Here is a 60948-nt window from a genome sequence, read left to right on the forward strand (position 1 = left end):
GATGTGGAATGGAGTACCACTTGAAAGTGGCCTGCGTTCCAGCAATGGAATATCACAATGATCACTTTACTTCTGGCCTCATTTCAATGGGGTTACCATGATGCGGTGGAAATGATCCAAGATGCAGACATGGTCATCTTCTGTAGTGAAACTGCCCAATTGTGTCCTGTTCTATTTTGAATGAAACCGAGGTGCCTCCTTCTGGGCTCTGGGGGTCGTAGCCCTCACCATGGCTCCCAGGGATAATGACCTGTTGCATAAATATCCCTGTATCACCCCCAAAGTTTTTGTGACAGGGATCTGACCAACAGGATACATCCAACACAATGGCATGTCACATCTAAGTTCCAAATGGAACTATACTTAGGGTTAGGGCTAGGCTTTGGGTTGGGGTTAGGGTTAGTTTTACAGTGTAGGGTTGGGTTTATGTTTAGGGTTAGGGTTAGGGTTTAGGGTATTGTAAGAGTTAATGTTAAGCTTAGCGAATAGGGTTATGGTTTAGCAGTAGGGTTAGGGTTCAATTTTGGCTTCAGGTTCAGGTTCTGGAAGGTTAGCATCGGGTGAGTGTTCGTGTTTCTGTTGGGGTTAGGATTCGGGTTAGGATTCAGGTTAGGGTTAGCGTTAGGTTTAGGGTTAGGGTTCTTGTTTGAGTTCGGGTTAGCATTTGGTTTCGATTTCGGGATAAGGTTTGTTTAAGATTAGGGTTCGTGTCCAGGTAACATAACCCACATGTGGCTCCCTTTGATTCATTTGTCTCTTCACAGGAACACCCCGACATGAAGCCCTCCCAATGGAAATCAAGAGATCTATGTGATCCTGGGCTGACAGTTGCTCCCCAGCAACAACCCCTTTAGTCTCCCAACCCGCTCTGTGGAAGCATCAAAGTTCTCCTTCTGGATCCAAAAACCAATCCGACGTTTGCTTGATAGTTTACAAAGACATTTAAGGAAGTTTTTTAAATGCTTGGAGAGAGGGAAAGAGAATAAGCAGGGTGAGCTGCAGGGAGAGAGGGTGAAGCAGGCTCCCCAGTGAGCCGAGATTCCAATGGAGGTCTCAAAGCCTTTTTTTTTTTTTTTTTGGAAGATGACGGAAATGTTGATTTAATTTAAGCCTTTTGTGTTAAAGAGAAGCGTTAACAAACAGAAGACAGAATCCACCATACTTCCAGCAGACACATGTAACTTATTGATGGTGGCATTGTTTTTTCCCTGCTAGGTCCACCTGGACGGGACCTTAGAATCTTTGGGACACAGATCCCTGGAAAGCCATTACTAGTGGTCAGAGTTTGCCACTTGCCGAGGTCCTCACAAACGGTAACTGGCGAGCCAGCCCCTCGGATGCCGTTTCCACCCACACCGGACCCAAGAAACATGGACAATGTCGATGCAGGGCCTGAGTTCAGCCTGACAGCCCTGCAAGTCCCACTGTGGTGAGATGCTGTCACTAACTGTCGCCTGTTGACTCCCTGGTCAGGGCTTCTGAGTCCCTCCTGGCAGGTCCCCTACGGACCTGACAGTGAACTACATTTCAGAGATCAGCTGGAGTCGCCAAATTAAGCCCCTGTCCAAGGACGAACAAGAGAGTGACCTGGCTGTCACGGAGGGCAATAACACCCCTAAGATCCAGACCGAACATGCCACGTTGTGTCAGGCCAGATGGGTGACAGTCTCGTATCCCTTATAGTTCAGTGTTTCTCTGAATTATAGAAATAGAATCATAGAGTATATAAATTTTGCATTTGGCTTCTTTCACTTATCATATTTCTAAGATTCAATCATTTTTAAAAATTGTTTTATTTATTCATGAGAGACAGACAGAGAGAGAGAGAGAGAGGCAGAGACACAGGCAGAGGGAGAAGGAGACCCAATGCAGGGGGCCCGATTTGGGACTCGATCCCAGGACTCCAGGATCATGCCCTGGACTGAAGGCAGGGACTAAATTGCTGAGCCACCCATGGATCCCCTCAATCATTTTTTATATCTAATTCATTGCAGTATATACATATGTCATAATTTGTTAAACTACTTACAAGATGCTGGATATTGGATCATTTCTAGTTTTGGGTATTAACATAAAATGTATTTTACAGATAAAATCAGTTTACTTGAAGGATCAAAATAATTTCATCAGACATACATCTGAAGCCTCAACTTATTAATCTGATAAAATATTATGCTTGTTACTTGTAAATATAACTCACTATCAGTTGTCAGAGTGTAAGATGGTTTACATTAATGTCTGAAATTGCTTCTTTGCTAATTGGAAGCAAGGTAGTGTCTTGGGCTTGTATAAACCAGTTTGGGATTTTTCAGTGTTGCCCCAGGACAGTGAACTGATGATGATGCTGTTAAATAGTTCATCAGTTATTCTAAGTCACTTATGATACTCCTCTGGGATACTTTTACTTCAGCTTTTATTTAAAGTGGATTACAGTGGTGTCTTTTATTGCCAGTCATTAGTACTTTTGGACCTTTGATCCCCAAAGATTAGGTTTTCTTTTCCTTTGTTTTATTTCAGTAGAACCTCTGGGTCTGTAGTAAGTAGAAAGTGATAAAACTGCAGCATTTCATAAATGTACAGGGACCAATATGGAATTTCTCTTGGAACAGCTGCTTATCTTTCATCAGATGATGCCCCGAGTCTTTTTCAGTTGCCGTATTTCATTTTATTTTAAAGTATAACTACTCATTTTGAGGTTTTGAATGACAGCAATTATAACAACAAGCTTTCACAAAATGCAACTTATCTGGAGTAGAAGATGGATGTCCATTAAAATTATTAATACTTGCGTTCTGAACTTAAAAGTGAGTATGAATCTGAGGGAATTTGGAAATTCTTTACAGAAGGACTGTATATACATGGTCCTTCCCACAAAAATCATTCATAGGAAGTATCCAGCTCAGAAAATAAAATATGATGATAAAAGACTAAAATCATAATTATGTCAACATACATCTCTGCCATGCACACTTAAGGGAACACTAGATACAATAGGTTCAAGGAGGTAAGGCAACTATAATTTTAACTTGACTTCAAAGTCAGAAGTTATATCAAAGGCACAAGTCCAATTCAGGGAGTTGAATTTGAGTTCTCATTTTTTAAGATCTATAAATGTTTTTAATGGTACAGTCTTTTGTTGGCTGTGTATTAACAGATATTGTAATCTGTTTTATTCATATACAGTTGCATCTAAATTTCATTTTTCTCTGATTCTCTGTATGAATTAAGTATTGCCCTTGATTAAGTGATATGGAAACAATGCTGAGCAACTGTTCTCTCAAATGGAATAACATAGTTCTAGAACAGTCTGATAGATCCACGCGGTAACCAAAATTGTATGAGTAACTCCTAAAGCATACGTTTTCAAGTCAGAAATAGAGCAAAGTTGGCAGTTTTCAGAAGAACATAAATACATTTTTATAAAAAAAAAGTTTGTGACCGCTTGGCTGAAGTCTGCGTCTTCAATTGCCATTAATACAATTTAAGCTATTCCCTAAAATCTGTTTCAGAAAACCACAGTAAGGAGGAGCCGGGCTAAGGCCGGGGCGAGTGTCCCCAGGACAGGAGAGCCCCGTCCCAGAGAAGCAGGAGCTGCGCCAACCTTCCCGGGCGGAAAGGGGCTCGCAGGGAGCTGGGGCAGGACCCAGGAGGGCGGGGATGCCCTCGGGCTCCCGGGGACACTAACAGACACCTGCGCCCCGGGAGAGTGCGCCGAGCTCCCTAAGGGCTGCAGCGCGCACGGCGGGGCTGGAGCAGCTCGGAGGGGCTCGGGCGGCGGCTCCGCAGAGGGGGCTGCGCGGCTCCGGGAGCAGCTCGGCGGCGGCGGCTCGGGCAGAGGAAGAGGCTCCCTGCGGAGGGGGTTGCGCAGCTGGGAGCAGCTCGGAGGGGCTCGAGCGGCTCCGCAGAGCTGCGGCTGCATGACCGGGAGCGCGAATCCCACAGCGCAGGCCCCGGAGCACAGGGCGCCGGGACACAGCCCAGGATCTGGCCTCCCCCGGGACAGGCAGAGGCCAGGAGGGCCCAGGACAGCAAGGACGCTCCTGCCCCAAACTGAGCAGATCAGCGGCCCCGCCCCAGAGCCTCCAGGCCCTGCGGACGGGACGGAGAGCCCCGTAGTTCCTGCGGGGGCTGAATCCAGGCTTTGGGGCCTCACGGGGTAAACAACCCCCACTGAGCCCTGCAGCAGGCAGGGGCAGACAGCTCCCCCAAGTGCTAACACCTGAAAATCAGCACAGCAGGCCCCTCCCCCAGAAGAACAGCTAGACGGACCAGTTCCAGGGGAAGTCAAGGGAATTAAAGTCTACAGAAACAGAAGATACTCCCCGGTGTTTTTTGTTTGTTTTTTTCTTTTTTCTTTTCTTTTTGATTTCTGATTGCTTCCCCCACCCCCACTTTTTTTGACCTTTCTTCCTTTTTCTTTCTCTTTTTCTTCTCTTTTTTTCCATTTTTACTTTTTTATTTTTTCTCTTTCTCTTTTCTTTCCTTCTCTCTTTCTCTCCTTTTCCCAATACAACTTGTTTTTGGCCACTCTGCACTGAGAAAAATGACTAGAAGGAAAACCTCACCTCAAAAGAAAGAATCAGAAACAGTCCTCTCTCCCACAGAGTTACAAAATCTGGATTACAATTCAATGTCAGAAAGCCAATTCAGAAGCACTATTATACAGCTACTGGTGGCTCTAGAAAAAAGCATTAAGGACTCACAAGACTTCATGACTGCAGAATTTAGATCCAATCAGGCAGAAATTAAAAATCAATTGAATGAGATGCAATCCAAACTAGAAGTCCTAACGACGAGGGTTAATGAGGTGGAAGAACGAGTGAGTGACATAGAAGACAAGTTAATGGCAAAGAGGGAAACTGAGGAAAAAAGAGACAGACAATTAAAAGACCATGAAGACAGATAAGGGAAATAAATGACAGCCGAAGGAAGAAAATCCTACGTTTAATTGGGGTTCCCGAGGGCGCCAAAAGGGACAGAGGGCCAGAATATGTATTTGAACAAATCCTCGCTGAAAACTTTCCCAATCTGGGAAGGGAAAGAGGCATTCAGATCCAGGAAATAGAGAGATCTCCCCTAAAATCAATAAAAACCGTTCAACACCTCGACATTTAATAGTGAAGCTTGCAAATTCCAAAGATAAAGAGAAGATCCTTAAAGCAGCAAGAGACAAGAAGTCCCTGACTTTCATGGGGAGGAATATTAGGGTAACAGCAGACCTCTCCACAGAGACGTGGCAGGCCAGAAAGGGCTGGCAGGATATATTCAGGGTCCTAAATGAGAAGACCATGCAACCAAGAATACTTTATCCAGCAAGGCTCTCATTCAAAATGGAAGGGGAGATAAAGAGCTTCCAAGACAGGCAGGAACTGAAAGAATATGTGACCTCCAAACCAGCTCTGCAAGAAATTTTAAGGGGGACTCTTAAAATTCCCCTTTAAGAAGAAGCCCAGTGGAACAATCCACAAAAACAAGGACTAAATAGATATCATGATGCCACTAAATTCATATCTTTCAATAGTAACTCTGAATGTGGACGATCTTAAGGACCCCATCAAAAGGTGCAGGGTTTCAGACTGGATAAAAAAGCAGGACCCATCTATTTGCTGTCTACAAGAGACTCATTTTAGACAGAAGGACACCTACAGCCTGAGAATAAAAGTTTGGAGAACCATTTACCATTCAAATGGTCCTCAAACAGAAAGCAGGGGTAGCCATCCTTATATCAGATAAACTAAAATTTACCCCGAAGACTGTAGTGAGAGATGAAGAGGGACACTATATCATACTTAAAGGATCTATCCAACAAGAGGACTTAACAATCCTCAATATATATGCCCCGAATGTGGGAGCTGCCAAATACTTAAACAAATTAATAACCATAGTGAAGAAATACTTAGATAATAATACACTTATACTTGGTGACTTCAATCTAGCTCTTTCTACCCTCGATAGGTCTTCTAAGCACAACATCTCCAAAGAAACGAGAGCTTTAAATGATACACTGGACCAGATAGACTTCACAGATATCTACAGAACTTTACATCCAAACTCAACTGAATACACATTCTTCTCAAGTGCACATGGAACTTTCTCCAGAATAGACCACAACTGGGTCACAAATCGGGTCTGAACTGATACCAAAAGATTGGGATCGTCCCCTGCATATTCTCAGACCATAACGCCTTGAAATTAGAACTCAATCACAAGAAGAAGTTTGGAAGGACCTCAAACACGTGGAGGTTAAGGACCATCCTGCTAAAAGATAAAAGGGTCAACCAGGAAATTAAGGAAGAATTAAAAAGATTCATGGAAACTAATGAGAATGAAGATACAACTGTTCAAAATCTTTGGGATGCAGCAAAAGCAGTCCTGAGGGGGAAATACATCACAATACAAGCATCCATCCAAAACTGGAAAGAACTCAAATACAAAAGCTAACCTTACACATAAAGGAGCTAGAGAAGAAGCAGCAAATCGACCCGACACCCAGCAGAAGAAGAGAGTTAATTAAAATTCGAGCAGAACTCAACGAAATTGAGACCAGAAGAACTGTGGAACAGATCAATAGAACCAGGAGTTGGTTCTTTGAAAGAATTAATAAGATAGATAAACCATTAGCCAACCTTATTAAAAAGAAGAGAGAGAAGACTCAAATTAATAAAATCATGAATGAGAAAGGAGAGATCACTACCAACACCAAGGAAATACAAACGATTTTAAAAACATATTATGAACAGCTCTACGCCAATAAATTAGGCAATCTAGAAGAAATGGACGCATTCCTGGAAAGCCACAAACTACCAAAACTGGAGCAGGAAGAAATAGAAAACCTGAACAGGCCAATAACCAGGGAGGAAATTGAAGCAGTCATCAAAAACCTCCCAAGACACAAGAGTCCAGGGCCAGATGGCTTCCCAGGGGAATTCTATCAAACGTTTAAAGAAGAAATCATACCTATTCTACTAAAGCTGTTTGGAAAGATAGAAAGAGATGGAGTACTTCCAAATTCATTCTATGAGGCCAGCATCACCTTAATTCCAAAACCAGACAAAGACCCCACCAAAAAGGAGAATTACAGACCAATATCCCTGATGAACATGGATGCAAAAATTCTCAACAAGATACTAGCCAATAGGATCCAACAACACATTAAGAAAATTATTCACCATGACCAAGTAGGATTTATCCCCGGGACACAAGGCTGGTTCAACACTCGTAAAACAATCAATGTGATTCATCATATCAGCAAGAGAAAAACCAAGAACCATATGATCCTCTCATTAGATGCAGAGAAAGCATTTGACAAAATACAGCATCCATTCCTGATCAAAACTCTTCAGAGTGTAGGGATAGAGGGAACTTTCCTCGACATCTTAAAAGCCATCTACGAAAAGCCCACAGCAAATATCATTCTCAATGGGGAAGCACTGGGAGCCTTTCCCCTAAGATCAGGAACAAGACAGGGATGTCCACTCTCACCACTGCTATTCAACATAGTATTGGAAGTCCTAGCCTCAGCAATCAGACAACAAAAAGACATTAAAGGCATTCAAATTGGCAAAGAAGAAGTCAAACTCTCCCTCTTCGCCGATGACATGATACTCTACATAGAAAACCCAAAAGCCTCCACCCCAAGATTGCTAGAACTCATACAGCAATTTGGTAGCGTGGCAGGATACAAAATCAATGCCCAGAAATCAATGGCATTCCTATACACTAACAATGAGACTGAAGAAAGAGAAATTAAGGAGTCAATCCCATTTACAATTGCACCCAAAAGCATAAGATACCTAGGAATAAACCTAACCAAAGAGGTAAAGGATCTATACCCTAAAAACTATAGAACACTTCTGAAAGAAATTGAGGAAGACACAAAGAGATGGAAAAATATTCCATGCTCATGGATTGGCAGAATTAATATTGTGAAAATGTCAATGTTACCCAGGGCAATTTACACGTTTAATGCAATCCCTATCAAAATACCATGGACTTTCTTCAGAGAGTTAGAACAAATTATTTTAAGATTTGTGTGGAATCAGAAAAGACCCCGAATAGCCAGGGGAATTTTAAAAAGAAAACCATATCTGGGGGCATCACAATGCCAGATTTCAGGTTGTACTACAAAGCTGTGGTCATCAAGACAGTGTGGTACTGGCACAAAAACAGACACATAGATCAATGGAACAGAATAGAGAACCCAGAAGTGGACCCTGAACTTTATGGTCAACTAATATTCGATAAAGGAGGAAAGACGATCCACTGGAAGAAAGACAGTCTCTTCAATAAATGGTGCTGGGAAAATTGGACATCCACATGCAGAAGAATGAAACTAGACCACTCTCTTGCACCATACACAAAGATAAACTCAAAATGGATGAAAGATCTAAATGTGAGACAAGATTCCATCAAAATCCTAGAGGAGAACACAGGCAACACCCTTTTTGAACTTGGCCACAGTAACTTCTTGCAAGATACATCCACGAAAGCAAAAGAAACAAAAGCAAAAATGAACTATTGGGACTTCATCAAGATAAGAAGCTTTTGCACAGCAAAGGATACAGTCAACAAAACTCAAAGACAACCTACAGAATGGGAGAAGATATTTGCAAATAACATATCAGATAAAGGGCTAGTTTCCAAAATCTATAAAGAACTTATTAAACTCAACAGCAAAGAAACAAACAATCCAATCATGAAATGGGCAAAAGACATGAAGAGAAATCTCACAGAGGAAGACATAGACATGGCCAACATGCACATGAGAAAATGCTCTGCATCACTTGCCATCAGGGAAATACAAATCAAAACCACAATGAGATACCACCTCACACCAGTGAGAATGGGGAAAATTAACAAGGCAGGAAACAACAAATGTTGGAGAGGATGCGGAGAAAAGGGAACCCTCTTACACTGTTGGTGGGAATGTGAACTGGTGCAGCCACTCTGGAAAACTGTGTGGAGGTTCCTCAAAGAGTTAAAAATAGACCTGCCCTACGACCCAGCAATTGCACTGTTAGGGATTTACCCCAAAGATTCAGATGCAATGAAACGCCGGGACACCTGCACCCCGATGTTTCTAGCAGCCATGTCCACAATAGCCAAACTGTGGAAGGAGCCTCGGTGTCCATCGAAAGATGAATGGATAAAGAAGATGTGGTTTATGTATACAATGGAATATTACTCAGCCATTAGAAACGACAAATACCCACCATTTGCTTCAACGTGGATGGAACTGGAGGGTATTATGCTGAGTGAAGTAAGTCAATCGGAGAAGGACAAACAGTGTATGTTCTCATTCATTTGGGGAATATGAATAATAGTGAAAGGGAATATAAGGGAAGGGAGAAGAAATGTGTGGGAAATATCAGAAAGGGAGACAGAACATAAAGACTCCTAACTCTGGGAAATGAACTAGGGGTGGTGGAAGGGGAGGAGGGCGGGGGTGGGGGTGAATGGGTGACGGGCACTGAGGGGGACACTTGACGGGATGAGCACTGGGTGTTATTCTGTATGTTGGTAAATTGAACACCAATAAAAATTAATTTATTAAAAAAAAAGAAAAAGAAAACCACAGTAACCATGGAGCATCTTAGTTTTGTTCTTCTCCCTAAAAAAAATTAAGAAACAGATAAAAAAGAAAAAGAAAACCACAGTAACCATGGAGCATCTTAGTTTTGTTCTTCTCCCCAAAAAAAATTAAGAAACAGATAACAATATTAATAAGAAAAAGCAAAAGAATAAATATAACAGAGTGCTTTAATAATTTATTTCCTTTAAAAGTTTGCAGGTAATGCATATAATGAAATAAACTAGAATGTTTCACATAAAATGGAATACTATAACATGGAAATAAATAGAATTTTTACACTTAGAAAGGACAGACAGTAATATAATGTTTGGGACGAAACATTTTACTCTACTATTCAGATTCTTTTTGCTGGTTTAAGAATTAAATTGACATGAGATGTTAACAGGAAAATATCAATAGCATATATATGGGAAGGGAGCTTTGTAAGATTATGAGAATTATGGGCAGTCAGGCATTTGAGGCTACCATTTTGAGCTACAAACGATGTAGGGGTCTGGGACTTCAAAGACAAGGAAGAGATTTCAAAGGAAAATGAAAAAGAGTAAGTGTTTGGGAAACAAATTTTTGCTGGGCCACACAGAAAGAATGAACATAAAGAAGAATTTTAAGAACCATACTTTACTAAGGTCCTCCCTCTCGACCACATTTTAGATCTTGCCAATTCATATTAGCATACAAACAACCATAATTATTTGTGGTAATATCTCCCTTTTTGAAGCAAGTCTTTTATCTAAATTCTTGTAGACATTTGAGGAGGTAAAAAGGAAAACATTCTGAGACCTCCATTTCTTAAAAATAATCAGCTTAAATTAATCGTCATGTCAAAGAGACACATTTTGGGGTGGCAGATTTTACTTTCCTACAATAATTTCTGAAGTAATCAATAGTTTTACAAAAATATTGGGGAATATTAAAAAGCAGTGACCCAAATTATGTAGATACATTAGGAATATACCTCAAAAAGGTTAATTGAAAAAATACAGAATATTTTATTAAGATATGTTGTTTGTTTTTGTCATGTTTTCCTTTGTTGTATTTATTATATTTCGTAAAAGACAACCAACCATTTGTATGCCATAGCATAGCCAGTCAAGAAAGTTGATAATAATTGTGTATTCTTAGTACAGAAAAAGATTCACTTTATCTAATTAATGGAAGTCAATCCTGCTTAGTCATTGACTATCATAGGAATTATATATAACTCTAAATCCTGGTTTTGAAAATCACTCGGATACAATTTCTAAAACACAGAACAACTTTGTGTCTTTTGCTCAGGTGGAATAAAAATTATGGAAAACTACACTAAAAATGATTCATATTCTTTTATTTAAATTATGCATGTAGAGTTGAGTCAACTCAGGAAGAATGGGTAAAAATGCATATTAACCAAAGAAAATATTCAAGTTCAAGAGAAAAAATTGTGAGAAATATTACAATAAAGGGAACAAATGTATAGGAAAGAATTTAGAATTATCTTTAGCATGTAATTATGTATCATTGTAAATTTCAGATGGAAAAATAATTTACAAATAGATAAATTTGAGAATATATGTCCTTTTCCACTTTTGGTAAATATATAAATATTTAGGTTAATATATATATATTTAGTTAAAATATGTAATTAGTATATATATTCTTTTAGGGTTTTTTTAGATTTTATTTTATTCATGAGAGATGGGGTGGGGCAGAGACACAGGCAGAGGGAGAAGCAGGCTCCATGCAGGGAGCCCGATGTGGGACTCGATTCTGGGACCCCAGGATCACACTCTGGGCCGAAGGTGGCACTAAACCGCTGAGGCACCCAGGCTGCACCTATTCATTTAGTTTATATGTATTAGGTTAATTTCTATATATTCAATTTATATACATTTAGGTCTATTTATATATATTTAGGTTTTATATATTTATGTATATATATGTGTGTGTATATATAGGTTAATTTACATCACGCTACAGCATATTATATTCATGTATATGTTTGACTTTGTCCTCTTTTCTTATGTATATTTGATAAGGCTTATAAAAGAGAGATGAAAAACCATTCAATGGAAATGGAGTTTATTCTCATAAGACTGACGGATGACCCACAATTGCAAATTGTGATTTTTGTGTTTTTATTTCTTAATTACACATTGAGCCTGATGGGGAACTTAACCATTATCCTCCTCACTCTGCTGGATCCTCACCTCAAGATGCCAATGTATTTCTTTCTCCGTAATTTCTCATTTTTAGAAATCATATTCACAACGGTATGTATTCCCAGATACTTGAAAACCATAGTGACTAAAGAACAAAACATTTCATATAATAACTGTGTGGCTCAATTATTTTTTATTCTTTTACTGGGAGTTGCAGAGTTTTACCTTCTGGCTGCTATGTCCTATGACCGCTATGTTGCCATCTGTAAACCCTTGCATTACCCAATCATTATGAAAAGCAGAGTGTGCTATTGGCTTGTACTTTCTTCCTGGCTGACTGGATTCCTAATCATCTTTCCCCCATTGCTCATGGGACTCAAGCTGTATTTCTGTGCTTCCAAAACAATTGATCACTTTATGTGTGAAACTTCCCCCATCCTGCAGATATCCTGCACAGACACACATGTCCTAGACTTGATGTCTTTTATCTTCACTGTGGTGACACTTGTGGTCACATTGGTGTTAGTGGCTCTCTCCTACACTTGCATCATGGAGACCATTATGAAATTCCCTTCTGCACAGCAAAGGACCAAAGCTTTTTCCACCTGTACTTCCCATATGATTGTTGTCTCCATGACATATGGGAGCTGCATCTTTATGTATATTAAGCCATCTGCCAAAGAAAGGGTGACTGTATCCAAAGATGTAGCTTTGCTGTATACCTCAATTGCCCCTTTACTAAATCCCTTCATTTATACCCTAAGGAACCAGCATGTGAAAGAAATCTTTTGGGATATGTTACAAAAAAGGTTGTGTTTATCAAAAAAACCAATTGTAATAATTGCTAAAAATCACAACATTGCCATAAAAACAAAAATCTTTCATTTATTTCTTTTTTAAAAAAGATTTTATTTATTTGAGATAGAGAGCGAGAACAGAGTGGGGGCCAGGGAAGAGGGAGAAGCAGGCTCCCTGCTGAGCAAGGAGTCCCATGCTGGGCTTGATCCCAGGACTCTGGGATCATGACCTGGGCCAAAGGCAGACACTCAACGAACTGAGCCACCAGGCACCCTTATTCATTTCTTCTGATCATGTTTTTCTATTTCATTACTTATCTCATATAGGACATTCTCTTCAAGAATCCCGCAGCCCAGGCTCACCCTCACATTTTATTCTTCCTAATGAAAACACCCTGCTACAATAACTTACTCTCTCAAGTCGGTAATGCAAGCTTTATTTTTTTGTTTTTTTTTAATGCAAGCTTTAAATAGCATTTTTTAAATAATAAATTTATTTTTTATTGGTGTTCAATTTAAATAGCATTTTATTGTATATTAGTTACTAGAAACCATGACTTTAAATAAAATATGCCTTTTATAAGTATAATTTGCTATATGTAATTTGTTAATTGATTAAACATATATTGTGTATCTCTCTTATTTCAGATGTTGCAAGGCTCTCAATCCTTATGCTTGAGAAGCTTGTCCCTCAGTAAGGAGACAAACACCTAACTCTAAGATTGATATATAGCGTATAATTAGGGTTGCCATAAAGGGATATTAAAATATGATAGGGCATACCATATAGCTTCTAAGTAATTTTGGAGTTCTGGGAGGACTTTTAGAAGAAGGTAATAATTATATACAGGCTAAAAATATACATAAGGAAAGAAGACTGAGTTATAAATGTATGCAAACAGCACAGAGGCGTTAGATAATGACATACATTTGGAGAATTCATATATCTAATGTTTTAAAAAAGGGTTTTCGAGATATTCAGCCTGAATCCACTAAAGATTTTCTTACAAATACAAAATGGAATACTGCACAGAATATATAAAATTTTTGTGCCTCATATTTTCCATATATAAAGTAAGAGAAAAATTCTTTTAAGGTTTTTATTTTATTTAATTTAGAGAAAGTGTGTGGGAGGGGGGTAGGGGTGAGCAGGGGGAAAGGGAAGTGGACTCCTCACTGAGTCTGGAGCCCATGAGGGGCTTGATCTCAGGACACTGAGATCAGGATCTGAGCCAAAACCAAGAGTTGGATGCTTAACAGTTGAGCATCTGGGGACCCCTAAAGTAGGAGAAATTTAATCTACATCTCATAGTTCATTAAATATATGCTATTAAAACTGTTTAGCACTCAGTAAAAGATATCACTTATTTTGAATGCTCAAAAATGTGGTTCAATTAGTACTTCATATGCTGTTATACATATAGAGAAAACAAGCCTGGAGAAATTGAAGGGATCTGTATACCACAACTGTATTTTGGACTTAAACTTAGTATTTTAGTAATGTTGAAAAGTTTTGTGTAAGACTCACCTTGGTAGTCTTACAAATGTAGATTATATTATTCCTACTTCTTTCATTCCTATGTCTGGAATATAACCAATATACTCTATGTTACTAATCTTTCTTCTAAAATTGTAAAATAAATGCAATGTTTTCCATAGCAGCAGAGTGTCAAATCATTACCTGATATAAGGTTTATTTGCCAAAATCTTTCTCTCAATTCCAGTTTGTTTTCTACCTAGCAAAATTATGTTAAGGAATTCTGACCTGAAGAAAAAATGCAGATTCTTTTCCTTTGGCAACAACAGTGTAAGCCTCCATATTAAAAAATTCAGCAAACTTCCAGCCAGGAAAGATTCATTTCCTGTGTAGATATTCCACCCTTAATTTTGGTTTAGGGAAGTGATAGAACCATATCTTTCATCTACCTCATTTCTTTTTGTTCGTGGTAATTAGATTAGTACTTCAATCTGTTTAGAAAACCTATGTAAATGCATCTGAACTCAATTGCTTGCCACTGTTTTTAGAATTTGACAAACAAAAAACCTGACTTTGGTATTTTTATAGAAATTTTGGTCAAAAGGGGATTCTCATTTGACTTACAAATTTGCAAGCAATTTTTTAAATTTATTACTAAAAATATGATTACTGGGGATCCCTGGGTGGCGCAGCGGTTTGGTGCCTGCCTTTGGCCCAGGGCGCGATCCTGGAGACCCGGGATCGAATCCCACATCAGGCTCCCGGTGCATGGAGCCTGATTCTCCCTCTGCCTGTGTCTCTGCCTTTCTCTCTCTCTCTCTCTGTGTGACTATCATAAATAAATAAAAAAAAATTAAAAAAATATGATTACTATTACTTTCATTCAATGATTCTGAGAATCTTCTAAAACTATTAAAAACATTTTTCCAATACTCTAATCTCATAATTCTAATTTCCAATTCTTCTGAAAGCTTCATAATTAGGAATTTCAAGTCCTTGGAAAACACGATTATTGCTTAGATTAAAAGGGTAAACTTATTTGAACCCTTTTATTCACTAATAAGGGTTGCATTATTCAAATAGTTAATGTATAACTACAGAAATCCTTAAGGACATCTGCCAAGAGTCTGTGAAGTACTAGTCCAAAGATAAACATTTGCTTGAGGAACCACAAGAAAAAATTCAATTACACTGAAGCCAGTATAAAATAGTGAAAGGGAATAAAGGGGAAAGGAGAAAAAAATGAGTGGGAAATATCAGAAAGGGAGACAGAACATGAAAGACTCCTAACTCTGGGAATGAACTAAGGGTGGTGGAAGGGGAGGTGGGCGGTGCGTGGGGGTGACTAGGTGATGGGCACTCAGGTGGACACTTGACGGGCTGAGCAAAGGGCGTTATTCCATATGTTGGCAAATTGAACACCAATAAAAGATAAATTTATAAAAAAAACAAAGTGACAAAGAAGAAGTCAAACTCTCCCTCCTTGCAGACGACATGATACTGTACATAGAAAACCCAAAAGACTCCACCACAAGATTGCTAGAACTCATACAGCAATTTGGCAGTGTGGCAGGATACAAAATCAGTGCCCAGAAATCAGTGGCATTTCTATACACCAACAATGAGACTGAAGAAAGAGAAATTAAGGGTTCAGTCTCATTTATAATTGCACCCAAAAGCAAAAGATACTTAGGAATAAACCTAACCAAGGAGGTGAAAGATCTATACCTTAAAAACTACAGAACACTTCTGAAAGAATTTGAGGAAAACATAAAGAGATGGAAAAATATTCCATGCTCATGGATTGGAAGAATTAATATTATGAAAATGTCTATGCTACCCAGGGCAATTTTCACATACAATGCAATCCCTATCCAAATATCATGGACTTTCTTCAGAGAGTTGAAACAAATAATCTTAATATTTGTGTGGAATCAGAAGAGGCCCCAAATAGCCAGGGGAATTTTAAAAAAGAAAACCAGAGCTGGAACATCACAATGCCAGATTTCAGGCTGCACTACAAAGCTGTGGTCATCAAGACAGTGTGGTACTGGCACAAAAACAGATACAGAGATCAATGGAACAGAATAGAGAACCGAGAAGGGGACCCTGAACTTTGTGGTCAACTAATATTCGATAAAGGAGGAAAGACTATCCACTGGAAGAAAGACAATCTCTTCAATAAATGCTGCTGGGAAAATTGGACATCCACATGCAGAAGAATGAAACTAGACCACTCTCTTGCACCATACACAAAGATAAACTCAAAATGGATGAAAGATGTAAATGTGAGACAAGATTCCATCAAATCCTAGAGGAGAACACAGGCAACACCCTTTTTGAATTTGGCCACAGTAACTTCTTCCAAGATACATCCACGAAAGCAAAAGAAACAAAAGCAAAAATGAACTATTGGGACTTCATCAAGATAAGAAGCTTTTGCACAGCAAAGGATACAGTCAACAAAACTCAAAGACAACCTACAGAATGGGAAAAGATATTTGCAAATAACATATCAGATAAAGGGCTAGTTTCCAAAATCTATAAAGAACTTATTAAACTCAACAGCAAAGAAACAAACAATCCAATCATGAAATGGGCAAAAGACATGAAGAGAAATCTCACAGAGGAAGACATAGACATGGCCAACATGCACATGAGAAAATGCTCTGCATCACTTGCCATCAGGGAAATACAAACCCAAACCACAATCATATCCCACCTCACACCAGTGAGAATGGGGAAAATTAACAAGGCAGGAAACCACAAATGTTGGAGAGGATGTGGAGAAAGGGGAACCCTCCTGCACTATTGATGGGAATGTGAACTGGTGCAGTCACTCTGGAAAACTGTGTGGAGGTTCCTCAAAGAGTTAAAAATAGATCTGACCTACGACCCAGCAATTGCATGCTGGGGATTTACCCCAAAGATACAGATGCAGTGAAACGCTGGGACACCTGCTCCCCAAAGTTTATAGCAGCAATGTCCACAATAGCCAAATTGTGGAAGGAGCCTCAGTGTCCATCAAAAGATGAATGGATAAAGAAGATGTGGTCTATGTATCCAATGGAATATTACTCAGCCATTGGAAATGGCAAATACCCACCATTTGCTTCGACGTGGATGGACCTGGAGGGTATTATGCTGAGTGAAATAGCTCAGTTGGAAAAGGACAAACATTATATGGTCTCATTCATTTGGGGAATATAAAAATTAGTGAAAGGGAATAAAGGGAAAGGAGAGAAAATGAGTCGGAAATATCAGAGAGGGAGACAGAACATGAGAGAATCCTAACTCTGGGAAATGAACACGGGGTAGTGGAAGGGGAGGTGAGTGGCGGAATGGGGTGACTGGGTGGCGGGCACTGAGGTGGGCACTTGGCGGAATGAGCATTGTGTGTTATGCTATATATTGGCAAATTGAACTCCAATAAAAAATATTTTTAAAAAGTTAACAAAAACAGAAGCGGAAAAAAAAAGCAAAAACCAACAGTAATAAACTCTCTAGGGAGGCATGTTTTGGAGGCCAAATGTACCAGTTCTAGTGGACATCATAGAAGGTGATATGTCATACACAAACAACAGAAAAGGCAGATGGTGCAGCTTAATCTTGTTGGGAGTGGGAAGAAGTTTGAATAGGAATATCTTTGTTTAGAAGTGCTAGACCCTTATTAAGGTTTAGATAATCTGTGGTAACAAACTTGTAAGTGACAGACATTGATTTATTATTTATTTATTTATTTATTATTTATTTATTTATTTATTTATTTATTTATGATAGTCACACACACAGAGAGAGAGAGAGAGAGGCAGAGACATAGGCAGAGGGAGAAGCAGGCTCCATGCACCGGGAGCCTGATGTGGGATTCGATCCCGGGTCTCCAGGATCGTGCCCTGGGCCAAAGGCAGGCGCCTAACCACTGCGCCACCCAGGGATCCCCATGACAGACACTTAAAAATGAGAAGCTTTATCAGAATATCTCAATAAAAAATTAGTGCTTTTACTTGGACGTGTTTTAAGTAAACTCATTGTTTGGCTCATTAGTAGGATCAGAATAACCAGAATATTGAGAAAGCCTTAGTTTAAGTTATACTTGTACAGGTGCCTATTGAACAACACAAGTTTGACCTGCACTGTTTCACTTATATGTGGATTTTTTTGATAAATACATACAGTACTGTAAATGTATTTTTTCTTATTAACATCTTCTTTACTCCAGCTTATTTTATTGTAAGAATTGTAAGAATTATATATTGATATAATGCATATAGCATACAAAATATGTGTTAATAGAGTATGTTACCAGTAAGCCTTTCTATTAATAGTAGTCTTTCAGCAGATAAGATTTTAGAGAGTAAAAATTTATAGATGGATTTTACTTTCCAGAGAGGCAGTGCTCCAATCTTTATGTTGTTCAAGGGTCAACTGAGTTAGACTGTCTCAATATGCTTTGTATAGATAGATAGATAGATAGATAGATAGATAGATAGATAGATGATAGATAGATTTGTGTGTTTTACATATATATGTGTATTTTATATACATATATATGTATTTCAACATGCTTGAAATCACATTTGTGACTCAAATCTCTTTTAAGATGCAGTTCATTCTACAAGTTGTACCCAAACATATAATATAGTCCAGTTGATTATATATTTTTTTAAAAATGTATTTATTTATGATAGGCACACAGCAAGAGAGAGAGAGGCAGAGACACAGGCAGGAGGAGAAGCAGTCTCCATGCACCAGGAGCCCAACGTGGGATTTGATCCCGGGTCTCCAGGATCGCGCCCTGGGCCAAAGGCAGGCGCTAAACCGCTGTGCCACCCAGGGATCCCCCAGTTGATTATATATTAATGTAATCCTCCTCCTGCCTGTATTTTATTCTACTTCTTAAGATAGTGTTATTCAAAAATGTTTTCTTCTAGATAACTGGTTCATATAGAACATACTTTAGCAAAACAATCACATTTTTAATAGACAAACAATTTCAAAGATGAGCATCACCAATGATGGCTAATATCTGTTAACATTTTAAATTAATTACTTTAAACACAATCATTATTACTAAACTATATTATAGAAATATAAATGAAAAAAAAGTAACTTCTAGGATCTCACTTTATTGGAATTTGTCTGTTCTGGATACTCTCAGGTGACGAGCAAGGGAATATATGTTTATACCTAGCCAGATCTATACACACAAATATGTGTTTGCATACATATCCTTCTGTATCTATGTTAAGGTACTCATGAATTCATACTAACATAGTCCACTTTAACCCAATATCACATGAATCATTCTACATTTGTCCTCTTGCTCATATGTATCACTCCAACAGTGAAATAATGGTTCCTACCATCTGCCAATGACTCAATTATTCCATTACAATAGAAATGTATTATAGGAAGCAACTTCATCAACCAGAATATGGGAATTTTGACTTGAGTCTTACTAATTCACTCATTTCTACACATAGGTTAGCATCTTTTCTTCCCCTTCTCCATTCAGTGAGGTTGTTTCATACATTCATAATACTATTAAATACTTCTGCATTATATTTTAAGATCCTGGATCTATTTTTTAAATTTGCACACATTAGAGTTATTCTTTGTGTTGTAATGTTCTTTCTACTTGTTTTGGCAACTGTAGTGTGATATAACCATGACAACTGTAGTGTCATATGCAATCGCTTTCCTACTCTAATAAAAAACTGTGCCTCAACTGTTCAACTCTCCAGCTCCCAAGTCCTGGCAGTCTCTAACATGTTTACTTTCCCTATAAATTTGTCTGTTCTAGAACAGCCCTATCTCCTAATAGCATCATCTTTGGGGGTTAGGATTTCAATATATAATTTGTGGGTACATATTAAGAACATAGCAATAATTTATCAATTAAAATTGACAAAAGTCTGGGAAAATATATGTGAGAGTAGATTCTAAGGGTGACATACCAGGGGAAAGTAAATATAATTCTACATAAGGGTGAATTTATTGATATATTTTCAATGATTTTTAAAATAAATTTATTTTTTATTGGTGTTCAATTTACCAACATACAGAATAACACCCAGTGCTCATCCCATCAAGTGCCCCCCTCAGTGCCCATCACCCATTCACCCCCACCCCCGCCCTCCTCCCTTCCACCACCACTAGTTCATTTCCCAGAGTTAGGAGTCTTTATGTTCTGTCTCCCTTTCTGATATTTCCCACACATTTCTTCTCCTTCCCTTATATTCCTTTCACTATTATTTATATTCCCTAAATGAATGAGAACATACACTGTTATTTTCAATGATTGTGATTTTCTTTTCTTTTCTTTTTTCTTTTCTTTCTTTCCTTTTCTTTCTTCTTTCTTTCTTTCTTTCTTTCTTTCTTCTTTCTTCTTTCTTTTTCTTCTTTTTTTTAAACTAGGCTGTTACTTTCAGATAGCTAGCTTACCAGCACATCACAGATCAGAGTGAGGCCTGAGTAGAGGTTGTGGATTTAATGGAATTCAAACTTCTGATGATGGCTATAATGTTTTGTTCAATTACATAGCAACATGGATTTGTGAATGATTTATCCTGATTAAATTTGAAATATTAGAAAAAATAAATCCAAAGATGTAAAATGACAAAACTTGGAACAGTTTTATAATACGCAATCCACTTATATATCCCTTAACTGTGTAAGTGTTGAAGATCCAGAAGAAAATGATTTGTACAAGGTATTGATTCACAAGGAGGTATGAACAACATTGAAAGGAATCATAATTGCTGGTCTGAAATGAAAGTGGGACATTTATAGTGATTCTACTGCATCTGAAAAGTCATCCTAAATATATGTAACACAGATATGCTCAGAGCCAAGTAGAAAACCATGGAGTTCACCCTCATTAACAAATAATACATCAAAGCATCTTTCCTCGGCAAAACTGCAGTATTTGGTACTACCATCAAATACTTTTAAAAATGATGCAGGAATGCTGATCCATTCCACATAGCTATTTAATTAAAATATTTACCTGCCCTACCCCAGATGAATCTTAAAGCATGACAGTAGATTCATATACCGAATTAGTTGGTAACACCAATTGCAACTGTGTTTTAAATTATGGCCCATTTGTTAGTTTAAATCCATCCAAAACAGTATTGGGACTAAATACTAAGTTATTGAATCCTGAACCTATTTTTATGGACTACTAGAACATAACAGGTAGATTGCATCACCTTAATATAGTAAAGTAGACAAGATAGCAGACCTTCATCCTGGCTTTAGGGTCATCTCTGGCCTTTTGATATAATTTAGACCATTGATAAGCAAACCACAACCTCCAGGACAAGCCCACAGGCTGTTTTTGTACAGCCTTCTCTCTAGGGATGGTTTTTAGATTCAAAGGGTCAGAAGAGGAAGTAGGGAGGACAGGGCAATGGAGGAAGCATTTAATGGTATATTTTCAAAAAATGTATCAGAGAATCAGAATTTATCACACAAAGTATTTTTTAAATACACATTTTTAAATACACATTAAATATACATTACAAGTAGACAGATTCCAAATTTCTCTTTTCTATGATAACAAAACCCATCAATAGTATGCTTTCATCAAGACACTTCCCCCCACTCTGTCCCAAAATGCGTGGAATTTTAATAGTATATAAAAAAGTAGGAAGTTTTCAAAAAGAAATGTGTTAAGCTGAAGAAATTTAGAAATTGTTTGCATGAAATTATTGCCATGGTTATTGTTAGATGAAGATTACATAAGTTCATTGACTATGAAAACACTCATCCACCCATTTGGAAAACCTGGAAATATTTTAATCTCTATTAAAATATTCCAAATAAAGACTTTCTGTCCACTTTAAAAATATTTATATAGAAATAAAAATTAGGCAGCAGATTTACATTAGATAAGACAGAAATGTAGTAATTTAATATCAAAAAATTCAAATAGGACAGAAGAAAAATTATTGTCATTTTCACTTCTTCTGATGTGACTGGCATGCATTGTGAAGCGTCCATTTTGAGCTATGAAGGTCCTTCCAAGTATAAAGATCAAATAGGCTTAGAATAAGACTTTCACATAATTTATCACAAAATTAAGCTGTTATTTGCAAATATAATATATGTTTTAACAAATTGAATCTAATAGTTGTACCATTAACATTAAAATTAATTTATATCAGTTATACTATAAAATATATTGATTCTTTTGCCTAATTTCCTTGCTCATTTTCTATTTTTCTATTAACACGTTTAAATATTCTATACTATAGTAAATATATAATTTATGAACAAATATACATATAGTATGAAATTGAAGTGTTTTGTTTGAGTTTTGTTTTTTTACTGGTAGAATGTGTGATAAAGAATAATAATAACATGGGGATTCCTGGGTGGTGCAGTGGTTTAGCACCTGCCTTTGGCCCAGGGCGTGATCCTGGAGACCTGGGATCGAGTCCCACGTCGGACTCCCGGTGCATGGAGCCTGCTTCTCCCTCTGCTTATGTCTCTGCCTCTCTCTCTCTCTCTCTCTGTGACTATCATAAATAAATAAATAAAAATTTAAAAAAGAATAATAATAACAAGGTAAAGAAATTTAGAAACTGATTGTTTGAAATGATTGCCATGATCTCTATTTACAGAAACAAAAAATTCCATATTATTTAAGGACATTAGTGATTCAATTTCCCTCATAGTTATAGGTCTATTCCCATTTTTTATTTTGCCTTGAGTAAGTGGCAGTTTGTGGGTTCCTAGAAATATGAGCTTTTCAGCTAAGTTTTAAAAATCTAGGGGTGCATTAACTCTATATAGAATATGTGTAAAATTGAATCTCTGAATTCCACAACAGTGGAAAGGAACATGGAAAAATTAAAGTCTAACTCTGTCTTCCTCTGAGAGAATTTTAAGAGGAAATAGATAAAACACCAAATAAAGACACAAATGATTTTGGCCCAAATAAGGGACAGATAGGGGAGAGAATGAGGCTTTGGAGATTAGTCAGGACACATGAAAATTCTGTCAGGAAAAATAGTCAATATTATTTTGAATACAAGCATTGTAGCACCCCACATTTCTTGCTCTATTTTACTCATGATCTCAGTAATATCACTAAAATGGTTCACTTCACTGAGAAAATCTCCATCTTTTTGGTCATGTGCATAAAAGCGTCTTTCACTTGTTTCTCAGTGTATATATGAAGGGATTCAACATGGGGACAACAGAGGTACTGAGCAGGGCTATCCCTTTATTTAAAGATACTCTGCATGGAGCCTGCTTCTCCCTCTGCCTGTGTCTCTGCCTCTCTCTCTGTGTTCTTGTGAATAAATAAATAAGATCTTTAAAAAATAGAAACAAAGAAATAGAAAAATTGTCATAATATTTTGACTTACATCTTCTATAGTTGCAATTTTTTTGCAGTCTAGTTGGTTTACGTTAAATTATCTTACACCATCAAGTGACTCATTCTTTTTGTTAAATGCATCTCCTTTCTGTTTATTGCTCCTTATGATAGTATTCTGCAAGTCAGATTTCAGCTGAGGACTCTTGGCCTTTTAAAAAACATGAACTTGACCTAAACATCTTACACCCATACAAGCAGGGATTCAGTGCTTTCACCAAACTTCTGAAAACTCTTCAAGATTGAAATCCTCATGACCACCTGTAGGTCTGCTTTTCCCTTTTCCTGAAGACTTGTGTTTACTTTTCTCTCACTCACATGTTATTCTCTTTTCACTGCTATGGACCCAAGCAGATAGGAAGTATATCCTCATGCGTGATGACTATATTATATAGCATGCTTTATTTAGTTTTTGCAGGAGAGTTCTAGAAAACAAGACATTTAAAAAATGTTATCTACTCATACCTGGTAATCTATTTCCATGTCATTGTGCTGCTCTGTTGCCATGGTGGCCTCTTCCTTCTTAGTCCTGTCCTCCCTCTTTTCTCTTATTCTCTTGTGTTTTGCTTAGCCTCTTAAAATTCAGAATTCTGTTAACCTTTTCATTTTTTTCTTATTTTCCATCTTTTTCCACACCATGCCTACATCCTCATGTTTATCCCACTTAAATGTCTATCACCAATTTTTTCTAAAGTGTGATGATATCATGACCATATTTTCCTTAAGAAGAATATCATGTCATATCTTACATTGCATTTTAAACATAACATTTCATATAGTCCAGTTCAGCTGTTAAAAATATACAGATATCTCAAGTGGTTATAAGTAATTACAATACAACTAAGATTTCCCCTCTCTTTCTCCCTTTATTTCATTCTTTACTTACCTATTTTCCTTTCTTTCCCCCAGACTCTTCAATGTATTATTTTTTTTGTTTTTATTTTTTATTTATTTATTTTTTAATAATAAATTTACTTTTTATTGTTCAATTTGCCAACATATAGAATAACACCCAGTGCTCATCCCGTCAAGTGCCCCCCTCAGTGCCCATCACCCATTCACCCCCACCCCTCGCCCTCCTACCCTTCCACCACCCCTAGTTCGTTTCCCAGAGTTAGGAGTCTTTATGATCTGTGTCCCTTTCTGATATTTCCTACCCATTTCTTCTCCCTTCCCTTCTATTCCCTTTCACTATTATTTATATTCCCCAAATGAATGAGAGCATATAATGTTTGTCCTTCTCCGATTGACTCATTTCACTCAGCATAATACCCTCCAGTTCCATCCATGTCCAAGCAAATGGTGGGTACTTGTCATTTCTAATGGCTGAGTAATATTCCATTGTATACATAAACCACATTTTCTTTATCCATTCATCTTTCATTTTTTTAAGATTTTATTTTATTTACTCATGAGAGATACAGAGCAAGAGAGAGAGAGGCAGAGGAAGAAGCAGGCTCCATGCAGGAAGCCCAACGTTGGACTGGATCCCGGTCTCCAGGATCAGGCCCTGGGCTGCATGTGGCGCTAAACTGCTGCGCCACCGGATCTGCCCTCCATTCATCTTTCGAGGGACACTGAGGTCCTTCCACAGTTTGGCTATTGTGGATATTGCTGCTAGAAGCATCGGGGTGCAGGTGTCCTAGCCTTTCACTGCATCTGTATCTTTGGGGTAAATTCCCAACAGTGCAATTGCTGGGTCGTAGGGCAGGTGTTGTTGGGAATGTGAAATGGTGCAGCCACTCTGGAAAATTGTATTAATTTTTTGGTAATCACATTGAAAATGTCTACATTCTGGCCACTAAAGCACAATTATGCTCAGTAATTTGGTTTTTGAAATCCAAATTTGGTCTATTTTCTTTTTTCAAGGTTGGTCTATTTTTTAAGGTCAGAAGCATAGGGAAATGTCAATCAGCAAAGAATGAATTTTATAGGGTGCCAAATTATAAAGTTGGAAGTGAGAATTCATACATGAATACTCCCAGGCTAAATTTAAATTACAAAATTGCAAACAAAAACAAAACAAAACAAAACAAAAACTACTGTAAACTGCTTGACATCGTTATTTTGCTTGAATTCCGAATAAAATACTTGGTAAATGTTGGTAAAATAGTCATTGTTTCTGACCATTTTTATAAATGCAGGGACTTCTGTAATTACTTTGGCAATTTATAGGTAAGAGAGAAGTGATTCCTTTGGGATATGAAAACTGGATATTTCATGAAATGTTTAAATTCTATTGAATTCAATAAGAGGAAATTTCTCAAGTTTAGGACTAATTATTTTTTCCGAATATGTCATATTTTATATTCCAGTGTCATATTTTATAATATTCTCATTGACCCTGTATATTAAAGGCATATATAATTATAATTATCTCAGGAAAACAATATATTTATTTAATAAAATAAATTTCTGAGATTCTGTTGAATGCTGTGAAGGATATCTATTCAAAGCTTGATTCCTACAAAATGAAAGTTCAGAGATTTCTTTATAAGATAACTCAATTGAATAAAAAATATAGTTCTAACTTCATGTCATATATCTCAATGGCTTACAAAGGAATCAACTTTTTTGTCCAGCTTCATGAAATTAGGTTAGTATGACTAAAATAAAAAGGTTCCCAAACCTTGTTATTGTCCTTAGTAGCAATTTCGTTCTCAACTGTCTTCTTTTGATTCGAGTTCCGAAACAGAGGCAATTTCTGAATACTGCATATCCGTCATATTTTTTATATTCCTTTAGCCTGCTTTTATCTTGCATTCTCATCTAAAATACAGTAACCCCAGCATCTTACACTCAAGATATGTTAGCTTAAGTTTCCAAGATATAAAGAACTTATTAAACTCAACACCAAAGAAACAAACAATCCAATCATAAAATGGGCAAAAGACATGAACAGAAATCTCACAGAGGAAGACATAGACATGGCCAACAAGCACATGAGAAAATGTATTGTTGCAAGCATTTAGTAATGCATCTAAGTGTCAATTACTATGTTGGGCACCTAAAACTAATATAATATTGTATGTCAACTATACCTCAAATGTTAAAAATTGCATAATGTAAAAATTCAATATTCTTTGTTCAGGTAACCTCCCAAAGTGCAGCTATGCCCTCAGTAGACTCAAATACATTTGGCAAACTCTTCCTTTTTTGTTCTCTTTTTTCTCAGCTCTAACAGTTTCTGATTTTTTTTTCCTTCCAGCCTTATTGGAATTCATTGCTATCAAGGCCTGATGCACAACTTACCTTGTATTGATTGAAATGCTTGTTTCCAATATGGCAACATGGAGATTCATTTTACCATTCCCAAGTGTGGATAGTTTGAAGATATTTAAGTTTCTTCACATTGCAGTGCTCTTTTTTAAGAAAACAATCCCCAAATTATGAATGCACATGTATAAACATAGAATTAGGAATAAACATGAGATTTATTTAGGATGAAGACAATGATAACCAGTCATGCATTTAATTAAGCTATTAAAATCATAAAGTCCAGAAAATAAAATTTGCATTAACTATGTGATATAATTCTTTAATACTCTCTTTCCTTAAAAATTTTAATTGTGTTTTTGATGATGTTGCCATAGGTTTTTTTTAGTAGGCCATTTTAAAGTGTTCAGTTTAGTGGTGTTTAGTCCATCCACACTGTTCTACAACCACCACTCATATTAAGTTCCAAACATTGCTCACTCAAAAGAAAACTCTACCCATTTAGCAGTCATTTCCCATCTCTTCTTTCCTGAAACCCTGACAAATACCAATCTGTTTTCTATCCCTGTGGATTTACCAATTTTGGAGATTTCATGTAAGTGAAATCATACCATGCGTGACCTCTTATGTTTGGCTTCTTTCACTTAGGATCGTAATATCAGGGTTCATCCATACTGAAGCATGTATTAATACTTCATTGGTTGGATAATATTCCATTATGAATATATACCACATTTTCTGTATCCATCCGTCAATGGACATTTGAGTTGTCCCACTTTACTTTTTGGCTATTGCAAATAAAGATGTTATAAACAATATTATACAAGCATTTGCAAACCTCCTTTCAGTTATTTGGGTCAATACCTAGAAATGGTGTTATTGAATCATGGCAATTTTACGTTACCTTTTTTTTAATGGATCTCTGGAACTTTCCACAGTGTCTAGGTCATTTTACATTCCCCCTAATAATGTACTGGGTTTCCAATTTCTCTATAGCCACATCTGCCATAAATGAAGTGTAATTCACTATGGTTTTAATATGCATTTTTATGATAACTAATGATGTGTAACATCATTGCATGTCCTAGTTGGCCATTTGGAGAAATGTCTGTTCAAATCCTTTGCACATTTTAAAATTGGGTTATTTGTGATTGTTTTCACGTCTTTGTTGTGGCTGATTTGTAACAGTCTTTATATAGTCTGGATACTAGAATCTTATCAGATATGTGATTTGAAAATATGTTTTCCAGATTTTCTCTGTAGTCATTGTAACCTATTTGAAAATTAATTGGCCATAGATGTATGGGATTCTTCTAGACTTAACAATTCCATGCATTTTTTTCCATAAAGAACTGAGAGTTCTTTTCAATTCAAGTGTCTTTTATTTATGTATTTTTGTCTAACCCTTCTGGCTAGAACTTCAAGAACAATGAAGAATAGCAGTTGGGAAACTGGACATCCTTGTCATGTTCCTAATGTTTAGGGGAGAGTGACATTAGCTGTGGGGTTCTCATGAACATTTGTTAGCAGTTAGGAAGTTCCTTTCTACAGGAAGTTTGCTGTATTTTATCATGAAACGGTTTTGAATTTTGTCAAAGGTTGACTTTTCCTGCATCGATTGCAATAATCAAGTTTTTCCCCCTTTATTTCACCTTCCATCTTTGATGTATTATGTAAATTGATTTTTTATGTTGGATCACCTTACATTCTATCCCAATTTATCATGGAATCTTACTTTTAAATGCAGCTAAATTTGCTTTCCTAGTATTTTTTGAGGATTTTTGCATCTATATTCATAAGGGATATAGATCTGTATTATTCTTTTTTTTGTGATGTGTTTAACTGGTTTTAGTATCAGAGTAATGCTGTCCTCATAAATAGGAAGGGTATCATAATTTCCATATTTAGAAGAGTTTGAAAGGGATTAGTCTTAACTCTTTAAAGCTTTGGGAAAATTCATCTGGCCTTAGTCTTATTCAGAGATTTTTGGATTCCTGATTCGATTTCTTTAATAACCATAGGTCTATTAGATATTCTATTTCACCAAGTAAGTGGTAATTTGTCGTCATCTAATTTGTTGATACACAATTTCTCATAATTTATTTTGGTATCCATTTCTATTTCTACAAGGTCAATAGTCATGAACGAACTCTGATTCCTGATTTTGCAATTTGAGCCCTCTCGCCTTTTTTTGGTTAATCTAGCTAAGGGTTTGTCAACTTTTTTGACCTTTCAAAAGAACCAACTTTGGGTTTTATTGATTTTCTCTATTTTTCCCTTCTCCTCTATTTAATTTATCTTCCCTAGTATTTATTATTTACTTTCTTTCTGCTGGCTTTGGGTTTCTTTTGCTCTTTTTCTCTGTATCGGTAAGTTTGAAGTTATATTATTCATATGAGATCTATCTTTTTTGTTAAAGCAGATATTTAAAGCTATAAATTTCCTTTTGAACACTGATTTCACTGTATTTCATAAGTTTTGGTATCTTATGTGTCTGTTTTCATTTGTCTCCAGTGTTTTCTAATTTTCTTTGTGATTTATTCTTTGACCCATTAGTTGTTAATGGGTGTGTTTTTAACTACCACATGTTTTTTCATACATACAATGAATTTGGTCCAAAGCAACTGAGAAGGCAAAATGAAGAAACAAACTGCAAATAGTTTATATTGTCTAACTATGTTTACATTACTCAATTTGGCAGCCACTAAAAAATTGAAATGTGGTTAGTCAACACTGAGATGTGCTGTAAATATAAACATATGTCATATTTCAAAGACAGTACAAAATAGTAAAAGGTCTCATTAATTTTTAAATATGTATTAGATGTTGAAATGAGAATAATTTGGATGTATTGGGTTAAACTATCTTATTAAAATTAATTTCACATGTTTTCTTTCACTTTTAAAAAATAAGGCTACTAGAAAATTTGAAGTTACAAATGTGTCTTACATTTGAATTTTGCATCATATTTCTAATGGACAATACTGATTTATATCCTCTGCTTTTTAAAATTCACATTATGTATCTGTATGTGTGTTTAAGGTCTAATATATATGTTAGACCCTTTGATATTGTTCCTAGGTCATATAGACTCTGTTTATTAAATAAATATAATTTACTTTTTTTGTTTTTCAAAATGAGTGGTCTCTAGTAATCATTAGGTTCACTGACTCTTTTGTTTCATAATCACCTTTCTGCTGTTCAGCCCATCCACTTTTATTCTACAAAGCATTTTTGTTATGGTATTTAAAATTTTATTTTAATGTACATATATTTAAATTTTTGTGAAGAATTCTTATTTATTTCCATTTTCATTGAAAAAAATTTTTCATTGAAAACAATTTAGTCTCTGATATTTACCCCCATATTTACAATGTTTGGTATTTTTAATTCCTCCATGAAATTCCAGTTTTCCAGCTGGATTCTGTTTTCCTCAGCTAAAGAACTTCCTGCAGCATTTCTTGTAGTACAAATGTGTTACTGAAAAATGCTCTTAGTTTGATTATCTGAAAATGTCTTTTTTTAAAATAATAAATTTATTTTTTATTGGAGTTCAATTTGCCAACATACAGAATAACACCCAGTGTTCATCCTGTCAAGTTTCCCCCTCAGTGTCCATCACCCATTCACCCCCACTCCCCGCTCTCTTCCCCTTCCACCACCCCTAGTTCGTTTCCCAGAGTTAGGAGTCCTAATGTTCTGTCTCCCTTTCTGATATTTCCTACCCATTTAGTCTCCCTTCCCTTCTATTCCCTTTCACTATTATTTATATTCCCCAAATGAATGAGATCATATTATTTCCATTTCATGTTTGAAGTATAGTTTCACTGCATAGAATTCTAAATTAGCTTTTTTTTCAGCACTCTAAAGATTCCACTGTTTTCTGGCCTCCATAGCTTCTGAAAAGAAGTTAGAAATTGTTTGAGCCATTGTTCTCTAATATTCATGGTATGTAATGTAGCCTCTTTCTCTAGGTACACTTAAGATTTTCTCATTTCTTTGGTGTTTATCAGTTTGATGATGATGTGTATAGGCATTTTATCATGCTGAAAGATGAGGTATCTGTAAGAGCTCCCTTCATAGATTTCATAGACTTGTCGCCAGGTTCTCACAGGGAAGAAGGGGTAGGGGAGCTCTCAGGACATATGCCTTAGATATACAGAGGTGCTTGTTACATTTCAAACACAACATGAATAGGTATTTTAGGAAGGAATAAATGGATTAATAAATTAATGAAGGTAAAGGGGGGTACATGGTGCTTTACTATAGTATATTTTGTACAGCATCTCCTGAAAACATAGTTGAAGGAGATAGGAAGGAGTATAATTTGGCATCTCTTGTGTAGTAAACAAGCCAAAGATCCTCAGGGAAATATTGATTCTGAATCTGAATTCCTTGGAGAAATATGCACACAGTTTACAGCATTCCCTGGGAATAAACCATAATCATTTTATAAGATAAATAGTTGTTTAATTTTAGTACCGTATTGTATTAGCTTAATAGGTAATCATTAAATGTCTATAAGTGTTAAAACTTACTTTAAGAATTACACATTTCAGTGTGATGTCTGGGAAGAAGGAAAAAAAGTAAACCTAAGTGCCTTATCCTGCAATGGAAATATAAAAAGTATGAACATCACCAAATGAAAACCTTTGCCTGAATAATTCTGTTTCTATGGCTTTAAGAATAACAGTTTGTAAGTTTTAGTGTTCTGTAGACTGATTTATAATTCACATACTGAAAACAAATCTAAAACTCTGAGTACTTAATTTATATTAATAATTTTTTATCCTAATTCATTTTAATTGTAGAGGATCTGAAATTGATTTGTTAAAAGACACCATTTTTGACTAAAAGTGTTTGATTTTATAGTTAGGGAAAATTTTCTTTCAGTTTTTAATGTAAACATAAATAAAAGTAATAGGCTTGCTAAACATTATAGCACACTGTTCCAGTATATCTAGGGAACTGGGGAGCAGGAGTAAAACTAGGTCTGGTTTGATAAAATTATTACTTGTGGGGGTGATGGATCTGTTTTTGACTCAAATGACTGTAGCCATTGTAATACAATTAGTTGCCTCAGGAATTGTTCCTTAGGTTTGGGAGAATGTGTGTTACTACTAGGAAGATGCTATTATAGTTTGGCATTAATAACCAGGATCTCTAGAACCTCCAATATTCCCTGGAGAAAACCGTTATTATATTCTCTCTGATAAATTTTTGTTAATTTATGAGTTTTCATTCTTAAACACCTTTTCACAGTGTTTACCCTACCTAAAATGCCTTACTCTGCTTCCTAAGCTATTTTCAATGCTTAGCTTTGGGATCCATCTTTTAAAAAACAAAACAAAACAAAACAAAACAAAAACATCTGTTCTTATTAATCTCCTTCCATCTATAAGCCCCATAGTAAGAGTGAATCTCATTTACCATTAAGTTTATGGCACATTGTATATTGCTGTATTCAAGCACAGATTTTGTCACCTCAATACATTGGTAAGCCACAATAGGCAGGGATATTGACATATACTTCCTTGACTCCTTGGTGTATAACAATGCGTTCTCCATGGACCTATAAAACAACTGGGAATGCAAACTGGTACAGCCATTTTGGAAAACAGCATGGAGGTGTCTCAAAAGTTAAGAATAGAACTACTCTATGACCCAGCAACTGCACTACTAGGTATTTATCCAAAGGAAGCAAACACTTGCCCCCAAATGTTTATATGTTTATAGCAGCAATATCCATAATAGCCAAACTGTAGAGCCCAGATGTCCATCGAGGGATGAGAGGATAAACATCCGGGATATGTATATACAATAGAATATTACCTAGCCATCAAAAATAATGAAATCTTGGGGCAAGAAGGTGGAAGAGTGGGGTCCCCAAGTCACCTGTCCCCACCAAATTACCTAGATAACCTTCAAATCATCCTGAAAATCTACGAATTCGGCCTGATATTTAAAGAGAGACCAGCTGGAATGCTACAGTGAGAAGAGTTCACACTTCTATCAAGGTAGGAAGACAGTGGGGGCGGGCAGAAATAAAGAAACAAAAGGCATCCAAGGGGCCCAGGCCACGCGAGGAGTCAGGCTAATGCCCGGGCAAATGCCCCCAGGACAGGAAAGCCCCCTCCCGGAGAAGCAGGAGCTTCACCAATCTTCCCGACAGAAAGGGGCTCGCAGGGAGTTGGAGCAAGACCCCAGGAGGGCGGGGATACCCTCAGGCTCCCTCGGACACTAACAGACACCTGCGCGCCCAGGAGAGGGCGCCGAGCTCCCTAAGGGCTGCAGCACGCACACTTCTTGACCCGGGAGCAGCTCGCCTTGACCCGGGAGCAGCTCGGAGGGGCTCGGGCGGAGGCTCCGCGGAGAGGGGGCTGCCCGGCCCGGTGCGAATCCAAAAGCGCAGGCCACGGAGCGCAGGGCACCGGGGACACAGCCCAGGATCCGACCTCCCCCAGAGGCAGGTAGAGGCCAGGAGGGCCCAGGAGAGCAAGGACGCTCCTGCCCGAGCTGAGATCAGTGCCCCGCCCCTGGAGCATCCAGGCCCCTGCTGACGGAGAGCTCTGTAGTTACTGTGGGAGCTGAATCCAGGTTTCCAGAGCTGGCTGCCGCCACTGTGGTTGTTCCACCTGGGGCCTCACGGGGTAAACGACCCCCACTGAGTCCTGCACCAGGCAGCGGGCAGAAGAGCTCCCCCAAGGGCTAACACCTGAAAATCAGAACAACAGGCCCCTCCCTCAGAAGACCAGCTAGAAGGACAAGTTCCAGGGGAAGTCAAAGGACTTAAAGTATACAAAATCAGAAGATACTCCCCCAGGTTGTTGCTGTTGTTTGCGTTTCGATTGCTGCATGCTGCCCCCACCCTTTTTTTGTTTCTTTCTTTTTTTTTCTCTTTCTTTTCTCATTTTTTCTTTTTTTTTCTTTTCTCTTCCTTTTTTTTTCTTTTCCTTTTCTTTCGTTCTTTCTCCTCTCTTTTCCTCCTTTTCCCAATACAACTTGTTTTTGGCTACTCTGCACTGAGCAAAATGACTAGAAGGAAAACCTCACCTCAAAAGAAAGAAACAGAAACAGTTCTCTCTCCCACAGAGTTACAAAAATTGGATTACAATTCAATGTCAGAAATCCAGTTCAGAAGCACTATTATAAAGCAACTGGTGGCTCTACAAAAAAGCATAAAGGACTCAAGAGACTTCATGACTGCAGAATTTAGATCTAATCAGGCAAAAATTAAAAATCAATTGAATGAGATAGGGAAACTGAGGAAAAAAGAGACAAACAATTAAAAGACCCTGAGGATAGATTAAGGGAAATAAGTGACAGCCTGAGGAAGAAAAACCTACATTTAATTGGGGTTCCTGGGGGCACCGAAAGGGACAGAGGTCCATAATATGTATTTGAGCAAATCATAGCTGAAAACTTTCCTAATCTGGGAAGGGAAACAGGCATTCAGATCCAGGAAATAGAGAGATCCCCCCCCTAAAATCAATAAAAACCGTTCAACACCTCGACATTTAATAGTTAAGCTTGAAAATTCGAAAGATAAAGAGAAGATCTTTAAAGCAGCAAGAGACAAGAAATCCCTGACTTTTATGGGGAAGAGTAATAGGGTAAAAGCAGACCTCTCCACAGAGACCTGGCAGGCCAGAAAGGGCTGGAAGGATATATTCAGGGTCCTAAATGAGAAGAACATGCAACCAAGAATACTTTATCCAGCAAGGCTCTCATTCAGAATGGAAGGAGAGATAAAGAGCTTCCAAGACAGGCAGGAACTGAAAGAATATGTGACCTCCAAACCAGATCTGCAAGAAATTTTAAGGAGGACTCTTCCAATTCCCCTTTAAGAATAAATCCAGTGGAACAATCCACAAAAATAAGGACTGAATAGATATTATGATGACACTAAACTCACAACTTTCAATGGTAACTCTGAACATGAATGGGCTTAATGACCCCATCAAAAGGCGCAGGGGTAAATCCCTAACAGTGCAATTGCTGGGTCGTAGGGCACCCCAATGTTTCTAGTAGCAATGTCCACAGTAGACAAACTGTGGAAGGAGCCTCGGTGTCCATCGAAAGATGAATGGATAAAGAAGATGTGGTTTATGTATACAATGGAATATTACTCAGCCATTAGAAACGACAAATACCCACCATTTGCTTCAATATGGATGGAACTGGAGGGTCAGTTCTCAGTGAAGTAAGTCAATCGGAGAAGGACAAACAGTGTATGTTCTCATTCATTTGGGGAATATGAATAATAGTGAAAGGGAATATAAAGAAAGGGAGAAGAAATGTGTGGGAAATATCAGAAAGGGAGACAGAACATAAAGACTCCTAACTCTGGGAAACGAACTACGGGTGGTGGAAGGGGAGGAGGGCGGGGGTGGGGGTGAATGGGTGATGGGCACTGAGGGGGGCACTTGATGGGATGAGCACTGGGTGTTATTCTGTATGTTGGTAAATTGAACACCAATAAAAATTAATTTATTTAAAAAAAGGCGCAGGGTATCAGACTGGATAAAAAAGTAGGACCCATCTATTTGCTGACTATAAGAGACTCAATTTAGACAGAAGGACACCTACAGCTTGAAAATGAAAGGTTGGAGAACAATTTACCATTCATAGAGTCCTGAAAACAAAGCAAGGGTAGCCATCCTTATATCAGATCAACTAAAATTTACCCTGAAGACTCTAGTGAGAGATGAAGAGAGACACTATATCATACTTAAATGATCTATCCAACAAGTGGACTTAACAATCCTCAATATATATGCCCCGAATGTGGGAGCTGCCAAATATGTCAATCATTTAATAACCAAAGTTAAGACATACATAGATAATAATACACTTATACTTGGTGACTTCAATCTAACGCTTTCTACACTTCATAGGTCTTCTAAACACAACGTCACCAAAGAAACTAGAGCTTTAAAGGATACACTGGACCAGATGGATTTCTCAGATATCTACAGAACTTTACATCCAAACTCAATGGAATACACATTCTTCTCAAGTGCACATGGAACTTTCTCCAGAATAGACCACATAGTGGGTCACAAATCGGGTCTGAACTGATACCAAAAGATTGGGATCGTCCCCTGCATATTCTCAGACCATAATCCCTTGAAATTAGAACTGAATCATAACAAGAAGTTTGGAAGGACTTCAAACACGTGGAGGTTAAGGATCATCCTGCTAAAAGATGAAATGGTCAACCAGGAAATTAGGGAAGAATTTAAAAGATTCATGGAAACTAATGAGAATGAAGATACAACTGTTCAAAATCTTTGGGATGCAGCAAAAGCAGTCCTGAGGGGGAAATACATCGCAATACAAGCATCCATTCAAAAACTGGAAAGAACTCAAACACAAAAGCTTACCTTACACCTAAAGGAGCTAGAGAAAAAACAGCAAATAGATCCTACACCCAGCAGAAGAAGAGAGTTAATTAAGATTAGAGCAGAACTCAAAGAAATCGAGACCAGAAGAACTGTGGAACAGATCAACAAAACCAGGAGTTGGTTCTTTGAAATAATTAATAAGATAGTTAAACCATTAGCCAGCCTTATTAAAAAGAAGAGAGGGAAGACTCAAATTAATAAAATCATGAATGAGAAAGGAGAGATCACTACCAACACCAAGGAAATACAAACGATTTTAAAAACATATTATGAACAGCTATACGCCAATAAATTAGGCAAACTAGAAAAAATGGATACATTTCTGGAAAGCCACAAACTACCAAAACTCGAACAGGAAGAAATAGGAACCCTGAACAGGCCGTTAACCAGGGAGGAAATTGAAGGAGTCATCAAAAACCTCCCAAGACTCAAAATTCCAGGTGCTGATGGCTTCCCAGGGGAATTGTATCAAACGTTTAAAGAAGAAACCGGAGGAGGGGCAAGATGGCTGAAGAGTAGGGTCCCCAAATCACCTGTCCCCACCAAATTACCTAGATAACCTAAAAATCATCCTGAAAATCTAGGAATTCAGCCGAGATTTACAGAGACAACAGCTGGAATGCTACAGTGAGAAGGGTTCGTGCTTCTATCAAGGTAGGAAGACGGGGGAAAAAAGAAATAAAGAAACAAAAGGCCTCCAAGGGGGGAGGGGCCCTGCGAGGAGCTGGGCTAAGGCCGGGGCGAGTGCTCCCAGGACCGGAAAGCTCACTCCTGGCGAAGCAGGAGCTTCACCAATCTCCTGGGCGAAAAGGCACCCGCAGGGAGTTAGAGCAGGATCCCAGGAGGGCGGGGATGCCCTCAAGCTCCCTGGGACACTAACAGACACCTGCGCGCTCAAGAGAGTGTGCCAAGCTCCCTAAGGGCTGCAGCGCGCACGGCAGGACCCAGAGCATTTCAGAGGGCCTCCGGTGGCGGCTCTGCGCGGAGGGGGCTGCGGGGACCCAGGAGCACCTCGGTAGCGGCTCCCGCAGAGGAAGAGGCTCTCTGTTCAGAGGGGGCTGCGCGGCTCCGGGAGCAGCTCATAGGGGCTCAGGCGGCGGCTCCGGGGAGGGGGCTGCGCCGCCGGGAGAGCGAATCCAACAGCGCAGGCCCCGGAGCACGGGGCGCCAGGGACACAGCCCAGGATCCGGCCTCCCCCGGGACAGGCAGAGGCCAGGAGGGCCCAGCACAGCAAGGACTCTCCTGCCTTGAGTTGGGCAGATCAGCGGCCCAGCCCCGGAGCCTCCAGGCCCCTGCAGAAAGAGAGCTCCGTAGTTACTGCAGTTACTGCGGGGGATGAATCCAGGGCTCCAGAGGTGGCCGCGCCACTGGGGTTATTCCCCAGGGGCCTCACAGGGTAAACAACCCCCACTGAGCCCTGCACCAGGCATGGGGCAGAGCAGCTCCCCCAAGTGCTAACACCCGAAAATCACCACAACAGGCCCCTCCACCAGAAGACCAGCTAGACAGACAAGTTCCAGGGGAAGTCAAGAGACTTGAAGTATACAGAATCAGAAGATATTCCCCCATTTTTTTTTTTTTTGCTTTTTGATTTCTGTTTGCTTACCCCACCCTTTTTTCCTTTTTCTTTCTCTTTTTCTTCTCTTATTTTCTTTTTTTCTTCCTTTTTTCTTCTTTCTTTTTCTTTTTCTTTCCTTCTTTCTCTCTCTTTTTCTCCTTTTCCCACTACAACTCAGGTCTGAACCGATACCAAAAGATTGGGGTTGTCCCCTGCATATTCTCAGACCTTAATGCCTTGAAATTAGAACTAAATCACAATAAGAAGTTTGGAAGGACTTCAAAAACGTGGAGGTTAAGGATCATCCTGCTAAAAGACGAAAGGGTCAACCAGGAAATTAAGGAAGAATTAAAAAGATTCATGGAAACTAATGAGAATGAAGATACAACCATTCAAAACCTTTGGGATGCAGCAAAAGCAGTCCTGAGGGGGAAATACATCGGAATATGAGCACCCATTCAAACACTGGAAAGAACTCAAATACAAAAGCTAACCTTACACATAAAGGAGCTAGAGAAAAAACAGCAGATAGATCCTACACCCAGCAGAAGAAGAGAGTTAATCAAGATTCGAGCAGAACTCAACGCAATCGAGACCAAAAGAACTGTGGACAGATCAACAAAACCACGAGTTGGTTCTTTGAAATAATTAATAAGATAGATAAACCATTAGGCAGCCTTATTAAAAAGAAGAGAGAGAAGACTGGAAATAATAAAATCATGAATGAGAAAGGAGAGATCACTACTAACACCAAAGAAATACAAACGATTTTAAAAACATATTATGAACAGCTATACGCCAATATTATTAGGCAATCTAGAAGAAATGGACGCATTCCTGGAAAGCCACAAAGTACCGAAACTAGAACAGGAAGAAATAGAAAACCTGAACAGGCCAATAACCAGGGAGGAAATTGAAGCAGTCATCAAAAACCTCCCAAGACACAAGACTCCAGGGCCAGATGGTTTCCCAGGGGAATTCTATCAAACGTTTAAAGAAGAAACAATACCTGTTCTACTAAAGCTGTTTGGAAAGACAGAAAGAGATGGAGTATTTCCAAATTCATTCTATGAGGCCAGCATCACCTTAATTCCAAAACCAGAAAAAGACCCCACCAAAAAGGAGAATTACAGACCTATATCATGATGAACATGGATGCAAAAATTCTCAACAAGATACTAGCCAATAGGATCCAACAATATATTAAGAAAATTATTCACCATGACAAAGTAGGATTTATCCCGGGGACACAAAGCTGGTTCAACACTCATAAAACAATCAATGTGATTCATCATATCAGCAAGAGAATAACCAAGAACCATATGATCCTCTCATTAGATGCAGAGAAAGCATTTGACAAAATACAGCATCGATTCCTGTTCCAAACTCTTCAGAGTGTAGGGATAGAGGGAACATTCCTCAACATCTTAAAAGCCATCTAGGAAAGGCCCACAGCAAATATCATTGTCAATGGGGAAGCACTGGGAGCCTTTCCCCTAAGATCAGGAACAAGACAGGGATGTCCACTCTCACCACTGCTATTCAACATACTATTGGAAGTCCTAGCCTCAGCAATCAGACAACAAAAAGACATTAAAGGCATTCAAATTGCCAAAGAAGAAGCCAAACTCTCCCTCTTCACCGATGACATGATACTCTACATAGAAAACCCAAAAGCCTCCACCCCAAGATTGCTAGAACTCATACAGCAATTTGGCAGCATGGCAGGATACAAAATCAATGCCCAGAAATCAATGGCATTTCTATACACTAACAATGAGACTGAAGAAAGAGAAATTAAGGAGTCAATCCCATTTACAATTGCACGCAAAAGCAGAAGATACCTAGGAATAAAGCTAACCAAAGAGGTAAAGGAACTATACCTTAAAAACCATAGAACACTTCTGAAAGAAATTGAGGAAGACACAAAGCGATGGAAAAATATTCCATGCTCATGGATTGGCAGAATTAATATTGTGAAAATGTCAATGTTGCCCAGGGCAATTTACACGTTTAATGCAATACCTATCAAAACACCATGGACTTTCTTCAGAGAGTTCGAACAAACTATTTTAAGATTTGTGTGGAATCAGAAAAGACCCCTAATAGCCAGGGGAATTTTAAAAAAGAAAACCATATCTGGGGGCATCACAATGCCAGATTTCAGGTTGTACTACAAAGCTGTGGTCATCAAGCTGTGTTTTGTACTGGCACAAAAACAGACACATAGATCAATGGAACAGAATAGAGAACCCAGAAGTGGACCCTGAACTTTATGGTCAACTAATATTCGATAAAGGAGGAAAGACGATCCACTGGAAGAAAGACAGTCTCTTCAATAAATGGTGTTGGGAAAATTGGACATCCACATGCAGAAGAATGAAACTAGACCACTGTCTTGCACCATATACAAAGATAAACTCAAAATGTCTGAAAGGTCTAAATGTGAGACAAGAGTACATCAAAATCCTAGAGGAGAACACAGGCAACACACTTTTTGAACTCAGCCACAGTAAATTCTTGTAAGATACATCCACGAAGGCAAAAGAAACAAAAGCAAAAATGAACTATTGGGACTTCATCAAGATGAGACTCTTTTGCACAGCAAAGGATACAGTCAACAAAACTAAAAGACAACCTACAGAATGGGAGAAGATATTTGCAAATGACGTATGAGATAAAGGGCTAGTTTCCAAGATCTATAAAGAACTTCTTAACATCAACTCCAAAAAACAAACAATCCAATTATGAAATGGGCAAAAGACATGAACAGAAATCTCACAGAGGAATCACAATGAGATACCACCTCCCACCAGTGAGAATGGGGGAAATTAACAAGGCAGGAAACCACAAATGTTGGAGAGGATGTGGAGAAAGGGGAACCCTCTTGCACTCTTAGTAGGAATGTGAACTGGTGAAGCCACTCTGGAAAACTGTGTGGAGGTTCCTCAAAGAGTTAAAAATAGATCTACCCTATGACCCAGCAATTGCACTTCTAGGGATTTACCCCAAAGATACAGATGAAATGAAATGCCGGGACACCTGCACACCAATGTTTCTAGCAGCAATGTCCACAATAGCCAAACTGTGGAAGGAGCCTCTGTGTCTATCGAAAGATGAATGGATAAAGAAGATGTGGTTTATGTATACAGTGGAATATTACTCAGCCATTAGAAACGACAAATACCCACCATTTGCTTTGACTTGGATGGAACTGGAGGGTATTATGCTGAGTAAAATAGATCAATCAGAAAAAGACAAACATTATATGTTCTTATTCATTGGGGGAATATAAATAATAGTGAAAGGGAATAGAAGGGAAGGGAGAAGAAATGGGTAGGAAATATCAGAAAGGGAGACAGAACATAAAGACTCCTAACTCTGGTAAATGAAGTACGGGTGGTGGAAGGGGAGGAGGGCGGGGGGTGGGGGTGAATGTGTGTTGGGCACTGAGGGGGCACTTGACGGGATAAGCACTGGGTGTTATTCTGTATGTTGGCAAATTGAAGACCAATAAAAAATAAATTTATTTAAAAAATAACAGTAATAATGACATCTTGCCATTTACAATGATGTGGATGGAACTAGAGGGTATTATGCTAAGCGAAATAAGTCTGTCAGAGAAAGACAATTATCATATGATTTCACTCGTGGAATTTAAGGAACAAATCAAATGAACATAGGGGAGTAGAGGAAAAAATAAAATAAGATAAAAACTTAAAGAGAGGCAAACCATAAGAAACTTTTAACTACAGGGAGCAAAACTGAGGATTTCTGGAGGGAAGATGGGTGCGGGGATGTGCACTAAGGAGGGCACTTGATGTTAATGAGCATCAGGTGCTGTATGCAGCACACGAATACACTAAATTCTACCAGTGAAACTGAAAAAAGTGTTTAATAAGTGATTCATATTGATGATGAACTCCTTAGAGAAGCGTAACTGATAATGAAGTCATCAAACAAGAAGTTGGCCTCAAGGGATGAAATGTTTATACCTAGGAGTTTTCATGACATTTAGCTTAATGAGAGCTTATGTAATATTCAACCACATAGTCAACTCCATTTGCACGCGCTTATCTGCGGACTTACCACATTATTTGGGGGCAGTCAGCATTACTTGCAAGTGTCTAAAAACACTTGCCAAGTGACTGATCATCCGAGTAAAATTTGCCAGAGATTCTTCTCTGTATTCCCCTTGGTGGAGGTAAATTACAGCTTTGCTGTAACTCATTTCTATCTATCAGGTAAGAGGCCCATAGCTAAATACCAGTCACTGTCACATCTGAAGAAAAATCCAATCTTAATGGTAAGTTTTTCTCTTTATAGTCTTCCCTTACTGTCTTACCTCTTTTCTACTTCTTTTGTCTTCCTTCTCTTTTTTACTTTTTCTTCTCTATTTCCCTTCTCTTTGAATACTTATTCACTTTATTTTGCATTTCTCTTCATTATTCTTATTATCTTCCTGTTTTCAGAACTATAACCAGAAGAAACACTGGATTTGTTTAATTCTATTCAAGTCCGTTTTACTATGCGATCAGATAAGTTTAATATTGGCATAGGAGGCTGTAAAAGTGAAGAAATGAAGAGATGGAATAGGGACAAAACACTGATTTATAGGAATAAAAAAATCAGGACCAAGAAAGAGTGTTCATTATCTAAGTAGAGGCAGCACAGGCCAAACCAGGGAAGAACTACCATTGTTACCCAGAATTACTTCCGGAATTAAACTAAAATCTAAGCTTGATTTCTATTTTCAACCATCATAAGTATTTATATATCACCTTGTTTCTCTGTTGCACTCATGGTCAGTTCATTGAGGCAATGATATTTATACAGTCATCAGGCTGAGTAGTACTGTGACATCTTAGCGCTTACATACTGAGAAAAGTAGAAATAATTTTCTCACATGCTTGTTCATTTCTTTACCTCATTACCATAAACCTAAGCCAGACTATAAAGATGATTTATAAGATAGTTTTTTATTCATCAGATTTGTAGAAAATATTTGTCTTTCCTCAAAAATAAAGTAATACAAATAATAAAAAATATAAGTACTAGTTTTTGTTAGAGTTTATCTTACATTAATCATTTCAAAAATGTGCCCTATTAGTAAGTATAATCAATAGCAACTACTAATATTCTGACATAATTATCTTCATAATTTACTATTGGTTCCTGTGCATATTGTTTTCTCAATATTTTTACCAGAGCAGAAGCGTATCAAGAGGTCAAGATGGAAAACCGTACAACTGTGACAGTATTTATCTTAGCAGGATTGATGGAGGACCCAAAACTGAAGATTGTGCTATTTGTCTTCCTGCTCCTCACCTACTTGCTAAGAATCTCAGGCAACTTAGTTATTATTACCCTCACTTTGCTGGACTCACATCTCAAGACCCCTATGTATTTCTTTCTTTGAATTTTTTCTGTCTTAGAAATTTCTTGTACGACAGTCTGCATCCCCAAATTGCTTGTAAGCATGGCAACTGGTGACAAAACCATTCCCTATAACTGTTGTGCAACTCAGTTGCTTTGCCTTCCTTCTTGGAGCATCTGAATGTTACCTCCTGGCTGTCATGTCCTACGATCGTTATGTCACCATCTGCAAGCCCCTGCATTACACAACCATTATGAGCAGCAAAATCTGTATCCAGCTAGTCCTTAGGTCTTGGATCACTGGTTTCCTCATCATCTTTCCAGGACTCATTTTAGGCTTAAGCCTGGACTTCTGTGATTCCAATGTCATTGATCATTTCTACTGTGACACTGCTCCCCTCCTGCAGATCTCCTGCACAGACAGACACGTGTTGGAAATGATGAGTTTCATCTTAGCTTTGGTGACTCTGCTGGTCACTTTGGCATTAGTAATTCTATCATACACATATATTACCCTGACAATTTTAAAATTTCCTTCTGCCAACCAGAGAAAAAAGCTTTCTCCACCTGTTCTTCTCACATGATTGTCATCTCCCTCTCATATGGCAGCTGCATCTTTATGTACCTTAAACCCTCAGTCAAAAAGAGGATATGCTTGATGAAGAGAGTGGAAGTTCTCAATACTTCTGTTGCTCCACTTTTGAATCCCTTTATTTATACTCTAAGGAAACAGCAGGCGAAGCAAACATTTTATTTTTCTGTTCCATTGTAAGCATTCTCAATTTTTAAAAACATTTTTAAAAAATATTTTTCTTATTTATCATGAGAGACACAGAGAGAGGGGCAGAGACACAGGAAGAGAGAGAAGCAGGCTCCCCTTTGGGAGTCTGATTCGGGACTAGATCCCAGGACCCCAGGATCATGCCCTGAGCTGAAAGTAGACGCCCAACCACTGAGACACCCAGGCATCCCAACATTCTCAAATTTGACTCATTCCTTCTCTGCTTATTCCGTTTAAATGTAGCCAAATACTTGAAAGATTATTGTAGTCAACTTTATATATTAGTTCATGGATACTTAATTATTTTTATATCTATGCAGTATATTTTGTTCTTATATTTGATTTTCTGCAAAATCTTGATAAGTTCAAAACAATTATATATCTTCCTTGGGATTTTACCTTTCCTTGGCTTTTATGTCCTGATACACATTCTGTATTGTTTTAAATAAATATATTTAAAAGTGGGAAGTTGAGATTAAAATATCAATATCATCCTTTGTCTTGAGAATTGAAAAAAACCCCACTATGCTAGTGTAATAAAATATTATATGATATATTATTTTTATTTTACATTTTATGCCATATAAGTAAATAAGTAAATAAATACTGACTCATGTATGTGTCCTAAATCAAGTAACTTTGATTAAGAATAAAATGCATCCTGGAGATAGATATCACATTTGATGCTTTATCAGCTATTCCTTATTCATCTTGGAACTAACTGTGTTCCTTAATTTCTACATCTATAACATAGCAACAACAAGTTTTTTTTTTGAGATATTTTAAGGCTATTTTGAAAGTATAAAATCAGTGTTCTCCCGATTAAAAAACAAAATAAAATGAAAACTTGTAGAATAAATTATTCTGATTTTATCTTGTAAAAAAATGCACTTTGGAGAGGTACGATAAGTTACTCTCATCACATAGCTAGTCAGAGAAACAGAATTCAAATTCATTTCTGCTTGATTCCAGAGGCTATGTCTATCCAGTACCAGCAATGCCCAATCAGTTTGTAGCAAAGACTCGTCTACATGTATTCTGAAATGATGACGGATTCAGTTTTGGGGTTGAGTGTAGAGATGCAATTAGAGATTCTCATGCTGATTCCATTGCCTGCTAATGTAATTTATTGTAGTGCTTTGTCATTTTATATATGTGATATGCTACTTAAAAATCTGGAAAACTTCATAATGTAGCAGTTATGTACTTAGAGGATGCTTCCTACAGTTTTACCATATGGTCTGGTATAGAGTCAAATTGTTTTGAAGTAGATAATTGCTTTTGTATATCCTAATTTCCCTCTCTCTCACTGTCTCTTCTGACTTTTTCTCTCTTTCTCCCTCTCTCTCACATACACACATACACACCTTTCTCTATTTCAATAAATTTTCCTTTTTTCTTCCATTTCTTCTCTTTTCTTTTTTTCTTTCTTTTTCATTACCTTCTTTTGGTAGAATGACTTCTGTAAGTCATATGCGGATCTATAAACCATTGTTAGCTAATCAAGGCTTTGGACTCCATGATTAGTTCAAGACTACACTTCTACTCTGGGCTTTACAAATGATCATATTCTCTCTAAAAATAACTCAATTAGTGTTGGGCATGAAACTAAAGTCAGTTCAGTAAAACTCGATGTGATAAACATTTTGTAAATGTTAGAATATTCTTTTCTGTTATAATTACAGCTATAAAAATAAACCCAGAACTTTCAGGAGTTCATTAAATAGAGCATGTTTACCTCACTATTAAACTAGGGTAAAGAAAAGCAGAGACAAGAAATAAACTGAAAGAATATGAATGCCAATAACTTAATTTGATTCTCCGTAACCAATAATAATGAAAGCTCATCCCTTGGAATTTCAGGTGGGACTCATAACTAAGGTGAATCTATCTAATTGTCCTATCTACTAAATGTTCTCTTTACCCCTTGGCCCTTGGAGGGTAGGGGTGTACCTCTTGGCCCTTGGTGGCTTTGTCCTCAGGTAGAAAGCAAGAGAAAATGAAAACTAAGAAAACTTTGACTCCCTATTTTTTTTGTCTACTACATTTTACTTAATGTTTATGCAAATACCATCAGGCCAGATAGTGCTAGAAATCTATTTCAGAAAGGGACAATATTTAAGGTGCTAATTTTAGAGCACTTTTAGGTATACAACAAAATTGAAAGGAAGGTACAGAGATTTCCTATATACCCATGGACCTCATACACACACAGCCTTCCCTATTTACAAACTCCTTCAGCAGAGAGGTATGTTTGTTACAACTGATGAACGTATATTGATACATCATAATTACCCAAAATCCATATTTTGCATTATGGTTCACTCTCAGTGAGTGTTCATTCTATAGATTTGGAAAAAATGTATAAAGATTGATAGACATAAAAAGATATAGCTAGGTAGATGATATAGGTTGTTGATAATAATACAGATATTGATGATATATAGACATAAATCCTCTGTGGCGTGCCTACTCATCACTCCCTATCGCTCAGCCACTGAAAACCATTGATTTTACTGTCTTCATTGTTTTTCCTTTTCCAGAATGCCATGTAGTTGGAATCATAAAATTTCAGATTGTTTTTTTCACTTAGTGATGTGCACTTAAGTTTCCTCTGTGTATTTTCATGACTTGATAGCTCATTTATTTTTAGCACTGAATAATATTCTATTTTCTAGAAGTAGCATAGATTATCCATTTACCTACTAACAGGTATCTTAGCTGCTTCTAAGTTAGGGCAATTATGAATAAAGCTGCTATAAAGATCCGTGTGCAGGTTTTTGTGTGGACATGTTTTCATCTCATTTGGGTAAATATCAAAATGAGTGATTGCTGGATCCTATGGTAAGAATGTGTTTAATTTTTCAAGAAACCGCCAAACTGTCTTCCAAAGTTGCTAGACCATCTCACATTCTACCAGCAACAGATGAGAGTTCATTTTTCTCCACATCCTCATCAGCGTTGGGTGTTGTCAAGTTCCAGGATTGTGTGTAGTGGTGGTATCTCCTTATTGTTTCAATTTACATTTTCCTGATTACACATGATGTGGATCATCTTTTTGTGTGCTTATTTGCCATCTCTCTAGTATCTTGGGTGAGGTGTCTGTCAAGATCTTTGTCCCATTTTTTAATATTGTTGTTCTTTTTCAGATTGTTGAATTCTAAGTTTTTGTGTATTTGAGTTGACAAACCTTTTTATTTATTTATTTTTTAATTTTTTAATTTTTATTTATTTATGATAGTCACAGAGAGAGAGAGAGAGAGAGAGAGGCAGAGAAGCAGGCTCCACGCACCGGGAGCCCGACGTGGGATTTGATCCCCGGTCTCCAGGATCGCACCCTGGGCCAAAGGCAGGCGCTAAACCGCTGCGCCACCCAGGGATCCCCGACAAACCTTTTTAGATGTGTTTTCTCAAATCTTGTCTCCCTGTATGTGCCTTGTCTTCTCATTTTCTTGACACTATCTTTTGCAGAGCAGAGGTTTTTAATTTTAATGAAGTTCAGCTTATCCATATTTCTTTCATGGATTATGGTGTTGTATCTAAAATATCATTACTAAACCCAAAGTCATCTAGATTTTCTCTGTTACTTTTGGAGTTTTAAAGTTTTGCCATGTACATATAGGTCCACTCTCAATTTTGAGTTCATGTATGTGATGAATGTAAAGCCAGTGTCTAACATAGCATGAGGAAGAATTGAAACGTGTTAGCTGTTGTCGCCTTTGAGCTCAGGTTTACTGGTGTCCTATAAAAGCTTGGACATTTTGCCACAGAGCTAAACATTGATAACCAGATTTGGAGTTGGAGAAGATGAAAAAAAATCCAGGTGAAAATGAACAATTACCGACAAAATAAACCCACCCATCTCCTACCAACAAGGTAAACCAGCAGATAAACACAACCTGTGTGAGCTACCAAATGGCTTCTGCTTTATTCTATTCTCCAAATATCCCAAATAATCTCTCTGGTGGTTCACCATAACAGGAAACAAACCGGGAAGGGACATCCTAGACAAATAGTTCAGCCTAGCCAATTGAAACATTACAACGCCTCCAGGGATATATTGCCAGAGTGCCTAAGGAAAATTTTGAAGTTCATTATCTTGATTTTGGTAATGGCTTCACAGGTATATACAGGTATCAAATCTCAAGTTCTAAACTTTATTGGATACACTTTATTTTGCATAAATTGTTAACTCCATAAAATTGTAAAAATAACTAAACAAACAAGGGAAAATAGAACAGCAACAAAACTTGCAACTCAGCCTGAACTTAACTCAGATTCTAATTTAATAAATAATAAAAAATAAATTTATTATAAAAAAACAAAAAAAAGAATTAAGAGACTCAGTTATTATTCCCTCTTATTATTCTCCTGGATGTCTGAGGGTTCCTCCATTCTGACTAACTTTTTTCCTCCTATTTTCTGCAGATTTTCAACTACTTTAACATAATGTTCCTGGAGTTTTGATTGGTTGGTTGGTTGGTTAATTTACTTTTGTGTTTTAATACAATCAGTGATTAACAGAATTTTGTCTGTTTGAAAAGCAGTCACCTCTGTCAATAGTGTTCAGCTACCTATCATTATGTGATCTGTCTTCTGAAATTGAGCAGCCACCATAATGTGACATAATGTTTTGGATAACTACAATTGGCATACACTGATGATGTAGAAAACAAATAATCCAGTGAACTAATGAGTCAGTCACCTGTCAATCTAAATAACTAACACAATATCTAACTTACTCACCTGTTAACATCAGCCATGTGTCAGGTACTTAGGTGTTTTTTCTGACGAAATTATGGCAGGTGTATATGAACTAACAAGTTCTACATTTTCAATCGTCTTTCCCCATGGCTTCCCAGGGCACTGTTTTAGTATTTCTGCTACTTAATAGAATCTGCATCTAATGAAGGGTGAGTAAAGAATTCAAGAGTACAAATTTAACTATATGCTTTAATAAAAGTTTGTTAATATCTTTAGGATTCAATTTCCTTCATCTGTACATTGAAAGGATTAAAGTAGAAACATTTATAGCTTCTTTAATTCATTTTTTGGCTTCTTTAAATCTAAAAATTTAAAAATCATAGTATGAGTTTGGCCCATGCTTTCTGAGAAATTAATATGAACAAGCAATGTTCAGAAAATATCAGCTTTGATGGACATTCTGCCTGAGGACATCGGATTACAAAAATGTAAAGTTTAGTATGAAATTGAGAAAGAATATGATTTAAGCTTACAAGATTATTAACACCATAGATACTGTTAATATAGTTTTGTTTCATATGCTTGTTAAAGAGAACCAGAACAATGATTAGGCACATCACTAAATTCTAATAATTTGCCATAATGATATGTCGCTAATTAACCTAAATTTGAATCATCCCTTTACCTCTTTTCTGGATTTACTCAGAGTTTAATGTGTGTATAAATCATTATTAACGAATTTCCTGTCAGTCTGAAAACAAACATGTATTGATTTTCCCTTCGTCAGAACTTTCTTTATTTCAAATATTTAGTAGACTAAGTTCTCAGTAAGTGAAACACTAAATTTAAATCTGAATAATATAATTTGAAAATAACCAACTTTCTATTAATTCACTAATATATTATTTCAGCTATTATTAACAAACCAAAGTAGATTTTTTTCTGGGTGTATATTTGACTATTCAGTTATCAACTGCAGCATTTGAACACCATATGGCAGTGAGAAAGATAAGCAAAACTCAGTAGCAAAAAGTAAACTATTGGAAGTCATATTCCCAATCTGCCTTTCTCCCAAATCCTTTCCTTAAAAGTGAGGTACAGATAAGGAAAAGTAGCATGAAAATGTTTGAGGATACACACAGATATACACACAGGCCTCTAAAATTTTAAGAAATAAAGTGATGGCAAAATAGGCTTCATTAAATAAGTAGTTTTACTGTTTTTGTGTCCCGTTAGGAATATTGATGATAGATAATAGCAAACACTTCAATGTAATAATAATGTACATCTGAAATTTTCCAAACATTTATTTGTTATTTTTTATTATTATGAACCCCACTTTCATTTTCCTGAAAACATCGTTATCTTGCTGACCATGTCTTTGAAGGCTATTTTCACTTGCTTTTTCCTTAGGGTATAGATGAAAGTGTTCAACAGAGGGGCAACTGAGGTATTTAAAACAGCCACTCTCTTATTAAAAGTTTCTGCATCCTTAACAGAAGGATTTATGTACATAAAGATACAACTTCCATAAGAAAGTGAGACCACAATCATGTGACAGGAGCATGTAGAAAAGGCTTTTTTTCTTTGTTGAACAGAAAGAATTCTCAGAATTGTCCTGATTATGTACGTGTAGGAAAGAATCGCTAGCACCAAGGTGAAGATAAGGGTAACTGCTGCAAAGATAAACTCCATCACTTCTATGAACTGTGTGTCTGAACAGGACAGATGCAGCAGTATGGTATAGGCACAGCAACAATGATTGATGACATTGGAGGCACAGAAAGGCAGTTGGAGAGTCATTGTATGTGGCACAATGACAACCAAAAAAACAGAGAACCAGGAACACAGAACAAGCTGAATGCAGTTTCCTGCTCATTACAGTTGTATAATGCAAGGGTTTACAAATGGCAACAAAGCAATCATAGGACATGGCAGCTAAAAGATAAAATTCAGTTGCCCCCAGAAGGATGGCAAAAAAATTCTGAGTGAAACAACCAGCGAAGGAGATAGTCTTGTCTCCAGTTGCAATATTGACTAGCATTTTGGGAACAAAGACAGTAGTAAAAGATATTTCCAAAACAGAAAAATTCTGGAGAAAGAAATACATAGGAGTCTGAAGGCGATAATCCAAAAGGGTCAGAATGATGATGGTCAAGTTTCCCATGATGCTTAAGACATAAGTTAGCTGCAGTAAAAGGAAAAGCACAGCTTGAAGCTCAGTGCCATTCGTCAGTCCAAGAAGAATGAATTCTATCACTGATGTCTGGTTTCCCATCATTAACTTCAGACAAATAAGACAGAAAATAATAATAACATGAAGTGATCAACATATTTTCTTATTTTTCTAAATTCAATTAGCCAACATATAGTACATACTCCGTTTCTGATGTAGTATTCAATAATTCATCAGTTGTGTATGACACCCAGTGCTCATCCCATCATGTGTCCTCCTTAATGCCCATCACTCAGTTACCCTATTCCCCCCACCCTTCTTCCCTCCGGCAATGCTGTTTGTTTCCTATAGTTAAGAGTCTCATGGTTTTCCTCCCTCTTTGATGACTTCCCATTCAGTTTCCCTCCCTTACTCTATGGTCCTCTGTGATATTTCTTATATTCCACATATAAGAGATATCATATGGTGTCTTTCTCTGATTGACTTATTTTGTTCAGCATAATACCCTCTAGTTCCATCTGCATTTTATTATTTTACTTTATAATTATCAAAGGTCTTGCTTCTCAAGAACATTTTCACTTGGGCAGCTCCAGTGGTGCAGTGGTTTAGTGCCGCCTTGGAGCCTAGGGTGTGATCCTGGAGGCCCTGGATCTAGTCCCACGACAGGCTCTCGGCATGGTGCCTGCTTCTCCCTCTGCCTGTGTCTCTGCCTCTCTCTCTCTCTCTCTCTGTGTGTGTGTGTGTCTCTATCAATAAATAAATAAATAATCTTTAAAAAGAGAACATTTTCAATTATTCTCACCATTTTTTTCATTCATTTATGTTTTCCTTCTTAATCTTTGTATTTTGATTTTTCTTTTAGTTATTGGATGTTGTTTTGGGTGCAATTATAAATGGGATTGACTCCTTAATTTCTCTTTCTTCAGTCTCATTTTTAGTATATAGAAATGCCCCTGATTTCTGCGCATTGATTTTGTATGCTGGCACACTACCAAATTGCTCTATGACTTCCAGCAATCTTGGGGTGGAGTCTTTTTGGTTTTCTATATACAGTATCATGTCATCTGTGAAGAGGGAGAGTTTGACTTCTTCTTTGCCATTTTGAATGCAATTTGTTTCTTTTTGTTGCCTGATTGCTGAGGCTTGGACTTCTAGTACTATGTTGAAAAGCAGTGGTGAGAGTGGACATCCCTGTCTTGTTCCTCGTCTTAGGGGAAAGGCTTCCCAGTGCTTCCCCATTGAGAATGATATTTGCTGTGGGCTTTTCGTAGATGGCTTTTAAGATGTTGAGGAATGTTCCCTCTATCCCTACTCTGAAGAGTTTTGATCAGGAATGGATGCTGTATTTTGTCAAATGCTTTCTCAGCACCTAATGAGAGGATCATATGGTTCTTGGTTTTTCTCTTACTGATATGATGAATCACATTGATTGTTTTACGAGTGTTGAACCAGCCTTGTGTCCCGGGAATACATCCTACTTGGCCATGGTGAATAATTTTCTTAATGTGTTGTTGGATCCTATTGGCTAGTATCTTGTTGAAAATTTTTGCATCCATGTTCATGAGGGATATAGGTCTATAATTCTCCTTTTTGGTGGGGTCTTTGTCTGGTTTTGGAATTAAGGTGATGCTGGCCTCATAGAACAAATTTGGAAGTATTCAATCTCTTTCTATCTTTCCAAACAGCTTTACTAGGATAGGTATGGTTTCTTCCTTAAACATTTGATAGAATTCCCCTGGGAAGCCATCTGGCCCTGGAGTCTTGTGTCTTGGGAGGTTTTTGATGACTGCTTCAATTTCCTCCCTGGTTATTGGCCTGTTCAGGTTTTCTATTTCTTCCTGTTCTAGTTTCGGTACTTTGTGGCTTTCCAGGAATGCGTCCATTTCTTCTAGATTGCCTAATAATATTGGCGTATAACTGTTCATAATATGTTTTTAAAATAGTTTATATTTCCTTGGTGTTGGTAGTGATCTCTCCTTTCTCATTCATGATTTTATTAATTTGAGTCTTCTCTCTCTTCTTGTTAATAAGGCTGGCTAATGTTTTATGTATCTTATTAATTCTTTCAAAGAACCAACTCCTGGTTTTGTTCATCTGTTCCACAGTTCTTCTGGTCTCGATTTCTTTGAGTTCTGCTCTAATGTTTATTAACTCTCTTCTTCTGCTGGGTGTAGGATCTATTTGCTGTTTTTTCTCTAGCTCCTTTATGTGTAAGGTTAGCTTTTGTATTTGAGTTCTTTCCAGTTTTTGGCTGGATGCTTGTATTGCGATGTATTTCCCCCTCAGGACTGCTTTTGCTGCATCCCAAAGATTTTGAACAGTTATATCTTCATTCTCATTAGTTTCCATGAATCTTTTTAATCATTCCTTATTTTCCTGGTTGACCAGTTCATCTTTAAGCAAGATGGTCCTTAACCTCCACATGTTTCAAGTCCTTCCAAACTTCCTGTAGTGAAGCCCTACGTAGGGCTCTCTGTTCCAAAGGGAATCTGCTTCTCTCTCTCTCTCTCTCTCTCTCTCTCTCAAGTAAATAAGTAAAATCTTTAAAAAAAGAATTAGACAAATACCTTAGGCAGACTAACCTACTTTGCTTTGGCACTAAATGGTTGATATATTTTAATGGTAATATTTAAAGTGTGACTGGCCTTGGGGAAATGATCCCAGGGACATTAGAAGGAACTACTGTTAATTAAACAATCCTTTTATCTCATAGGGGAGAATACAGAATTTTCATGGAACTGTTTATATTTTCTTTACATTACAATGACTGCAATTCAATATGTATTTCTCAATAATAGAAAATTTGTGGTGGGTCTATTGGGCACACTGGTCTCTCTCCCTCTCTGAATTTGTCTTATTTTATTGTTCTTTCGCTTCCCCTATGTTCATTTTTTTTTGTTTCTTAAATTCCACATATGAGTGAAATCATATGATATTTGTCTTTTATTTGATCTATCTTAATTCATACCTGTACCAAATAAGTAACTATGCATCACATAAAAGAGATAGCTATAAGTTGGTTAAGATAATTGGTGGAAAATGGTGCATTGCTAAATTCATGCATCAGGCTTTTGTTTTTTTTTTTAATGTTATTTATTTAGTTAGTTTTAAATTTAATATTATTTAAATTCAATTTGCCAAATATAGTATAACACCCAGTGCTCATCTCATCACATGTCCTCCTTAATGCCCACCACTCAGTCACCTATCTCCCCTTCTGCAACCCTTTGTTTCCCAGAGTTAGGAGTCTCTCATGGTTTGTCTTCCTCTCTAATTTTTCCCACTTAGTTTCCCCCCTTCTTTTATCATCCCTTTCACTATTTCTTATATTCCACATATGAGTGAAACCATATATGATAGTTGTCTTTCTTTAATTGACTTACTTCACTCAGCATAATACCCTCCAGTTCCATCCACATCAATGTAAATGGTAGGTATTCATTCTTTCTGATGGGTGAATAATATTCCATTGTATAAATAGACCACATCTTATTATATGTTAATGATTTATTTATTTCTTTGAGAGACAGAGAGGGAGAGAAAAAGGGAGGGGCACCATGCTGAGCATGACCCTAAGATCATGACCTGAGCCAAAGTCAAGAATTGGATGCTTAGGGGATCCCTGGGTGGCGCAGCGGTTTGGTGCCTGCCTTTGGCCCAGGGCGTGATCCTGGAGACCTGGGATCAAATCCCACTTCGGGCTCCCAGTGCATGGAGCCTGTTTCTCCCTCTGCCTATGTCTCTGCCTCTCTCTATCTCTGTGACTATCATAAATAAATAAAAATTTAAAAAAAAAAGAATTGGATGCTTAACCCACTTAGCCGCCCAGGAGCCCCTCTTTAAAAATAAATAAATAAATAAATAAATAAATAAATAAATATATATATATATATATATATATATATATATATATATATATCATAAGATCTCAATTAGAAAACTGAAAATCAGTTTGTCCAAACATATGGTGAATTTCAATGGAATTATTTCTAAATTATCTGTTCCTAAATGAGTAACACTGTCTCAACACAAACAAAATTCAGGTAAAATACACTATGTAAGCTCATTGTATGTGTCCAAATGCCATTTTACAATAGTTTAACTTCTTACCAATTTCTAAAGTCACATTGTACAATGCATTCCCTGAGTATATATTACTGCCATCTTGTGGATAGTTCATCATACTATTTTGACCAAAATTTTTCCAGTAACGTGCCTGAAAACAAATCAATGATTTTTTCCTATATATTTTTTTTGTTCACCTATGAAGAAGCAGGCACTATGCTAAGTAGAAGTTTGAAAGTTAGACACAGATTCCCATTTCAAAAAGATTACATAGTAATTCTCATTTGATGAAATTAATTTTGAAAGTGTGAAGAATGAAGATATGTGAGCAAGAAAGAGTGTCTAGTACCTCTTGAATAAAGTTAAAATATGACCTTACTTTTGTCTAGGATTTGATACATAGATTTCAATTTCAGGGAGGCATGGGTGGCTCAGCAGTTGACCATCTGCCTTCATCCCAGGGCTTGATCCTGGAGTCCCGGGATCAAGTCCCATGTCGGGCTCCCTATAAGGAGCCTGCTTCTCCCTCTGCCTGTGTCTCTGCCTCTCTCTGTGTGTGTTGCTCATGAATAAATAAATAAATAAAACCATTTATTTATTTATTTAAAGATTTATTTATTTTTTTATGATAGACATAGAGAGAGAGAGGCAGAGACACAGGAGGAGGGAGAAGCAGGCTCCATGCTGGGAGCCCGACGCAGGACTCGATCCCAGAACTCCAGGATCATGCCCTGGGCCAAAGGCAGGCGCTAAACCACTGAGCCACCCAGGGATCCCTAAATAAAACCTTTTAAAAAAGATTTCAATTTCAGATTTTAATGTATGACTTAATTCAGAGAATATCAAGCTCTTAGAGGATGACAAACACAAATTAAACTCATCTGAAAGTGCTGTGTAAATGTGAAAATTATGTAAACACCAAAGGTGTGTAAAATATTATTCATGTGCTTTAAAGTGAGGGATATAGCTTTTACTTTTTTTAAAATTTGAGTATAGTTGACATACATGCCTTATTTTTTTAAGTAAACTCCCAACCTGGGATTTGAACTCATGAATTTGAGATCATGAGTAGCAAGAGTAGAATTCCAAGAGTCATTTCTAAGGATTTGCATGATTAGATTGAGCTAACTCAGATTACTCAGACTAATCTCTCCATCTTAAGGTCTCTAGCATTTTAATACCTACAAGATGACTTTTTTCCATATAAGGTAACATATTCACAGATTTTGAGTATTAGAGTATGGACATCTTTGGGGAGCCATTATTCTTCTTGACTATTGATTTGTCAAAAAGTAATCCGGAATTCATAGAATTTCTAATTAAAGTGCAATTGAGAATTATTTTTAATAACATCAAAAAATAATGAATTAACTATTCATCCCTAGAATTAAAAAGAAAACTAGCAAATTAAACCAAATGAAAATGGAAGGAAATAACCTACAAAGAATACATCAGAGATTAATGAAATGCACAGAGGAGCGTATTAGTAGAGCCAACAGTGATTCTTTGAAAAGAATTAAAATTTGGCAGTACTCTGTCAAGATATACTCAGAAAATTAACTGAATAATATTCTAAAAAGCATGATGATTAATACATTACAAAAATAAATAATAAATAAGTGGTATCTCCCCTCAGGTAATCCAGTAAAAGAAGAATAAACATCAAATAAACATAACAAACATTGTATGTTCTCATTCATTTGGGGAATATAAATAATAGCGAAAGGGAATATAAGTGAAGGGAGAAGAAATGTGTGGGAAACATCAGAAAGGGAGACAGAACATAAGACTCCTAACTCTGGGAAATGAACTAGGGGTGATGGAAAGGGAGGAGGGCTGGGGGTGGGGGTGAATGGGTGACAGGCACTGAAGGGGGCACTTGACGGGATGAGCACTGGGTGTTATTCTGTATGTTGGTAAATTGAACACCAATAAAAAATAAATTTATTATTTAAAAAAACATAACAATGTAGATGAATAGAATTTTAAAAACCTGAGGAAAAAATATAATTTTCTGAGGCTGATTCCAGAAGAAATAGATAACTGGATAAGACAAACAATTTTTAAAGAATGAATAAGGTGGTCCAGTCAGTTAACCATCCGCCTTTGGCTTGAGTCATGACCCCAGGGTCCTGGAATCAAGCCCGGTGCTGGGCTCCCTGCTTGGCAGGGAGGTGTTTCTCCCTCTGCTTCTTCCCCTTCCTTTTTATTTATTTATTTATGATAGTCACACAGAGAGAGAGAGAGACAGAGACAGAGACACAGGCAGAGGGAGAAGCAGGCTCCATGCACTGGGAGCCTGACGTGGGACTTGATACGGGGTCTCCAGGATCGCGTCCTGGGCCAAAGGCAGGCGCCAAACTGCTGCGCCACCCAGGGATCCCTGCCCCCTCCTTCCTGTGCTCTCTCTCTCTCTCTGTCTCTCTCTCTCATAAATAAATAAATAAACAAATAAATATATAAAGTCTTTAAGAAAAAAAATAATGAATCAGTAGTCTAAAGATTTCCCCTTCAAATTATAGAGCCAGATGTCTTCACCAGAAAATTCTACCAATTGAAAACAAATACATACACACAATCAAGTCTTTCACAAACTGTTTTTGTGTGTAAATAATAGAAGAGATGCTAATATTCCAAAATTATTGTATAATTCAATCACTATTGACACCTAATTGCAATAAATTCTCTAGTAGAAAGGGATATTACCAATTTTATTATTGAATATCAGTGCAAAAACCTCAAATTAGTTATTTGGAGAAATAATTCAGTAATGCATGAAAATGGTTACATATAATGATCAAATTTGACATTAGAAAACCAATCAGTGTAATTTACCATTTGAAGAGATAAAAACATAGAAAATCATGTGATCTTTTCATTAGGTGAATACAAAGAGTTTGTACTTCACAGTCATTCTTTATAAAAACTCTCAGCAATCTATTGATTATAATTCTTTATTACCATGTCGCAAATTAACTCACAACTTACAACAATAATAAACATTGATTACTTCACAATTCCCATGTTTTTTGAATTTCAGTTTATCTGAGAAGTTTTGGTTCAGAGGCATTCATTAGGTTGCACTCAGACATGCCCTCACTTGTATGTGGGATCTGAGGAAACCAAGCTCATGGAAACAGAGTAGCCTAGTGGTTGCCAGGGGCAGAGGCAGGGCTGGGTGGGGAGGGAAGGTACCGCAATTGTATCTTGAGACCAGTGGGGTCCCATCTTCTCATTAAACTTCTTAAAGGCATCAATCTTCCTCTCGTAGGTGTCCCTCTAACTGGTACACTTAATTGTGAAAATGGAGTATTATTTTAGACATCCAGTGGGAATCATGCTATTCAGAAACCATCAGAGCTGGCTTCAAACATGCTATTCTGAGGATGACTTCATCTTGAATTAAAAATATTCAGGTAGGGATCCCGGGTGGCGCAGTGGTTTAGCGCCTGCCTTTGGCCCAGGGCGCGATCCTGGAGACTCGGGATCGAATCCCACATCGGGCTCCCGGTGCATGGAGCCTGCTTCTCCCTCTGCCTATGTCTCTGCCTCTCTCTCTCTCTCTGTGACTATCATAAATAAATAAAAATTAAAAAAAATATTCACGTAAATATTCACCAAGGACAAAGATGATTAATGGCAACAATAGAGGAGGGCTATGTGAGTTTCTGATTGATCTCTGGGGTTTGCTGCTCCAAAGATGTAAATTTCTTTTGACCCAAGAAGGTACATTAAACACTTCAGGTGAAAAGGGTACCTTAAAGGGATTTTGTCCTCTCTCATAATTAAGATGAGAAAATAAACAAGAAAACAAACAGGAAATTTCCCCATAAATTCCCCAATTTCCTGAAGAAATTCCCCCTTCAGGGAGGTGGGAATCTAGTTATCCAGAATTATTTTTCTCTTATCTAATAGCTAATCTAAATGTAGATAAAGTATTGTGGAAAAAAATTAGGAATCTCGAATAAATGGAGTTGGATTCTAGTAGTCATTGGGACAAAAAAGAAGTGTGCACTTCTTTTTGATGGGCTTTTTGATGGGCTTATCATTTTACATTGCAGATATTTCTTATTTAAAATCCATAAGAATTCCAGCCTTATGTCACAGACTCTTTTATTTTCATTGTATTTTATTTTATTATTTTATTTTATTTATTTTTTTTGTCACAGACTCTTCTAAAGACTGATTTAAAAACTCCAGGCAAACAATGCATACACCATTTACTGTTCCCAGGATGAGCTATATTGAAACTAAAACATCAGATACCTATCATATTTTAGAGGAAATAAACATCTAAAATAAGAGATTCATTAATTCATTTAAATTATTAATTTTGGGAGAGGAGGGGCAAGATGGAGGAAGAGTAGGGTCCCCAAATCACCTGTCCCCACCAAATTACCTAGATAACCTTCAAATCATCCTGAAAATCTACGAATTCGGCCTGAGAGTTAAAGAGAGAACAGCTGGAATGCTACAGTGAGAAGAGTTCCTGCTTCTATCAAGGTAGGAAGACCGGGAAAAAGAAAGAAACAAAAGGCATCCAAGGGGGAAGGGCCTCACAAGGAGCCGGGCTAAGGCCAGGGCGAGTGTCCCTAGGACAGGAGAGCCCCGTCCGGGAGAAGCAAGAGCTGCACCAATCTTCCCGGGTGAAAAGGCGCTGCAGGGAGTTAGAGCAGGACCCAGGAGGGCGGGGATGCCCTCGGGCTCCCTGGGACACTAACAGACACCTGCGCCCTGGGAGAGTGCGCCGAGCTCCCTAAGGGCTGCAGCGCGCACGGCGGGACCCGGAGCAGCTCGGAGGGGCTCGGGCAGCGGCTCCGCGGAGGGGGCTGGGCAGCCGGGAGCAGCTCGGAGGGGCTCGGGCGGCGGCTCTGCGTGGAGGAGGCTGCACAGCCGGGAAGAACTCGAAGGCGGCTCCGGCAGAGGAAGAGGCTCCGTGTGGAGGGGGCTGCGCGGCTGTGAGCGCGAATCCAACAGTGCAGACAGGGAGCACAGGGCGCCGGGACACAAACCAAGATCCGGCCTCCCCCCAGGACAGGCAGAGGCCGGGAGGGCCCAGGACAGCAAGGGCACTCCTGCCTGGAGCTGAGCAGATCAGCGGCCCCGCCCCAGAGCCTCCAATCCCCTGCAGACAGAGAGCCCCGTTACTGTGGGAACTGAATCCAGGTTTCCAGAGCTGCTGCAGCTACTGGGGTTGTTCCTCCTGGGGCCTCACGGGGTAAACTACCCCCACTGAGCCCTGCACCAGGCAGGGGGCAGAGCAGCTCCCCCAAGTGCTAACACCTGAAAATCAGCACAACAGGCCCCTCCCCCAGAAGACCAGCTAGACGGACAAGGTCCAGGGGAAGTCAAGGGACTTAAAGTATACAGAATCAGAAGATACTCCCCTGTGGGGTTTTTTTTTTTTCCTTATTGATTTCTGATTGCTTCCCCCACCCATTTTTTCACCTTTCTTTCTCTTTCACTTTTTCTTCTCTTTTTTCCTTTTTCCTCCCTTTTTTCTTTTTTCTTTCTCACTTTTCTTTCCTTCTCTCTCTTTTTCACCTTTTCCCAATACAACTTACTTTTCACCACTCTGCACTGAGCAAAATGACTAGAAGGAAAACCTCACCTCAAAAGAAAGACTCAGAAACAGTCCTCTCTCCCACAGAGTTACAAAATCTGGAATACAATTCAATGTCAGAAAGCCAGTTCAGAAGCACTATTATACAGCTACTGGTGGCTCTTGAAAAAAGCATAAAGGACTCAAGAGATGTCAAGACTGCAGAATTTAGATCTAATCAGGCAGAAATTAAAAATCAATTGAATGAGATGCAATCCAAACTAGAGGTCCTAACGACGAGGGTTAACGATGTGGAAGAACGAGTTTGTGACATAAAAACAAGTTGAGGGGATCCCTCGGTGGCGCAGTGCTTTGGCGCCTGTCTTTGGCCCAGGGCGCGATCCTGGAAAACTGGGATCGAATCCCACGTCTGGCTCCTGGTGCATGGAGCCTGCTTCTCCCTCTGCCTATGTCTCTGCCTCTCTCTCTCTCTGTGTGTGTGACTATCATAAATAAAAATTAAAACAAAAAGTTTAAAAAAAAAGGAAGACAAGTTGACAGGTTGATGGCAAAGAGGGAAACTGAGGAAAAAAGAGACAGACAATTAAAAGACCATGAAGACAGATAAGGGAAATAAATGACAGCCTAAGGAAGAAAAACCTACATTTAATTGGGGTTCCCGAGGGCGCCGAAAGGGACAGAGGGCCAGAATATGTATTTGAACAAACCCT

At 37.8% G+C, this 60948-nt stretch overlaps 1 protein-coding gene and 2 pseudogenes across 1 annotated transcript; 2 read left to right on the forward strand and 1 right to left on the reverse strand.

The window, feature by feature from the left end:
- The first annotated feature begins 11622 nt into the window (after positions 1-11622).
- On the forward strand, positions 11623-13241 carry LOC129512124 (olfactory receptor 6C6-like). The gene is made up of 2 exons (XM_055329406.1): positions 11623-12591; positions 13176-13241. Exons 1-2 carry the CDS (start codon positions 11623-11625, stop codon positions 13239-13241), a joined length of 1035 nt encoding a protein of 344 aa, XP_055185381.1.
- Positions 13242-42806: 29565 nt separating this feature from the next.
- On the forward strand, positions 42807-46910 carry LOC129512125 (olfactory receptor 6C76-like; annotated as a pseudogene).
- A 2865-nt stretch (positions 46911-49775) lies between these two features.
- Positions 49776-50712, reverse strand: LOC129512127 (olfactory receptor 2AP1-like; annotated as a pseudogene).
- Positions 50713-60948: the final 10236 nt, after the last annotated feature.

Source organism: Nyctereutes procyonoides, unplaced genomic scaffold (assembly GCF_905146905.1).
Source record: "Nyctereutes procyonoides isolate TBG_1078 unplaced genomic scaffold, NYPRO_anot_genome, whole genome shotgun sequence".
NCBI classification, from domain to species: domain Eukaryota; kingdom Metazoa; phylum Chordata; class Mammalia; order Carnivora; family Canidae; genus Nyctereutes; species Nyctereutes procyonoides.

What these genes read in the sequence shown, in the direction of transcription:
- LOC129512124 (XM_055329406.1), top strand. Translation starts at nt 11,623, where the DNA reads ATGAAAAACCATTCAATGGAAATGGAGTTTATTCTCATAAGACTGACG. An exon ending in TTGCTAAAAATCACAACATT is followed by an intron (nt 12,592 to 13,175) that starts GCCATAAAAACA and finishes CTCTTATTTCAG; the next exon opens with ATGTTGCAAGGCTCTCAATC.